Raw genomic sequence first — 72,089 nt, 5'->3', positions numbered from 1 at the left:
TCGATCCCAGGACCCTGGGATCATGACCTGAGCTGAAGGCAGAGGCTTTAACCCACTGAGCCACCCAGGTGCCCCCATGTTGCTTATGTTAATCAAATGCTCAGAGAAATACATAAAAGAATAGCATTATTTGTAAACGTTCATGCACTGGACTCCCATCAGCCTGCCTGTAGCTTCTCACCAGCTGCCAAGTTCAGAGGCTTCAGAATCACGTGAACTTGAACTCAGAAACACACCTCCACCACAAACCAAGCTGCAGAGATCTTCAGACCCTTACCTGACCTCTCCAAGTTTCGCTTCCCTCATCCAGGAAACACAGCTTATACACACCTACCTCAACAAGACGTCGCTAGAGTTAGGGGTGTAAAATAATTACCATAGTATCTGGCACACAATGAGCGCTAAATAATTGTTAACCCACATAGATTATGATTATTGTAGTATACAAAGTAAAGAAGAATTTGTAGAGATTAATGCCTGTGAAGAGACAGTTTTACAACCCATTGATACATCTTTAAAGCACATATATATTATTTGATTGTGGAAACTACACCCATATCTTATTTATGTGTAAAAATAAAATAATATACTGAGTAACATCAAGTCAAAGGGTAATGCCTTTATCATACACTGATTTCATACTTATTAATTATTTCTTGTCTGTGGACCGAGGTATATTACTTCATCATTTCTTATAATATTCTTGATTGGTTGGTGAATAATCTTATGCTACCTCTACTAACATACATCTACAATATTTCATAGTCACTTGCTAAACAATAGGCGTAAAAAGACAATGGTTATTTCTGGAAGAAAAAGAACACAAGAAGAGCAAATTTCCCCAGGTTTTGATCCACGAATATGTCTTTGACATACAGTATTTTGGAAGTAACAAGCCAGATTATCTTTCTGCTGAGATGGTCTAGGCACAGACTTCTTTAAAGGTAAGAATAGCAAAATGACTAAGTACATTATAGAGCAACATAATTTTAATAAAAATTAGGTATCTCAAGAATACCTCCGTCTCCACACCATCTAAGAGCACCCTCATAAAGGCATTTGTCATGTTTGTAATTTTAAACCAAAGTGTGAGTTAACTTGATTACTATGTTTGTAGTGTCTACTTTACCGTTTCTGTCTAAACTAAGTAAAGTTAAAAGAGCATACTGAAAGGAATTATAGCACAAAACATGAAGGCATCCTTCTGTTGGTCTGCAAATTCAGGAGCTTCTTGGATGAAATCTGAAACTGACCCCCATCCTGACAAGGAAGGAACAAAGAGGCAGACCACGCCACACAGGTAAGGGGCAGGTTTAATAAGCAAGGGAACTTACATACAACGCTTGTCTTGGGCAGCAACAAGATGGGTGGATTTCCACACTTGCCCACCAGAATCTTAAAACGGTTCACTCATTTTTTCAGTCCAGATGGTCCCAACAACACATTGCTCTCACAAGGCTGTATCCTTGAAAACAGGTTCCCATGGTGGGAACAGTGGGCAGAATGTCATACATTCCAAGAAGAGGGGAGGCTATGAGGACCCTCTGATTGCTGAATCTAGCTCACCAGTCAAACAGAGGTCACATCTCCTTGACAAACTCCTCCAACACCTTCCCTCTAAAAAGCAGATAAATACAACTAATTACTCTGAAAGATGAGATTTTATGAATAACTTAAGCAAATTAAAAGCAAATTGAAATCAGGTAACCACTACATCAAAGAAATGACACTTTTTTCTTTCTGTTCATTAAGGCATTAAGCTGGGTGCCCACGGGTAGTGATTGGCGTATTTGTCCTCCTTCCCTCTTTTCTAGCTCCAATTCAGCTAAAGTTCAGTTTTAAAGCATATACTCCATCTGGATGGAACTTGCAGTAGGGCTGATCATCTAATTGGTATGTCTTTTGAACTGTGCAGATTATCTGGGAGGAATTTATGGCAGCAAGAACAGTAAAGACCTTTTATTTAGTACCTATTAAATAGGAAGAATTGTAATTATATAATCTCATGAGGTAGGTGTTATAAAACCCATTTTACAGATGATATACCCAATGCTCAAAGAGACGAAGTCAAGTGCCCAAGTTTACACATGTAATAGATAGCAGGGCTAGGACTCAAAGTCAAATAGGTCTGGTTCTAAATCTCAACCCCCTGTCATTAATGTCGTCACTTAATGAATCCACTGTGCCCAGTGATTGATACTTCTGAAAATTATCTTTCAGTTCTGAGAAACTAAAATGTATAATAATTTGAGGCAGACAAAAACATATTTCAAGTCTTACATGTCTTAACGTAAAGTAAGCCAAATAATCCAAATGTGTAAGGTCTGCTGAATGAGTAAGAATGCAAGAAATACATTGATAACCTCATATATGGGCAATAAAAGCAAAGACAGATATATTTAGTGCACTTATGTTAAAAACTGTCTTTCAGGGTGCCTGGGTGGCTCAGTTGGTTAAGCGTCTGCCTTCAGCTCAGGTCATGATCCCAGGGTCCTGGGATGGAGCCCTACATCAGGCTCCCTGCTCAGCTGGGAGCCTGCTTCTCCCTCTGCTACTCCCCCAATTGTGTACTCTCTCTGTGTGTCAAATAAATAAATAAATAAAATATTTTTTAAAAGTTAAAAAAAAACTGTCTTTCTTTGAATATTTATCATTACTCAGAAAATGATTATCTTTAATGTCAGTACTGGTTAATATGCCCATGATCATTCAATAAATATTGACAATACAGTACATGCTGAGTATTGGGCTAAGCTCTGAAGACTCATTAGAGAACAGAGCAGATGTAGCACCTGTCCTCAAAAAGTTTAGAGCCCAGTCAAGGTGACAAATAAAGTTATAATTATGATTAGTGTCATTACAGAGAGTTGCACAGTGCTACAAGAGTGGGTAAGAGGTTATTCATGGTCATGGGTAGCTGGGTTGGAATTTGTGTTTTTGTTTTTGTTTAAAGACTTTATTTATTTGACACAGAGAGAGAGATCACAAGTAGGCAGAGAAGCAGGCAGAGATGGGGGGGAAGCAGGATCCCTGCTGAGCAGAGAGCCCGATGTGGGGCTCCATCCTATGACCCTGGGACCATGACCTGAGCTGAAGGCAGAGGCTTAACCCACTGAGCCACCTAGGTGCCCTGGGCTGGAATTTGAAGGAAAAATAAAAGTTTATTGGATGACAAGGGGACAGAAGAGTTTTCCTGATGGGAGAAGAGCAAAGGTCCAGAGTGAGAAGGGGAGAGCTTGATAGGTGTGAAAGACTGAAAGAAGGCTAATCATGCTTACAGGCTGAGATGGGATGAGGGACTATAGGAGAGGGGGATGGGCCAGACCACTGGGGCTTTGATGCATGTTTACTAATTTATCTTTAAACCTAAAAATAATCTTTAAAACATTAGAGAATTTTCAGAGAGAATGGCATAATTCGGTTTGCATTTCAGAAAGAGAGCTCAGGTAGAGTATGCACAAGAAATCCGGGAAGGTCCAAAGATAAAGCAGGCTGCCAGTAGGAAGGCCATTCTGTTTAGTACCCTCTCCTAGACCGTAAGTCATGGTAGCTGCTACTAAGGTGGTGGTGAGAGTAGAAGGATAAAATATTTAAGAGATGTTTAGTAGGTATTTAAGAGGTGCTGGAGGGATATGGAGGTAAGAAAGCAGAAAGTATCAACGTGAACTCATAAGTTTTTGGGCTTAAGAGATGAGTGAAGGTTGTTCCTTCTAAGGTAGAGGAACTGGAATAAGATCATTTAAGGAGTTAAACCACTAGTTTTTGGTGTGCAGATTGAGACTTAGACGAGAGGTCAAGTGGGCCGCATGGACATTAGAATCCTCATCTCAAAGGAAAATCAAATAAGTGAGCCATGATTTCTTGGGGAAAAGATGCAAAGCTAGAAATCTGACGTTTTTACATGTTTTCTGGAAACAAGGCATTTATGTCAAGAGCATTTGTTCATGTATCTGATGTAAAACTAATTTGATTATTTTCAAGTTGGTTTCATTGATGGACTTTCAGGAATGCATTTGGTTCAGGTCTCACATCTCTTTCCATTCAGTCTTAAGAATAAACTCTCTCCTTAGAGTCCATGTTAACTTTAACTTATAAAAGCTCAACCCTCTTTGTTCTGGTACTAACAAGACATGAAATAATTTCTTTAAATTAAGCAGTAATTATTTAAATTATGGTTAAAGAAGACTTTCAAGTTGAGGTATCAATCATCAAATACCATGTTTCTCTCTCTTACTTCAGGAATGTTGGAATAACTTCCTAATAATAAGGTCTTAACTCATAGTTACCATCAATATAAAATATTATTACTCAAATATAATTCATATCTTTTAAAATGATTGAGCTGTATGACACTCTTTTACCTTTGAATATCTATTGTGCAGCTTTCTAATTGTTTTTCATATATATATTTGAATATGTATATATGTATAATGTATATATGTATATATGTTACATATATACATACATATCACATTGATAAAATTAACTTTTGAGATTATTAATTTGGAAATGCTGTCTCCCATCTGTATTAATGTTTTAAATTAAACTCTATCATTTTCTCTATTATTCAAATGGAGCAGACTTTGTGTAGGAAAATGGAAAATTTTCTCTTAGACACTCTCTAGAGGAAGGAAAAGGCAATTCAGAGAGATATATAAAATATAAATGAATAATTTTGGTTTATCTGGAGTTTTCACTATTTGTAAGAGCCTCAGAAGAAAGGCAGTTTTAGATACCTGAGCTATCTTAAGAAAAATGGATTTTTTTAAAAATCCCAAGTATCATCCATAAAATCAGATGATCCTTCCACAAAGCTTTAGGGTGAAGGGAGATTAAACACAAACCATGTTCTCTATTAATCACACATTTTCTTAGGTCTCGTCTTATACAGATTGTTATCACCATAAAGCATTCTTTGCATACTTATAAGCTGACAACCTCTGAGCTAGACCACGAATTCAAATAAACACCAAGATTCTCTAAAAACAAATTTCTTCAAAGGCTACTACCTAAACATGTCAATTAAAGGAAATTCCAGGAATTTCCATTGCCCCTTATTAGATGTTACAGATGGCAAAATATACTCTGTCCCTACCCCCCACGGCTCCTCTGCTTTCACTTTCTGGTGAGGTCTCACAACTACCAATCATTCATTTACTACTTACTAATCCTTTTTTTTTTTAAAGATTTTATTTATTTATTTGACAGACAGAGATCACAAGTAGGCAGAGAGGAGGAAGCAGGCTCCCCGCTGAGCAGAGAGTCCTATGTGGGGCTTGATCTCAGGACCCTGCCTGAGCTGAAGGCAGAGGCTTTAACCCACTGAGCCACCCAGGCGCCCCTACTAATTCATTTATTAGGAATTTAACTCATTAATATTTCCAGCTTATGTTTTCTTTGTACATTTGATGAGCTAGCCACACATGATATTCTGATGCTAAAATAGCTAAAAAGATGATCCCTCAAGCATTAACTAGAAAGAGAAAGAGATAATGAACACAGAACTGCAAATACTGTGCGAAACACCATCTGAGAGGAATACCCAGGCTTCGGCTAGACCAGAAAGTAACCCTCTCCCGATGGGAGCCCAGCATGGCTGATTGTTGAAGGATGAGTTTACTTCACACCAATTTTAAGCAAAGGGGATAAAATGAGGAGATTTTCATTTACAACAGATCAGTCTGTCAGCAGTGTGGAAGATGACAAGAGCAGAGAAAGAGGGGAGGGAGCTCTGCCAGGAGATAAACAACCCCATGAAATCACAACTAGCATAACAAGAAAGGAAATACTAATTTTAGCTGGAAACATCTTAACAGAACCGGCTGTTTAATATGTTAATCTAGTCCACTGAAGAAGCAGGATCTGTATCTTAATGCCTTGGCAGATGCTGGCATTCATCTCCCCTTATGAAGTACGACAATGTGGAGACTCATGGCAGAGATCATAGCAGAAAGAAGGAAAACAGGCAAACTCAAGCGACAAGGCATTTGTGCCTCACATCTTTTCAACTTCAGGGCCGTCTCCTGGATGAATGAGCTTACTCAGCCTGGCAAAGGCTCAGCCAGGCAGGCTCATCACACCCACACTTAGAAGCTGCCATCCAAATCCAAAGCACCTGTGGCATCGCAACCAAACTGAATTCCAAATCAGTCCTTTGTAAAGGAGAAAGTAGCTGTTTGGGATAAATACCTTTGTGTGGATTCACGTACTGCAGAAAATGAGCCTTTTTTTTTTTTTTTTTTTTTTTTTTTGCCAGTTCAAGAAATACTGCTGTATTCATACAGCTGTGGGCCACAATAGGGAAATATCAAGGCTTTCAAAGCAGGAAATTTCTACATTCACATCACAGTAACAATCCCATAAGGGATGCTGAATAGGGAAGAAATGATTTATAAAGTTTTCACATGCATATTTTATTTCTCTTCATTTGTTTTTAACTCTATATATACCAAGTTATTTGGTGCAGGTGATGGTGGTGGTGGTGATGTGTGTGGCAAGGAGCCCCGCTGTTTGCTGTAGTATGAGAATCAGCTGGGTGTTTCAGAAAGACTGAGGGGTGTGATGGGAAGGATACCAGCTTGGGGAGTTGTGTGAACTTTGATTGAACCATGCTGCTATACTTCATCTTTCCGGAAACTAGATGATTTCTGTAGCTTCCCCTTCCCGGGTGTACATTGAGAGTAATCCGCCTTTTAGGGTTGATATTAGGGTTAAATGCAACAATAGATACAAAGGCATACAACAGAAACTCAATAAATGCTGCTTTTCTTTCTGCTACAGACTTTATGAGACTGACACGCTGCCTATTCAGCTAAGGAGGCACCTACTGCTACAGATTTTAAATGACAGAAATGATCTACCTTCATGTTCAGAATTGCGATTTTCAAATTTCAGGTCTCTTTTTTTAGCCTCTTACATTTTGTACTTACATAGCTAAATATTTGCACTGACTGACTTACCTCCTTCCACACCCCCTCATCTGCGCCCTATAATACAAACTACCCACACCTCTGAGTGACTGGTGTTCCCATGACACATCTCACACTCTGCCTGTTCTTTGGTTCTCACCGTTCCATGGGTCTGGAAAGCTCTTTCAGCAACCCTCACCTAGTAAGTCTTACTCACTCTTTAAGGAACTCAGATTGCACCTTCTTGGTGAAATCTCCCACATTGGGCTGAATTTATCGCTGCTGTCTCTGTGCTCCCACAAGCCTGAGTCTCAACCTCTGGTACCGCATGTAATGCATCATCAAGTTCTAGATGTTTCTTTCTCTCTGGCTAGATGGTGAGATGTTAGAGGTGAGGCACCCTGTCTTGCTCTCATAGCATCAAAACTAGAACACGGTAAAGGCTAAATAAATGAGTGTCATATTGCTTTTTAAAAATCCATGCATGGGGGGCACATGGGTGGCTCAGTGGGTTAAAGCCTCTGCTTTCGGCTCAGGTCATGGTCTCAGGGTCCTGGGATCAAGCCCCCATCAGGCTCTCTGCTCAGCCGGGAGCCTGCTTCCTCCTCTCTCTCTGCCTGCCTCTCTGACTTCTTGTGATCTCTGTCTATCAAATAAATTAAAAAAATCTTAAAAAAAATTCATGCATGGGGTGCCTGGCCGGCTCAGTCAGTAGAGCATGTAACTCTTGATCTCGGGGTTGTGAGTTCGAGCCCCACATTGGGTGTAGATATTACTTAAACATAAAATCTTTAAAAAAAATAAAAAGTTCATGCTTACATGTAAAGCTATCACACCACACCACATTTTTTTTTTTTTTTACCCCTTTTCCCTAGCTGGGCTTTTTGGGTTGGAGAATATTAACCATATACTTTTCTATTTACATAATATTTCCTTAATTTCCCTTAAGAAAAAATAGAACCTAAGTAGTTACACTTAGATACATTCTATAAACTATGTACTTATTAGTTTTATATAGCATTCTGTCCTTCAGAGATTTTCTATAATAATGTTATGCTGAATCAGTTATTAAGATAGGATAGCATGTACTTAAAAACAATTTTTTCATTATGGCTGTGGGTTTTTTGTCTTTAAGATTTTATTTATTTATTTGACAGAGAGAGAGAGAGCGCATAAGCAAGAGGACCACCAGGCAGAGGAAAAGGAAGAAGAAGGCTTCCTGCTGAGCTGGCTCAAGCCCAGGGTCCTGGGATTAGAACCTGAGCTCAAGGCAGATGCTTAACCTACTGAGCCACCCAGGCACCCGCCTGTGGGTTTTTTTTTCCCACTTTCCAAAAGTTCTGCATCAATTTCTGCAGTACTGTAGGGAATATGATTTCTTTTACAATTACTTATTAAGCAATAATTAATCCTAATAATTTTTCTAATTATTAAATATCTTAGCCAAAGAATCCATATTTTTTACAGAAAACAAGAGTCAAGCAAAATGAAAAGTTAACTAGTCTGAATATTCTGTTATATATCTTTCTAGACACTTTGAATGGAAAATTAACATAAATTTTCAAAAATGGGATTATGATGTATATACCCTTCTATAACAAGCTTTTGTCACTTAGTAATATACCATGGATATTTACTTACATATACAGGTAACATTATAGAGATTTACAAGAAATGTAGTTAACCAATTCCTTATTATCAAAATTTTAGGTTATTTTCTGTTTTTTTCTATCATAAAAAAGTTCTGCAATGAATGTCCCTGTATATATATTTTATATATATATATCTAAGCAATATTTGTTTTCATTTATTTGAGCTATGCTGGCATCTCATTTGTATTGCAATTTCCATAATGACCCTAATTTTCAATATATGAACTGCTATTAATTATAAGAAGCTTGGGCCTTGGAAATAGTATCACAGATTAAGATTTTTTTTTTAATGTTAAACATGTTATGTACAGCTCTTAGGTCCCCCTTTCCCCCCGCTTTTTACTTATTAAAAACCATTGCCAATTATGAATGCTATAATTCACTTTGTCAACGCATTTTTAAAACATCTAGTTTTAATCTGTCTTTTAGCATCAAGTGGGTTATAAAAATTATTTACACAATGGTAACCTAAAAGTTTCTTAATTTTTATCACTCAAAATGCACAGGGCTCACTTGGAATGTTTTATCTAATTTTTTTCTGTTTCTGTTGATTAATCTTCAATTTTTATATTATAAACACAAATTATTAGCATTTTCAAATACCTGTATTAAAATTCCTGTAGGAAACATAATCTTTAATTGTGATTCTGAAATTGTTTAGGCTCTAACTTCCCTTCCTACAATCATTCTTACACATAATTCTTAATAATGCAAAGTTTCTTGGGAGCACGATTGTATTAGAAATGACTTTATTCCTAGACATGAATCTACCAAGTAAAAACTAAGCTCATTTTAATACTTTTAATACATAATAATGATTTATCTCTAATGCCACTCCAAGAACCCAAAAGTACCCGTGAGGGAAGTGTAGCTTTTTAAGTCAGCAAAAAAAATATGACAGAAAGGAAGCACAAAAGTGGGAAACCAGTCATTTTCAATTATGTAAGGGAAGGAAACAGTTCTCAGAGAAAAGATACAGTTGTAGGAAAAGAAACTCCAATGATTTTAAAAGTCCAAATCATGGCTAATTGTTTTCTCTAAGACAGGAGTTTGTCCATTCATTTGCTATATTTTAATTCGGTCATGTGTTGAATCATCTCAATATCATATTCCAGGAAACCTCATCTTCGTGACATAATTTTCAGAGAAGTTATTTTTAAGAAAACTGGAATATACCTTAAAGGGGATAATCAGAGCAGTTAGTCTACAGAGGGTTACTGGGTTTTTTTTTCCAGAGTAAGTAAAATGAACTGTTGTTGCACAAAGTTTATAATTTACATTTACCTAGCATTATACTCTAGCAAAACTCCATCTGAGATGTTGAGTAGTATATAAAATCCCAAACTGACATTCATTTGCACAATATGACAGAAGTGAGTTCAACAATAGAATGTATGGAAATTTCTGGGTCCTCCTTCTTATACCTGGGCCCAGCTGATGTATTTTAAAAAAACAACAGGGGCACCTGGGTGGCTCAGTGGTTAAAGCCTCTGCCTTCAGCTCAGGTCATGATCTCAGGGTCCTGGGATGGAGCCCCACATCGGGCTCTCTGCTCACAGCAGGGAGCCTGCCTCCTCCTCCTCTCTCTCTCTGCCTGCCTCTCTGCCTACTCATGATCTGTCTGTCAAATAAATTAAAAAAAATCTTTAAAAAAAAAATAAAAAAAAATTAAAAAAAATAAAAAAAATAAAAAACAAAAACAAAAACAAATTCTACCTCTCAAACTAATAATATACTCTATGTTAATTAACTGAATTGAAATATTTTTAAAAACCTGGAATAAAATTCCTGGTACCTCTATGGATTTTTAAGGTGCTGTTGACTTCTTCAGTATCACTGTAAGAATAGATGAAATAGTATGTCTCAAGAACCTAACACAGGGCCTGGTACGATAGAGTAGTAATGTCATTCTATAATTAATCTCTTTTCCTACACTATAGGAAATCACAGTTACAAGCGCATCGGCATATCCAAACACCTGTGTTAGGGTCCTTTGAGGGCCAATGAACTACCAATAACGTCTCTGTTCTCCACCTGAGTTCTGAGCCGTTGGAGAAACAGACTTGACAGTCTAACCATTGGAGGTAATGGTGTCCATTTTATTACAGAGAGTGTTGTTTGGAGAATGGCTTAGACCTGCATGCAAGACTTCCTTCCCCAGTCTGGCAGCTGTGGATGGCAGCCACAGGACCCCAGGGGCAGAGCCTGCTGACAAAAAAATCTCCTTGGCAAAATCTGAGTCAGGCTCCTGGCAGCGCCCTTCTCAGCGAGGTCTTGACCTAAGCCCCTTCCTTGCTAGGCCTGCATTGCTGTTTAAGCAAGAATTCTGTTGAGTCAGTTTAGAGAGACTCTGACCCAGTTCCTCATCCTCCGCCATCCTGCACGTGATATATGACCCCACTGGCCTACCTTCTATGAGAATCTAACAGGAACACTCACAGAAACTAACAGGTTTAGCAAGAATTCCCCCTAACATTAATGTCTCCTCTTAGAAATTTTCCATCTGCTGACTCCCATCACCGGCTCCTTGGCAATAAACCTTCATTTGTTCTTGTTGCATTCTGAGTTGAGTCTGAAATCTCCTATTGTGATAGCCTTGACACCTAACACAACAATCCTGAATAAAGCCTCCCTTACTGTTTAAAAAGTATTGGAATAATTTTTTTCTTTAACAGCGCCCTGCTCAGTTTACAGAATGGCAGAGAAAGAAGAGAATATAATTTCTCCACGGTAAGGTAGAACCCAAAATGACAGCCAGGAGCAGCCATAGTGTGCATGCATGTCTAATTCTTTTTTTTTTTTTTTTTAAGATTTTATTTATTTATTTGACACACACGGAGAGAGAGAGAGCACAAGCAGGGGGACCTGCAGGCAGAGGGAGAGGGAGAAGTGAGCTCCCCATGGAGCAAGGAGCCTGATGTGAGACTAGATCCCAGGACCCTGATATCATGACCTGAGCCGAAGGCAGACGTTTACCTGTCTCAGCCACCCAGGTGCCCCAATGCATGTCTAATTCTTGCTCTGATGAACATTGAGATTCATGAATGTTCTTTCTTCTGTCCCACCTTTATTATTCAATTAGGACAAAGACTTAATGGTGCCCACCATTAAGAAAAGTGAAAAACAGTTGTAAGACATAATCCTTATCATCAAGGAAATCTTCAAGCAAGCAACTGGCATTAATTAAACCATACTTAGTTAACCTAAAGCCAACTTAGTAAGCACCTACTCTGTGCTGAGAACAGCACTGTAGGATGATTCAAAAGTATGAGACTTGGTTCCTGGTGTCAAAGAGCTTAAGCTCTGAAGTTTGACACTCCTTTTTTTTTTTTTTTTTTTAAAGATTTTATTTATTTATTTGACAGACAGAGATCACAAGTAGGCAGAGAGGCAGACAGATAGAGAGAGAGGGGGAAGCAGGCTCCCTGCAGAGCACAGAGCCCAATGTGGGGCTCGATCCCAGGACACTGGGACCATGACCTGAGCCGAAGGCAGAGGCTTTAACCCACTGAGCCACCCAGGTGCCCCTGAAGTTTGACACTCCTATTCCAGAATTCAAACTTCCAGGAGCCTCAACTCTTGCTTTATATGCTAAAGATGTGAAAGTAAGTAAAGTGAGGCTTCAGGTGATAGGTAATGGTTATATCAAGAAATTCCATGTCTGCTGATTACACACTGTCTATATGTGTACTTACACAAGTTGTTGGGAAAGGCCATGGAGAAGACATGACGGGGGATTCCCCTGCAAGCGGGAGCCCACAGTCAGAGGCTCCTCCCTCCCTCCCTTGTTCTTGGAATGCACATTCTGCTCACCTTCCTTGCTCCCAGAGGCTGGCCCAAGGACATAGCTTTGAGATAATGATGTGGTGTTGAGACCATCTGAAAAAGATACATGACTGAATCCAGTTAAGACCTCTCCATACACTTTTTTTTGTTAACATATAATGTATTATTTGTTTCAGGGGTACAGGTGTATGATTCATCAGTCTTACATAATTCACAACACTCACCACAACACGTACACTCCCCAATGTCCATCACCCAGCCACCCCAACCCTCCTACCCGCCTCCACTCCAGCAAACCTCAGTTTGTTTCCTGATGTTTATAGCAGCAATGTTCACAATATCCAAACTGTGGAAAGAGCCTAGATGTCCATCAGCAGATGAATGGATAAAGAAGATGTGGTATATATATACATAATGAAATACTATGCAGCCATCAAAAGAAATGAAATCGTGCCATTTGCAATGACATAGAGGGAACTAGAGAGTGTTATACTAAGTGAAATAAGTCAGTCAGAGAAAGACAATTATCATATGATCTCGCTGTTATGTGGGATTTGAGAACAGGGCAGAGGGTCATGGGGGAAGAGAGGAAAAAATGAAATGGGATAAAACCAGAGAGGGAGACAAACCATAAGAGTCTCCCTACACTTCTAAGATTCTGATGGGACAGTGTAGAGATCTACTCACCATCTGGCTACAGGAGACAAGCCTTGTGTATAAGTTGCGTTGCTTCTTCTTCTTCTTTTGTGTGTGTGTGTGTGTGTGTGTGTTTTCCACTTTATTTTATCTTATTTCTTTTCAGTGTTCCAGAATTCATTGTTCATGCACCACACCCAGTGCAGTACATGCCTTCCATAATACCCACCACCAGGCCGGTGGTAAGTTGCGTTCTTAAACTTGTCATCCACCAATGTGGAGTGATCTGCCACTTTCTTCATTCTCTCCATGCCCTCCATGTATGGGGGCCAGTTTCAGAGTACACCAGGAAGCTCCTGAAGAACTTGTGAACCAATGCGTGCCCTGAAATCTAAGGTTGCCTTGACCTCTCCTTCTCCACCTCCATATCAGATCCATCAACGAATCCTTTACTCAGGCCTCCAAAGTCAAACCTGCATCTGTCCACTTTTCAGCACCTCTACTGCCACAGCTATTCTGGGCACCTCTACCTGGACTTTCTAATCTGCCTGTTTCTGGAACTTTCTCCCTTACCCATCTGACACAAGCAACTAGAGATCTTAAAAATTAACATATGTGTAACATATTGCTTCACTGTTCAATCCTATTTCCACGTACACTTAGGAAAAATCTAAATCTATAAAATAGCCAAAGAGACTTTATTCTATTTGCCCCCCCACCACAATACCACATCACACCCGTGCTCCCAGCTCCCCCTGCTATGTGGTTTCCTTTGAGTTCCTAAAGGGACCAAGCTCCTTTGCACACTCAGGGCTTTAGAACAGCTATTCCTGGTGCATGAGATGCTCTTTTCACAGTCTTTATCTGGCTAGGACTTATTTATTCTTCGGGTTTCAGCTCACATCTCACTTCTCTACAGAGACCTTCCCTGAAACACCAGTCTAAGTCAGTTACCTTTGTACCTCCTCCCTCATAACACCCCTGTATTTTTTTTCTTCTTGGAGCATATTCAGCCTGAACTCATATTTTTATTTATGTGATTTTTGTTTAGCATGTAGACTATAAGTACTCTAGACCAAAAGTACTATGAGATTAATGTCTGCTTTGCTATTTCCCTAAGTAACATAATACTGAAATACAGTGATCAATAAACACTAACTGAATAAGTAAATAATTGATTAAATCTTAGAAGCAGAGGTTTGAGTGGGAAATAAGGGGTCTTTTTTGGTGCTTATGCTTTGAATAATAATACTTAATAACAGTCTTCAGGTAATTTATAGCAGGGAAAAACAAATGTTTATGATCCTAAACCACCAAGACAAGGCTAAATTATTTTGATAGAGATGTTTAATTAAGGAAGTATGTAACATCTTTTGTAAACTCTTTTAAAAAAATTAAAGTTTTAAAAAATTCATATATCAAAATGGCTATTTCAGTTATTTTATCAAGTTAGCTAAGTCAAATAAATCTTTGGGTTTGGGGTTTTTTTAAAAAAGATTTTATTTATTTATTTGAGACAGAGAGTGAGAGAGAGAGCATGAGCAGGTGGAGTGGGAGAAGGAGAAGCAGACTCCCTGCTGAGCAGGGAGCCCAATATAGAGCTCGATCCCAGGACTGGGATCATGAACTGAGCCAAAGGCAGATGCTTAACCGACTGAGCCACCCAAGTGCCCCCTCTTTGTTTTATTAATACCGGATTAACTATATATTATTTTGGAAGTGAACATTTATGTATATGTAACAATCCATATGTTATAAAATGTATATTTAATCCATCATGATGCAATGGAAATAAGAAAGTAAAAAGATCATTTTAGAAGAGATTTACCTAGGGAAACTCCTTGGGTAAGATTAGTACAGGTAGGGAGGGCCTAAGAAATGGATTCTAGTCAGAAAGAAGAAAATCAGCAAAGATTCAGAGGTAGGTAGGAATAAGTATATGTGGGAATTAGGGGGCTTCTGCATGAAATGGAGCAAAGGGTCCACATTATAGCAATAAATTTGCCTGGATGGGCTAGGGATATTTGTGAGTATGAGGGTAGGAGGAATAAATGTCCAAAGCCCAATGCTCCAAGATATAGGTGTATGCCTTTCAGTGTAATAGGAATTTCAGTAACTTCAAATTAAATAGGAACTATTTCTCACTCCCTGAATTACCTCTCGTAACAATATGACACAGCTTTGGAGAAGACGACTTTCTCAATGCCAAACGCCTAATACCACGATAAGTGCAAATTGAGGAATTATGGTTTTTGTGCAGGTTTTTTCCCTCCAATTAATACCAAACTGCTCAGTAAATGTGGGCAAGAAAACTGAACGCAGCCACACAAGTCACCTGTGGTCTAAGTTTGACAATGACTCAGATATTCAAAAGGCCAGCACCTTCCTCAGGCTCAAAAGCAGGCTCAGCCTCCCACATCTCAGAGTCTGGCCAGAACAACCCAGGTGGAGACAACCTTTACTTAATCAACACAATGCAGGGCTTCCTGTAGCTTTCAGTGTTTTGCTCCCAAGTGTCTGAGGAACATAAAGAAACAAAATTCCTTTCCAGACAAATGGAGAGACTGTCCTACTTTAAAAAAAAAAAAAAAAAAAGTAAATTTCCCAAAACAATCAATTATATAATTGTTTGGTGATAATCTGAAGCAACATAATGTTTGTATAAATCAATAGGATTATCGGAGATATATATATATGTACACACACACACATATATATTAGCATGTAGACTATAAGTACTATAAATATATATGTATATGTGTGTGTGTATACACATATATACATACACACACATATATATATATACACAAAACATTTATAAAACATAAAACAGGAAAACAAGAACTACTGCATTCAATGTCAAGGTGAAGAGTCAGTAAGGTATTCACTGAAATGATGAGTTAAATATGAAATTTAATGACATAAATGTTCAAAACTATTTCGGTTTCCAAAAAATGATTGCATAAAAAATTAATATGCTTCCAAGTAGAATCATATATAAAAGAACTATTCGACTAACTGCAATTTTAACCTAACACTACTGTGATTTAATTTACTGTCACTGCCTTACATTTTAACAGTGCCGTGCACTTTGCGAAGTGCTTTCATTTGACATTAGCAACAAGCCTGTAAAGTATGTGGCAGTGGCAAACACTTATTGAGCACTTAACTAGTGGTGGTACTTTATATGCATTAATTCCTTCAACGCCCAGACCAAAATTCTATGTGATAGGTGCTGCTATTATCTCCATTTTACACATGAGGACACAGGTTTCAGAGAGTAACTTGCTGAAGGAGCTTGTTTTATTCGCTTGAGCTTTCCTGCTGCTGAGCACCTTGTATACCACAGAGAAAGTACTAAAATAGATTGTATGTATGTGTATGTGTGTGTGGTGGGTGTGTGTGTATGTGTGTGTACTTCAGCTTAAAAAACGGCCTTTCCAACAGAACAAGAGAAAGAAAACTGGAATGAAATGAGTAGCTCATTATAGAATTTTATATCAGAAAATCACTGCAACCATTTCTAACCCAAAAATCTATTGTCCTATTGTTTTTAAATAAAGAGGAAGCATATTGATTTCAAATTATCTTAACTGTCTCCCTCAAAATTTAATTATAAGCAAGATTAGGAAAACATTAACTAAGTTGAGGAAAGCAAAAAATAAAGTTCCAAATAAGCAAGCAATTTTAAAAGTTTATACATCTTTTATCTCTAGGGATTAGGAAAAGCTCAGAAATCTGGGACAAAGCTTGTCAAATTTTGTCAAATCTGGGACAAAATCCCCTGTTTCAGTGGATAAAAATATGTGTAGTCAGTTATTATTTACTAATTTATACTTTCCTTATTTTGAACAAATTTAATAAAGTTTGCAAAACTTAATACAACTTATGACAAAATATGTGTTGAAATCAGGGAAAGGAGAAAATTGGGGTAGGCAGGCAATGAGGACGTGCAGGACACAAATTAGCAGACAAGTTGTATACTCCAGAGATCCTGTGCATTTGTTACAGATGTCAGAATTGAGTCTCTGAATTTTCTAATACCCTGCAGAGAAACAATGTCAGTTTTTTGGTTTGCCATTTCTTAAAATAAAGCAAACTGCTTGCTTTGGAGAAATATACAATATCTGATACTAAGAAGAGAAGAAAAATTCTCCTGCATAATATTACAAGCAACAGTCTCAAAAACACTTAAACAATACAAATATTACAAACAGTACAAAAAATTTCATCAATATAGGCAGATAGCTCCATGCTGATGTGCAGTCTAGCATAAAAAGAACTCTTGTCCATTGATGCAGTTTTTTGCTGACTTGTGTGAGAGAAAAGATACATTTTAGAGAAGATTCTAGAAAAACTAACTTACATATATTCATATAGTCATTCATATATGTCATTGTTTTCAAAAGCTTTTTTTTATTATCAAAGGTGTATGTTTATATATGGAGGGAAATGGTTAGAAAATATTAAATGGTTAGAAAATATTAAATGGTTAGAAAATATTAAATATTACTTATACCAAAGACATCTAATTTAATAAATCAAGTAGTTTTGTCCTGCTTATTATAAAAATGTAGTTCTCTATACCCTCTCCATCACCCACCTCCTGATTTCTCACAGACAACCATCTTCAACTTCTCTGTTTCTTTCGACACTCAACTATGTAGTATAAACAAACAACAACAACAACAACAACAAAACCAAAAAACTTTTCAATGTTAGGCATTATCTACTGACTTTGTCTAAAAAAATAAAGATTTAGCTTTCTTTCATCTCACGCAAATATATACTCTTCTCTTCCCTCCATTTTCACAATATACTTCTATCATAATTTTATTTATATCAATATTCAGTATTTATTTAATAGTGTTTATAACTATGGAAATATTAATTACAATGGAACTATATAATATAATTGTATTTTCTTTCCTGCACAATTCTTCACCTGGAATGCATTTATTCTTTCATTTACAAATAACTATTGAGCTCAAAACTGTTCTTGCTGCCTGGGACACATTTATAAACAAAGCAAATGAAAAGCTCTCACCATTGTGGAATTTACATTCTAGTAGAAAAAAAAAAAAACTGGGCAAATCTTATATTAACCAATATTATAAATAAAAAATATATCCTATATTAGAAGATAATAAATTCCATGATAAAAGAGAATTAGGAGTGAAAGTAGGATATAAAATTTTAAATGCACGGATAAGACTCTTCATATGCATTCTCAACTTCCTAGTTCTATCAGCTGAGAGGGCCTAAGAGACAAGACAACCCAGTTGCCATTAACATACCCGACATTCAGATCTTGTTGTTGAAATACTATTCTCCATTGAAGGGTACCAGGAGTCCTTGGAGAAATGGCTGATTCCAGGGCTCAAGCAAGAAAAATACAAAGTAACCTTGTTATGCCAAAAGTCTGAAAGATTTCAAAGAAATGGTGAAGACATGTCAAAAGGACACAAAAGCCAACTTAAACTGGTTCCCCCTGGTCCAATCTGGGACAATATGAATATCAAAATAAATAAAGATAGTATTACATGGAGTAGGAGGTCTGTGTGTTCTCACTGACGGAAAGAAAGTTAAGAATGAAGGTCCTTTCTTCTAATAGGAAGCAAGCTATTAAAGGTAGACAGACTGATGTCATTAGAAAATTACCATTTGGCAACTATCATAATAACAGTTGACTTAAGCAAGAATTATTAGTGAATGCTAAAACCAGAAGGTAGAATTTAAGGGAAGTAACAGGATATTTGCATAATGTCAAAATACCTACCCACAGAAGACATATTAATTACAAAGGGTAAAATAAAACATTGCAGGGAAAAAACAGGCAGTCACTACCTTAACCAAATAATCAAAGTTAATATCTCTAATAATGAGACTAAATGATAGCACATACCTCCTAACATAAGGCACTGAGAAGAATTCAGTGTTAGATCTATGGTATTCCTGCCAACAGATCATAAAGTGAGTCACTCCTGAGGAAACATCAAATTAACCCAAACTGAGAAATATTCTACTAAATAACTGACCCTACTCTCCAAAAATATTAGATTCATGAGAGATAAAGACCCAGAAAGTTAGAGAAGATTTAAGATATACAATCACCAAAGGTAACATATGGCTTTGGATTTTTTGCGTGGAGCTAGACAGGATAGTACTTGTTTAAAGCCTTAATAAAAACTGTTTAAAGACAAATCTGAATAAAATCTGCAGTTTATATAATACATAATATAATTCTATTGTGTTCATGTTCATCTCTTTGTTTTTATAGTTACACTGTGGTTATATAGAATTCTTTCTTTCTTTAGGAAATAGACACTAAAATATTCAGAGACAAAAAGGAATCATCTGCAACTTACTCTTAAATGGTTCAGGGGAAAAAATAATATAGTAACAGTTATACCATATTTGATCATTGAAAGGACTCATCACACAGTGTATTCACAGAAGACTTTTATAAGAGTAAAGGATGTGGTGCCGCACGAGAAAACAAAGCCAGGCCAACATGAGAGAGAGGGAGCCTTCCAGTCATAGCTCCCAGGGTCCTTTCTCAGTCTCAGAGAACACACTTCATCTTCGGATCGTGGATCCACAAGATCGTCACAGTCTCATCTGAGGAAGGGTTTTTAAGAGCCTCTGATTACACAGCCCACAGCAGGCTACATGACCAGTCTCAATAGCAGAAACCAAAGAGCAACTCTGAAACCAGGTGTAAACCATCAATCTGTACATTTTCTAAAACCGTAAATGCCAGTAAACTGCTAAGGTTGCCCCTGATGTTCTGCAGACCCTAGCACAGATCTGCATCAAGCACATTTCATTCAGGTTTGGCCAAGAGTCAGCACCACGCCCCTGCTGTCTCAAAGATAAGCACAGAGTTGAAACAGCGACAGAGATCAGACCTAAACTTCCAGTCTAAGCCCCTAACCCTTAGTTGTAATTCCGAATTAAAAACCACTCATCATCATTCTTTCTGCGTCTTTCAGAAGAAATAGAGCTAAAGAAATAGAAAGATACACACCAAAACATTGGTATCTTCCAGTAAGGGGTAAGTATTGCTTTAAAGAAACATTTCAGTTTACTACATATTCCAATACGGACTTAATCATAACCACATACAAATTGACAACTCTTACTTCCTTCCACCACTAAATATGAACTTTATGGAAAGTATCAACAGACTGATTTAATGTAACAGTTAATTGATCATTAACAAAATCTGTTCTTTCTCAAGCCAATCAGATTTCATTAGCAGAACAGCTTGTAGAGTTTTTAAATTTATCCTCCAGCACATAGGATCGGTACACAGTTATTAACTTTGCCGATTATACCAGTGTTCCACCAAAATGAAGTTACATTATAACTGCAGTTAAGTGACAATAAAAACAAGATCTCAATAAAACACACAGGGAGCCTCATGAATACCTGACCAGCTCTAGCATTTTGGTGTAAATTTCATCACAGTCCTAAGTACCTGAACATTTTGGAATGAACTACTCAAACTTTATAAACATGATGGCTTTTGTTTAATCACTATACATCCTTTGTTAGAAAAATTTTTCTGGCCTTATGAAATCTTGGTAACCCGATGACTTCAAAGTTAGCAGCTGTTAATAGTATATACATCTGGGTATTTCAAATTTAAGCAATTTGACAAATGCCGCATTGTTGATAAGCTAAATATTACTTATCACTATATATTTTATAATTTCAACAGATGAATATTTTTTTTTAATTTTTTTTTTTTATTTTTTCAGCATAACAGTATTCAATATTTTTGCACCACACCCAGTGCTCCATGCAATCTGTGCCCTCTACAATACCCACCACCTGGTGCCCCCAACCTCCCACCCCCCACCCCTTCAAAATTCTCAGATCGTTTTTCAGAGTCCATAGTCTCTCATGGTTCACCTCCCCTTCCAATTTCCCTCAACTCCCTTCTCCTCTCCATCTCCCCTTGTCCTCCATGCTATTTGTTATGCTCCACAAATAAGTGAAACCATATGATAATTGACTCTCTCTGCTTGACTTATTTCACTCAGCATAATCTCTTCCAGTCCCGTCCATGTTGCTACAAAACTTGGGGATTCATCCTTTCTTTCTTTCTTTCTTTCTTTTTTTTTTTTACAGCTTTATAAACATATATTTTTATCCCCAGGGGTACAGGTCTGCGAATCGCCAGGTTTACACACTTCACAACACTCACCATAGCACATACCCTCCCCAATATCCACAACCCCACCCCCTCTCCCAACCCCCTCCCCCCATCAACCCTCAGTTTGTTTTGTGAGATTAAGAGTCACTTATGGTTTGTCTCCCTCCCAATCCCATCTTGTTTCATTTACTCTTCTCCTACCCCCTTGACCCCCCATGTTGCATCTCCTCTCCCTCATATCAGGGAGATCATATGATAGTTGTCTTTCTCCGATTGACTTATTTCACTAAGCATGATACCCTCTAGTTCCATCCACGTCGTCGCAAATGGCAAGATTTCATTTCTTTTGATGGCTGCATAGTATTCCATTGTGTATATATACCACATCTTCTTTATCCATTCGTCTGTTGATGGACATCTAGGTTCTTTCCATAGTTTGGCTATTGTAGACATTGCTGCTATAAACATTCGGGTGCATGTGCCCCTTCGGATCACTAAGTTTGTATCTTTAGGGTAAATACCCAGTAGTGCAATTGCAGGGTCATAGGGTAGTTCTATTTTCAACATTTTGAGGAACCTCCATGCTGTTTTCCAGAGTGGTTGCACCAGCTTGCATTCCCACCAACAGTGTAGGAGGGTTCCCCTTTCTCCGCATCCTCGCCAGCATCTGTCATTTCCTGACTTGTTAATTTTAGCCATTCTGACTGGTGTGAGGTGATATCTCATGGTGGTTTTGATTTGTATTTCCCTGATGCCGAGTGATATGGAGCACTTTTTCATGTGTCTGTTGGCCATCTGGATGTCTTCTTTGCAGAAATGTCTGTTCATGTCCTCTGCCCATTTCTTGATTGGATTATTTGTTCTTTGGGTGTTGAGTTTGCTAAGTTCTTTATAGATTTTGGACACTAGCCCTTTATCTGATATGTCATTTGCAAATATCTTCTCCCATTCTGTCAGTTGTCTTTTGGTTTTGTTCACTGTTTCCTTTGCTGTGCAAAAGCTTTTGATCTTGATAAAATCCCAAAAGTTCATTTTTGCCCTTGCTTCCCTTGCCTTTGGTGATGTTCCTAGGAAGATGTTGCTGCGACTGACGTCGAAGAGGTTGCTGCCTGTGTTCTCCTCGAGGATTTTGATGGATTCCTTTCTCACATTGAGATCCTTCATCCATTTTGAATCTATTTTCGTGTGTGGTGTAAGGAAATGATCCAATTTCATTTTTCTGCATGTGGCTGTCCAATTTTCCCAACACCATTTATTGAAGAGGCTGTCTTTTTTCCATTGGACATTCTTTCCTGCTTTGTCAAAGATGAGTTGACCATAGAGTTGAGGGTCCATTTCTGGGCTCTCTATTCTGTTCCATTGATCTATGTGTCTGTTTTTGTGCCAGTACCATGCTGTCTTGATGATGACAGCTTTGTAATAGAGCTTGAAGTCCGGAATTGTGATGCCACCAACTTTGGCTTTCTTTTTCAATATTCCTTTGGCTATTCGAGGTCTTTTCTGGTTCCATATAAATTTTAGGATTATTTGTTCCATTTCTTTGAAAAAAATGGATGGTACTTTGAAAGGAATTGCATTAAATGTGTAGATTGCTTTAGGTAGCATAGACATTTTCACAATATTTATTCTTCCAATCCAGGAGCATGGAACATTTTTCCATTTCTTTGTGTCTTCCTCAATTTCTTTCATGAGTACTTTATAGTTTTCTGAGTATAGATTCTTAGTCTCTTTGGTTAGGTTTATTCCTAGGTATCTTATAGTTTTGGGTGCAATTGTAAATGGGATGGACTCCTTAATTTCTCTTTCTTCTGTCTTGTTGTTGGTGTAGAGAAATGCAACTGATTTCTGTGCATTGATTTTATATCCTGACACTTTACTGAATTCCTGTACAAGTTCTAGCAGTTTTGGAGTGGAGTCTTTTGGGTTTTCTACATAGAGTATCATATCATCTGCGAAGAGTGATAGTTTGACTTCTTCTTTGCCAATTTGGATGCCTTTAATTTCCTTTTGTTGTCTGATTGCTGAGGCTAGGACTTCTAGTACTATGTTGAATAGCAGTGGTGATAACGGACATCCCTGCCGTGTTCCTGACCTTAGCGGAAAAGCTTTCAGTTTTTCTCCATTGAGAATGATATTTGCAGTGGGTTTTTCATAGATGGCTTTGATAATATTGAGGTATGTGCCCTCTATCCCTACACTTTGAAGAGTTTTGATCAGGAAGGGATGCTGTACTTTGTCAAATGCTTTTTCAGCATCTATGGAGAGTATCATATGGTTCTTGTTCTTTCTTTTATTTATGTGTTGTATCACATTGATTGATTTGCGGATGTTGAACCAGCCTTGCAGCCCTGGAATAAATCCCACTTGGTCGTGGTGAATAATCCTTTTAATGTACTGTTGAATCCTATTGGCTAGTATTTTGGCGAGAATTTTTGCATCTGTGTTCATCAAGGATATTGGTCTGTAGTTCTCTTTTTTGTTGGGATCCTTGTCTGGTTTTGGGATCAAGGTGATGCTGGCCTCATAAAATGAGTTTGGAAGTTTTCCTTCTATTTCTATTTTTTGGAACAGTTTCAGGAGAATAGGAATTAGTTCTTCTTTAAATGTTTGGTAGAATTCCCCCGGGAAGCCGTCTGGCCCTGGGCTTTTGTTTGTTTGGAGATTTTTGATGACTGTTTCAATCTCCTTACTGGTTATGGGTCTGTTCAGGCTTTCCATTTCTTCCTGGTTCAGTTGTGGTAGTTTATATGTCTCTAGGAATGCATCCATTTCTTTCAGATTTTCAAATTTGTTGGCGTAGAGTTGCTCATAGTATGTTCTTATAATTGTCTGTATTTCTTTGGTGTTCGTTGTGATCTCTCCTCTTTCATTCATGATTTTATTTATTTGGGTCCTTTCTCTTTTCTTTTTGATAAGTCTGGCCAGGGGTTTATCAATCTTATTAATTCTTTCAAAGAACCAGCTCCTAGTTTCGTTGATTTGTTCTATTGTTTTTTTGGTTTCTATTTCATTGATTTCTGCTCTGATCTTTATGATTTCTCTTCTCCTGCTGGGTTTAGGGTTTCTTTCTTGTTCTTTCTCCAGCTCCTTTAGGTGTAGGGTTAGGTTGTGTACCTGAGATCTTTCTTGTTTCTTGAGAAAGGCTTGTACTGCTATATATTTTCCTCTCAGGACTGCCTTTGTTGTGTCCCACAAATTCTGAACCGTTGTGTTTTCATTATCATTTGTTTCCATGAATTTTTTCAATTCTTCTTTGATTTCCTGGTTGACCCATTCATTCTTTAGAAGGATGCTGTTTAGTCTCCATGTATTTGGGTTCTTTCCAAATTTCCTCTTGTGATTGAATTCTAGCTTTAAAGCATTGTGGTCTGAAAATATGCAGGGAATGATCCCAATCTTTTGATACCGGTTGAGACTTGATTTAGGACCAAGAATGTGATCTATTCTGGAGAATGTTCCATGTGCACTAGAGAAGAATGTGTATTCTGTTGCTTTGGGATGAAATGTTCTGAATATATCTGTGATGTCCATCTGGTCCAGTGTGTCATTTAAGGCCTTGATTTCCTTGTTGATCTTTTGCTTGGATGATCTGTCCATTTCAGTGAGGGGAGTGTTAAAATCCCCTACTATTATTGTATTCTTGTCGATGTGTTTCTTTGATTTTGTTATTAATTGGTTTATATAGTTGGCTGCTCCCACGTTAGGGGCATAGATATTTAAAATTGTTAGATCTTCTTGTTGGACAGTTCCTTTGAGTATGATATAGTGTCCTTCCTCATCTCTTATTATAGTCTTTGGCTTCAAATCTAGTTGATCTGCTATAAGGATTGCCACTCCTGCTTTCTTCTGATGTCCATTAGCATGGTAAATTCTTTTCCACCCCCTCACTTTAAACCTGGAGGTGTCTTCGGGTTTAAGATGAGTTTCTTGTAGGCAACATATAGATGGTTTTTGTTTTTTTATCCATTCTGCTACCCTGTGTCTTTTGATTGGGGCATTTAGCCCATTAACATTCAGGGTAAGTATTGAGAGATATGAATTTAGTGCCATTGTATTGCCTGTAAGGTGACTGTTATTGTATATTGTCTCTGTTTCTTTCTGATCTACTACTTTTAGGGTCTCTCTTTGCTTAGAGGACCCCTTTCAATATTTCCTGTAGAGCTGGTTTGGTATTTGCAAATTCTTTCAGTTTTTGTTTGTCCTGGAAGCTTTTAATCTCTCCTTCTATTTTCAATGATAGCCTAGCTGGATATAGGATTCTTGGCTGCATGTTTTTCTCATTTAGTACTCTGAATATATCATGCCAGCTCTTTCTGGTCTGCCAGGTCTCTGTAGATAAGTCTGCTGCCAATCTAATATTTTTACCATTGTACGTTACAGACTTCTTTTCCCGGGCTGCTTTCAGAATCTTTTCTTTGTCACTAAGACTTGTCAATTTTACTATTAGGTGACGGGGTGTGGACCTATTCTTATTGATTTTGAGGGGGGTTCTCTGAACCTCCTGGATTTTGATGCTTGTTCCCTTTGCCATATTGGGGAAATTCTCTCCAATAATTCTCTCCAATATACCTTCTGCTCCCCTCTCTGTTTCCTCTTCTTCTGGAATCCCAATTATTCTAATGTTGTTTCATCTTATGGTGTCACTTATCTCTCGAATTCTCCCCTCGTGGTCCAGTAGCTGTTTGTCCCTCTTTTGCTCAGCTTCTTTATTCTCTGTCATTTGGTCTTCTATATCGCTAATTCTTTCTTCTGCCTCATTTATCCTAGCAGTGAGAGCCTCCATTTTTGATTGCACCTCATTAATAGCTTTTTTGATTTCAACTTGGTTAGATTTTAGTTCTTTTATTTCTCTAGAAAGGGCTTTTATATCTCCCGAGAGGGTTGCTTTAATATCTTCCATGCCTTTTTCAAGCCCGGCTAGAACCTTGAGAATCATCATTCTGAACTCTATATCTGACATATTACCAATGTCTGTATTGATTAGGTCCCTAGCCTTTGGTACTCCCTCTTGTTCTTTTTTTTGTTGTGAATTTTTCCGCCTTGTCATTTTGTCCAGATAAGGGTTTATGAAGGAGCAAGTAAAATATTAAAAGGGTGGCAACAACCCCAGGAAAATATGCTTTAGCCAAATCAGAAGAGATCCCGAATTGTGAGGGGGGAGAAAGGGGATAAAAAGGAGTTCAGAAAGAAAGGAAAAAAAAAAAAAAAAAAAAGGAACTATTAAAAAAAAGAAAGCCGATAAAGAAAAAATATAAAAAGTGGGAAAAAATATATATATTAGATAAACTATTTAAAAAACGTTAAAAAAAGAAAACGGTAAGAGTTAAAAAAAATTCAGCAGAAGAAGGGAAAAAGAAAAAGAAATTGAAAAAGAAAAAAAAATTAAATTAACTGCAAGGCTAAAAAATCATGGGGAGAAAGCCATGAGTTCCGTGCTTTGCTTTCTTCTCCTCTGGAATTCCGCCGCTCTCCTTGGTAGGTGAACTTGGTCCTGGCTGGGTTTCCCGTAGATCTTCTGGGGGAGGGGCCCATTGTAGTGATTCTCAAGTGTCTTTGCCCCAGGCGGAGTTGCACCGCCCTTACCCGGGGCCGCGCTAAGTAATCCGCTCGGGTTCGCTTTCGGGAGCTTTTGTTCCCTGAGCGCTTTCCGTAGAGTTCCGGAGGACGGGAATGAAGATGGCGGCCTCCCAGTCTCCGGCCCGGAGGAGCCGAGAGCCCGGGGCCCCACTCCTCATAGCGCCCTCAGAGAACAGCGCCCAATGTCTCCCGCCACCCTGGCCTCCGGCCACGCTCCGAGCTGACCGAGCCTGCGACCAGTTCAAGGCAACCCCGAGCTGAGAGTCACTCCTCGGCTCTGTCTCTGCAGCCGGCTTCCTCGTTCTAATACCGGTAAGCTCTGCGACACTCAGACACCCCCGATCCTTCTGCGACCCTGCGGGACCTGAGGCCGCGCTGACCCCGCCTGGGCTTCCAGTTAAGCCTCTGGAGCGATGTCCCTCAGCGGAACAGACTTTTAAAAGTCCTGATTTTGCTCCGTTGCTCCGCCGCTCGCCGGGAGCCGGCCCCTCCCCCCGCGGTCTATCTTCCCGTCGCTTTGGATTCACTTCTCCGCCAGTCCTACCTTGCAGAAAGTGGTTGATTTTCTGTTTCTGGAATTGCTGTTCTTCTTCTCTTCAATCTCCCGTTGGATTTGTAGGTGTTTGCAATCTTTAGATAAGCTATTTAGCTGATCTCCCGCTACCCGAAGTAGTCTCAGCCTGCTACTTCTCCGCCATCTTGACTCCTCCTCCCAACAGATGAATATTTTAATGTAATGAATTACAATCTAGTTACCTTGCTTTTAACTACTTTTTCTTTTTCTCTGTTTCAATATATTATACATTGATTGAATATCACTTCCTGAAAAGGAAGATAAATTGCAGAATACACACATACACAAAAATCACAAATTCTTAAATGTTAAAATTACCACAGATTCGAAAACAACACTTTCACTTAAAGATAGCTTAAAATGTCAATGTAAATGAACATCATTTTATGGGGCACAGAGGTAACCCAGTCAGTTAAGCCTCTGACTCTTGATTTCAGCTCAGGTCACTATCTCAGGGTTGTAGGATAGAGACCCACGTTGCACTCTGCACTCAGTGCCAAATCTGCTTGTCCCTCTCCCCGTTCCCCCTCAAATAAATAAATAAAATCTAAAAAGAAAGAAAGAAAGAAAATGAACATCACTTTACTACCAAAGAAAAATTTTAACCCGTATTTATTTAGACAACATATTTTTCTGTGATAAAATTCTGGGCTAGGTAACAGGACACCAAAATTAATAAATCATAGTCACCAATCTCTAGGAGATTACAGGTTTCTGGGTAGGTCAGATGTGAAAATAAACAAGCAGTTACAATGTGAAAATCTCCTCATCACCTCAGAAACAAAACAGGAATAAGAAAAACAATTTGCCCTCAGAAATCAACACAATCTATCAAAGCAGAGATTTGCAAATTTCACTTAAAGAAAAGGACTCTCTCCGGGTCAGTAAAATTTAGACTATAATCTTATTTAAGTGCAATAAAATAAGAGTGTGCCAATTGGATAAGGGATGGTTCAGATATTTAAATATAGAGAGAAAATGAGAGTCGTATACAGAAAATAAGAGGCAAAGTTTGGGAGCTCTTATCCAAATACCATCCAGGAAAGAATTTTATCAGGCTTGCAGATTTATCTCCTTTGCCTAACATATATTCATGTTGCTAAGATTGTTATGTCCAGTTAAGGGAGCCTAATACCATAAAATATTGAAATTATATAATGTATATAAATCCTCTTGTTCTGATTCCATGTTTCTCAAGCATCTCTCTGATAATCTGGCTTTCTGTATAGCTTATCCGCAGGGACCAAATGTACTTATCAAGCAAATGTGAATGTGAAGCTGGCTTCACAGATGTTTCTCATTTAAATTTATAAAATAGCCTCAGTCAAGTCTCTTAGTGTGAGTCAGCATCTTTATGTCCTATCATTCTTATTAAGTGAGACATGGCTGAGGCTAGTTTCTGAGCACACAAGGCCAAGAGTCTGGTCTTGGACCATAATGAGATCACTGGACAAATAAATAAATATGACCTTGTGGCCATCTCTCTAGGTGACCAGTTGGCCACCCATATCAAAATACTTCATTCTCATTGCACGTGTTTTTAAGTCTTCTAAAGTCACAACGGCCTTATCAGAAATGTATATGTAGTGTACCTAACTCTGCCTAGTACATTACAGGGGATGCAAGGGTAGGGTTTACAATTCAGCTGAGGCTTGACTTTGCCAGGTAGATAACAGAGAGACGAATACTCCGGGATAGAGAAATTCCCATTGCAAAAAGCTGAACATGTGCGAAAACATGTGAAAAGCAGAGTTTGGAATACGTAAAATATAGAATATGCTTGGGGAAGGGATGAGAGATGACATTGGAAAATGTGGACCATGACAAAAATCACGAGGGATTTTTTATATTTTTCCCATTATATACTGTACTCAAAGCCTACCCTATGCTAGATCCTATTGCAGACCTTTGGGTTACATTATTGACTGGTCCATTGGGCTTTAGAGTGAAATTAATGGAGACCAAGAAGAAATTTAATCAGAGAACTGATATGTCTTTTTGAAAGGCCTCCAATGTAATTGATAGAGTGCAGAAGAGAGTTTACATAGTAGCAGGCCAGAGATTGGTATTCTTAGAAAGACCTGCTTACCAGGTTGGTCTTTGGCTGGCATCTGGAAACTTGGATTCCAGGAAGGTTCCCAACATTCCCTAACTGATTAGAATGGCTCATTGTATTCAAACTATTTACACAAACAATGTGGTTTATGCTGAATATAAACCCTTCTTCCCTGGAATTTTTGTATGTGCTAGGCAGATGGTGCTTACGTGACCAGTCACCAAGAAAAACCCTAGGCCCTGAGTTTCTAATGAGCTTGTCAGATAGACAACATTTCATATATGTTGTCACAGTTTAATGCTAAAGAAATTAAACGGGTCCTGTGAGTCGCCACAGGGAAAGGACTTTTAGAAACTTGTTCCTAGTTTCCTCTGTAATTCACTTCATGTACCTTTCCCCTTTGCTGATTTTGCTTTGTATCACCCAGCTATAATAAATTTTAGCTATGAGTTTGACTGTATGCTGAGTCCTGCACATGCTCCTGGTAAATGATCAAAGCCAGATGTGGTTTGGAGGACCGCCAACACAGAAAGCAGATCAAGATTGGATATGGATGGAAATGGAAGCAGTAGTTGATGATGAGAAAACAATTCAAGAGCAATACTAGGATTTTGTTAATGAGCTACTAGATAAATATTGTTATTTATTTTTTTAATTCTGAGAAGAAACAAACTTGGGGATGTTGGGTCCGTAATCAAAGGAGCGAGACTGATACAAAGCGAAGGTCAAGCAAAGCTTTATTTTGCGCCAAGCATCGAGAATCAAACCAACAGCTCGGGGCCACCTCTTACAGAGAGAGTGACCCCTCCCTGCCTTACAGACTAACTTTTATAGGGCAAAGGCCATGTGGTTGGGCCTGGCCACACACAGGTGGCCAATGACATTGTAACACACAGAGAAAGCTGCACAGTCATGCTAGGTCACACATGGGTGGCCAATTGAATTACAATTCACCCCATAGTAGCTATTTGAACTAGCCTATCACCTTGGTCAGAATTGGTGCCCAAGAGGCGCCCAAAAGGCAGGGCCCACACTCCTTGGTAGGGGAGACAGTATGCGTGCCCCACTGATTGGATGTCTCCACCTGGCCTGACTCATCCCTGCATCCTGGCTCTGTTATCTGGGACTGGTCGACCATATTTTACTGGTTTCCTGGACTTGCTTTTAAGTAAGTTCCCTGGGGTGGGGGTGGGGGGCAAGGTCAGTTTAAGTTTTACTGCATAAACAACAAAATCACTGTTTAACCGGATGGAATCGCTCTGGCTAAATAGGCCCTTACAGGGGAGAAACTTTTACATTTTAAATCTAATATGTTTAAATTAGCTGTTGAATATCCAAAGAGGATAATTTAATAGGTGATAATAAACCTGGGCTTAGAAACTAGGACAAGGACATTGATTAAAGATATGTATGTAAGACCCATAGGCATACAGGAAGGTATCTATGATAGACCCAAGGAATATTTATAAAGTTAAGAGAAAGAACCATAAAGAATATCAACATTTAAGAAATACATGAAAGAAGAGGATCCTGGAAGAAATATAATTGTGAAAAACTTAAAAGAGCAGTATCAGACACCACAGAAAAGTCAATGCAAACATTGCCCATGGGATTTGCCATACGAGAGGTCTCTAAAGACCTTGGAAGGAGCAGATTTGCTAGTGTATGTGGAGGAGCTTAACAGTGGGAGAAAGCAGTTTAATCAATGAGTAGGAAACAAGGAAATGAGAACTCTGAAATAACTAAAAATGATACTCTGGAGCCCAGAGGTGGAGGGCTTTTTCTTTGCCATTACATGTATATATATGTGTGTGTGTGTGTGTGTGTGTGTGTGTGTGTGTGTGTGTGTGTGTATACATAAATATATGTAATTTTTGTTTTTACTTATATATGAGAGTCTTGAACATATTTTAAGCTTAAGGAATAAAACTAAAATTAATAGAAGTCTAAAGATACAGGAGACCCAGTTGGGCTGCTAACATACGGTATTCTTATGAATTATCCTTGTTCCTAACTGATCAACAAAGGACAGTTGAATGACATATCTTGGAAGTCCTGTATGGGGCACAAGTTGATACACTGGACATCACACCAAAGTGCATCCTTACAAGTATTACAAAAATGAAGGTTTGTGGATGTGAGCCCTGTCTTATCAGCCCATTCCAGTCCTAGGTATGAGCAAGTCTATTAATGAAGTATGTTCATTTCTTTATTAGCTTTCACCCTCACTAAATCTCTTTGGTCCTGGCATTCCCATTATCCTTACCCACATCAGATCCTCAAAAGCCTCTCTACTCAGATTAGGAGAAGATTAATACAGGTCTTCAACAAGTCATTCAGAAATTCCCACAAAAAATAGATGATAGTTGAGCTTTAGGATCTAATAACTATTTTCCTAGCTGCAATTGTAGGAAATAAAGTGCTTAAGTTATATTTTCTGAAAGCTTAATGAGGATAATTTCCTTAATTTTAATCACAAATCCATAAGTACTATGACCATACAGACAAGATTTTTGAGAACAGAATATATTTCATATCTTTTTATCCTATTCCCAAAAGTTGAAGTTTATTTATAGTTAAATGTAATTTGTATTATTTTTCCTTTATAAGATTAGTCATATAAATAAATAAATGCACAAAGAAAAATGTAAAATATCAGACATTGGGCAGAAAATAAAATCACAGTATATATAAAATACTGATGACCCTTCATTTGTCAGAATATGGAAGGAGAAGGCGGTGGCCAAGAGATCAAATTAAAATTAAAATGACCTCTACCTAAATGGTAAAAAAGGTAAAACATAACAAAACAAAACAAAAACAAAACCACACCTACCTACCTGCCAGCACTAGCATGAGCTTTAGAGACAGTACCCCAGTCTCTGTGGTAAACTGTTAGCCATTTTTAGGGGGAAAAAAATAAAATATTAGCCATCCATCCTCTTCTCAGTATCACATGACCTACTTGTGCCCATGCTAATAACAAATGAATAATAGCTAATATTCACTATTTACTGTATGCCAGGCACTATACTAACTACTTTACAGGGCTTGTCTCAGATAAACCCAGAATCAAATGGAAGTATGGATATGATCACTATCCCTATTCCACAGATGTGGTAACTGAGGCTTGGACAGGGTTGAGTAACTAAGGCAACATCCCCCAATTAGAAAGTGAACCCCAGGTCAAGATTTGAACTCCAGTGCCTAATTACTTATCCCTGTGCCAAGTCTCATGACGGCAAGGTAGAAAGTTCTAGGGTTTTCCCTGGCCTGGAAGGATTGGATATTTATAGAAACCTGGTGTAGAAGTAAAATTGCTTCCCCTCTATGAGGTATGCCTGGAACAGGGAATGAGTTCTGGTTCAGTAATGAGATTTTATAATCACCTACCCATACTGCTTTAGAGTATGTACACTTTAGAGCATACAAAACCCTCCACAAATTATCACCTTATCAAACCTCCTAACAATCCTATGAGATAGATAGGGTAGGCCTTAACTCTATTCCACAGATGAGGAACCAGAGCCTGGGACTGCGCTATTTGTTTGAGGTCATGTTGATAAGAACTGGCAGGGACTCAGGGCCTTTGTTCCCAAGACAATGTTATTTCCATTATAACACAACACTTAAATGGACACCCCTGGATAATTAGGATAGGATAAATTAGACATCCACAGTATATGCAAGCCTTCAACTCTGAAAGAAAACTCACTGATGAGCCCAAAAGGAAATGTAAGGGCTCCGTGACAATTTTTCAGCTGACTTGGAGAAATGAAATATGTACTGATCCTCTGCCCAAACTGCCTCAGCTTTTCCTGAACTCCTTGGAAGGAATCCTGAGCTTCCCACTCTGGGAAAGCGCTGACTTCAACCCTGTAAGTGGAAATAAATGCCTGAGGGATGTGCTCTAGTAAAGAAGTCAAAGGAGAAAAGGTGGCTCTCTGAGGCATAGGAACTGGCAGGAGTGGGGGGAAATGATGATGCCTCATGATTTCCAACAAATCCTTTCCAGGGGTGATGGGTAATTAAGAATGCCACCTGTGGACAAAATGCCAATCTAAATGAAGTGGTATATTCCTGATCTCTGATGCTCCAGTTTAATCCAAATTTAAAATATGACTGTGCAACTAATAGCTAGGTTTTCCCCTCATCATTTGATCTCCAACCAAATGTAGGTAAAAATAGATTTTGCCCTAGTGCACTTTTCAAGTTACATTTTAGGAATGAAAGAAAGGACAAGGGACGGGAAGAGGGAACCTTTGAAGAAAATCAACCAAAAGAATTTTTTCATGTGGCTATAAATAAAAAGATCCATTTAAAAAAGTAACTAAGATAAAGATATGAGTAAAAAAGGAATGCATTTCGATTGTTTCTTTTTTAACTAGTGAAGATGAAAACCCTTCTACTCATTTATGCAAATTATTTTCTGGTTTGATAAACAAAACTTCTTGAAAATGTTAAATGCACAGGTGTGAGAAAGCCACGATTCCACATTTAAACAACACCTAGTGCTACTGAAACAGTGACAGTGTGAATGACAAGAGCAGCCATCCCTGGCTGCCAGGAATGCTGCGAAGTGTAGTACTTTTGTTCAGATGAAGCATGGTAACCAAAACAAAACTGGGAGCAAATAAAAGGAAAGCAGGAGGCTGGATACTGGGAAGGCAACTTGCATCTTTGCCACAGATGGGAAGAAGAATGGGGAATGGCATGAATGCTGCTCAATGTCAAACCCAAAGTTGAGAAACAGACCCCAGACATGAGAGATTTTCATTTCTCTTCCATAACCTAGTTTGATGTTACTAGCCATTACTTTTAACTACCTCCTTTGTATTTTCAGAGTGTAACACAGGTTGCTTCCCCATAAAATAACTCAGTTCAATTCAACTACCTTCATTTAGGGCTTTATATTTACCAAGCACGAGTTTTACAACATAAGAAATCTATAGCTAGCATTTATTTAGTAGTTACTGTGCTAAGACAGGGTACATATGATCTTACATAATTCTTAAAACATTCCCATCAACTAAACATTATTTTATTTTTGTCTGTTTTTCTGACTATCATATCCCAAAGTACCTATTGCCTAGAAATGTCCCAATAAGTATTTGTGGAATGAATGAATCCTCATTTTGCAAACTGGAAATTTAAAGTATAAATAAGCATAAATTGTGTACCATCTGCATTTAGTAAATGGCAGACCCAGAATATAAACCCTGACTCCAGAACCTTGTCCTTACCACTATGACAGCTGATCTCAAGGAGGAATAAATAACTTTCTGAAGGAAGGAACCACAATTTACTTGTCTGTTAGTATCCTCTGCATCTAACACAGTGCCTGAAATATCTTGGGTCCCTATAAATTTGCTTAATGAATTAACGATAGGCAGAGAGGCAGACAGTAACCAGTAGGCCTACAAATTCCAACCTTATATCAGCTCTGGGACAATGTGATAGGCCTGGCAAAGCCAGACAAATTGTCTCAAATATTTAAGCAATATAATCTTAGAAATCTCCATGGAGAATTCTCTTCAACCTCTTTATCTTTATATAAGGCTTTCTCTTGCTACATTCTGTAACCTCATTTCCAGAAAAAAAAGAAAAACAAAAACTGAACAAATGAAAACCAAACTAACTAACTAACCATTTTTAAAAAACAATTAAAGGAGAGGAAATATTACTTGAGCTGAAAGTTTTCAAAGTTGTTACTATTTCAGGTCTTGACATTTGCTATTTCTTCTGCCTGTAACTTTCTCCTACCAGATAATCGTATAACCTGTTCTGTTACTTCAGTTAGATCTCTGCTGAAATCATGTATCTGCAGATATACTAACCATCTAAGTGGCTCTTCTATTCAAATAGTTTCCCTCCACTACCTACTTATCTTGATTTTTCTTTATAACACATAGTAGTACTAGACAGTGTATTTTATATTCATTTTTGTATTGTCATCTCCCACTAGACAGTAAGATTCCTAGAATTCTGTCTCATTTGGTTACTATTGTAAACCCAAAACTTAGAATGATACTTAACATATTGTAGGATCTCACTCACTATTAATTCAGAGATAGGTGAAACAATGAAATTAATTCAAGAATGTCATAAAAGAAAACTGGCAGAGATCAGGACAAAGAACTCTTAAGAAAGTGACTAAAACCATATACAAAGATAACTAAGACAGACCAGGTCCTATATTAAAGTAAACATCAGTTATATCAACTAAAATTAATACACTTTTGGTTCTTGTCTTAAAAGAAATTCTTTGTATGTGGATTGTCCTCCTGTGATGGAAGAAGTTTATGTATTTCTGAATTTTATCTTGTGGGTTCCATGGAAACAGCATGCTTTAGGTAACCAGTTATCCAATTTAAGAAAATTTCAAATATGTCCTAGATGAAACAACTTTCAGAGACCCTAGTTGGTATTGCTGGTTTTAGCTCTAGTCCTGAAAATCATAAAGTTGAATATCTACAAACACAGTGAGGAGAAGAAGTGATGATAGGACTATTCTGCAGTCAAGAAATGAAATTTCGATACTACACCAATCATTCCATCTTCTAACTACAGAAGAGAGTTTAAGTGTTGAACTGAATTGAAAGAGTTTAACTTAAACAAATTGAGAATTTGTAAGTAGACATAAGCAAGAACCTACTGACAAATTATTAACACAATGATTGCTGAATCATCAATTCCAGGAATATTTTATTTTATTTTTAAAGATTTTATTTATTTATTTGATAGAGAGAGAGGTAGGGAACACAAGTAGGCAGAGTGGCAGGCAGAGGGAGAGGGAAAAGCAGGCTTCCCGCTGAGCGGAGAGCCCAATGCGGGACTTGATCCCAGGACCCTGGTATCATGACCTGAGCGGAAGGCAGCCGCTTAACCGACTGAGCCACCCAGGGACCCCATCAGGAGTATTTTAAATAGGTTTTTTTATCTCCTTTGTTAGGAAAATCTAGATGTAGGCATATCCTACTGAAAAGTTGAACTATATGACCCCCGTAGATACTGCTATAGCCTGAATTGTGACTCCCCCAACAAAATTCATTTATTAAGCCCTAACCCCCAATGTGATCCAGGTTGTTCACATGGCAGTGACCCAGTGGTATGGTTTCAAGAGAAAAAGCAGAAGCATGCATGACCTCCTGAAGCCCCAGCACAGAAGTGGCACAGTGTCATCTGTGCCATGTTCTATTGGCTAAAGCAAATCACAAAGTTAGACCAGACTCATGGAGTGAGGAAATAGATTTACCTCTTGATGGAAGAATCTGCAAGGTCATACCACAATGGCCACAGATGCAGGGAAGCTGTTAATTGTGACCTTCAATGCAATTGCTTCACATTAGAGTACCTGAAAAAGCAATTTACCAAGTGAATATGTGAATGGAAATGGAAGTGGGAGGGGGGCACCATATGGGGATAAATCAGAGCTGCCATTACTTAAGCATAATTATCGTAATTTAAGTAGTAGTTCTATATATACAGGAGTGAGAGTGGTGAGAGTATTCTAATTTTCTTAATGAAAGAAAATTCACTTCTTTAAAAAAATTTAAAAGCATTCAAATGAGAAGGATCTTCATTACATAACCTTAACATGGAGATTTTCACTGACTGAAATAAATCAATTCATATTGTGCTGAAATCTGTGAGATCTATTTTTCCCTTCTTGTTAAATGAATATTTCCTTGTAATAATTCTCTTTGCAGAACACAATAACTACCCAGCCAGTCTGCCAGTTCTCTCTGAGTGGGAGGTTGTCAAATGGTACATGAGAGTCAGGAAAAATGCATCCATCTTTCTGCATTGTGACATTCATGAATCAGACCAAAAGCTTTTAGTAATATGGAGACAATATGTGAGTTTTAGGCTTAAGTGCACAGAAACAGAACAGAATTGTCATTATTACAACATGTTCCCAGATAAAGGTAAAGTAAAATAAATAAATAAATAAAAGTAAGCAGCCTTCAGTTTCTCTTAAAACTTCAACATGGTTGGGTTTTCTTTTTTTAGGTTCCCCCTGCCCTGGTTTGACAATGATTGAATATATATATTTTTTCTCAGACAGCACAATCAGAGTTACATTAAGGTAGTCTCATCCTAAACATAGGTCAAAATTAATTCATGGGTCACTTGCTAGTCAACACTAACACAGGATAATAAGAGGAGACAGTGCATAATTTTGTGCTTAATGGAAAAAGGAGATGACTTCTTGAAAAAGAGGTATGAATCTCCTTCTTTTTTTAATTCTAGTATAAACATGTTTAATGGTATTTAATAAAAATTTGGGGAGACAAAGCATTGTTATGTCTACTCCAGATGGGAAAATAATGAGGCATCTCCTTTCTTAGTATTGATAGTCATTAAATATAAAAGCTTAAATACTTTTTATTTTTTTCTTTCTGTATCTTCATTTTTTTTTCCTTAAGCATATTTGAGCACGTTGGCCAGACTACTCTGACGTTTTGAGATGATTTAGGCACAATCACCATCTTTTTGAGGAAAGAAATCCCTAATGAACTGAGATGCAAAGTTTTTTTTCTGTTAAGTACTAGTTATTATCTGTTAAGGTCCAGGCTATTTTTATGAATGTTCCTCCAGTGAGATAAATGGTAAATGATAGCCAGAGATGATAAAGTGGAAAAAGAAGATATTCAAGATTTAATAGCTGCCCTGTAGTTTATATGTTTGCATACTTTACTGTAATCATTATAAAATCTTTAGAACATAAAGGGAATTTTTTCACCAAACTTCAAAATTTTATCAAATAAATATTTAAATTTATCTCTAGGTTTTAATCTGCACATACATTCTGAACTTTGACATAGCTGGAGTGGGACAAAACTTACCATGACCTAGGTGTTGGCCCCAGGGTGAGGCAGTGGCGGCCTAGGCCTCTGTTGGATCTTTTTGCTTTAATATAAAATAAGAGTCTCTCAGCAAGGTTCTCCAGAAGAATGGTTGGTGTCAAACTAGTTAAACCCAGAGAAGCCATTTTGAAAACAGTGTCTCCTAAGATTTGCTTACTGAGGGGCACCTGGCTGGCTCAGTGAGTTAAGCCTCTGCCTTCGGCTCAGGTCATGATCCCAGGGTCCTGGGATAGAGTCCCACATGGGGCTCTCTGTTCAGCAGGAAGCCTGCCCCCTCCACCCCCGCCGCCTGTCTCTCTGCCTACTTGTCATCTCTGTCTGTCAAATAAATACAATCTTAAAAAAAAAAAAAAAGATTTGCTTACTGGAAATACCTAAAAATGGAGTTACACCGTGTTCTGCTTTCTTCCACCTTTAAACGGATTCCATCCCCCAAAGAAACCATTTCAGGCCCACCAGGTTCTGGCAATGGGGCATTGTTATAAGTCGGAACATCTCAAGAAAGCAAACTCTGCTGCTTTAGAACAAACTAACGAAAAGTTGTCAGATTTGGTGGGTAATAATTAAGCTAAATTAAATACTTCTGGATGATTATTTAACAAAATCACAAAAATTGCACCAAAGGATACCCTGAAATATCTTCATATCCACTTCATTTAATGATGACTATTCTCACTTGTGGAGTTAAACCGCAGATTTCCAGCAGTTCACAAAAGCAGTTTTGAAAACTTTGCTCATTAAACATGGGAACACACTGCCCTTGAGCCCTGAAATGAGAAAATCTCCCTCCAATGCAATTGCTCCAAGTGAAATACTACATAATATTAACCTGCTTGGACATCCCAAGAACCTTTCCAGTGGCTCATTACCTCTGAAGGCTAGTAGTGTACTTCCTAATGGTTTCAAAACTTACCGGAAACAGGAAATGAAAGTGGAGAGCAAGGTCTTCTAAAGGAATCATAATAGCCATGCTGGCCTCAGCAAAATCACAGCAGTTACTACTCATTGAGCGATCACTAGGTGCCAAGTGCTTCACACTTTCTAATTCATTTTGTCTTCACAAACATCATTATTTTCTCTCCTTACAATGAAGAAAATGTGCACAAAGAGAGTAAGTAGTATGTCTGGGGTCACACAGAAAAAAAAAAATGGCAAAACCAGAATCCAAATCTCCATAGTTTAATATACATTATTCTGCCCCTTTACAATAATTCTGGCTTCCTGAGGATGATTCAGGTGAGTTTTCCCAGCAATCGTTACTCTGCCAAATTGCATCTTCTATGTGGGGAGAGGATAGGCCAGATCAGAGCAGCTAATGGGAACTCTGCATCCAGGAGAAGAAAGATGGTCCAGGAACTATGTCAAGCCCAGTATTTCATATTGTGCATTGCAAGCTATACGTACAAAGCCCACCTTTCCTCAGTGGATAACAGAATCTTTGACTTCTGAGTATGGTTAAAGACATGAATGTGTTGAAGGCCCCTGATGATAAAGGGACATCAACAACATAAGGAAAAATCCCAGAACCTTGGACTTAGATGAAGAAATTGCAGGGACATTTCTTTTGGTTGGGAAACAAACCCTCAGGCAAGGGGTGCTTTGGGACCCACTGTGTTATAAAAATATAGATCATATAGTTTATTGATAATCTATGAGAACAATATGGGCATTTCAAATGCAGTATTTTATTTTACTTTAATGACACTTCTACAAGATTGCTATTATTGTCCCTATTTTAAAGATGTTCATCTCAGCGCTAGTGAGTGACAGACATAGAGTTTTAATGTGGGTCTGTTTTAATCCAAACCCTGTATTCTTCGCTACTCTAGTTTTTCACAAAAGGAAGTCGAAATTTAGTTTTTTTACACTGATGTAGGAATTGCTTTTGTTGTGTTGCTAGTGTGTCTTGAATGGAAATTGCAGGCAGCATAGTTGCACACAGGCCTAGGGTCTCCAAAGCAGGTCGTCAGGAGCCAAGAAATACCCAGGGACTTGAACACAAGTCTAGGTGGCAGTAGGACAGGGACTCAAGGGAAGAGAAAAAGCAGGGCAGTCAAAATGTCAGAAGCATAGTCCTTGAAACTGAAGTTATCCAGACTTTGCTGAGAGTGACCTTTTAGTTCCATATTACTATAGGGTCCAGTAACTCTCATCTTATATTCAACCTGGAATCGGTCCCCAAGTTACAATTAATGTTCTTTCCTGTCAGAATTTGGTTGTAATAGGATACTGTTAAACTCATAGTAAGTTTAATAATTGACCTTTTATTACTCATAAGGGCATACCTAGCTGACAATTAGGAGAGGCTTGACTACTGGTTCTGAGACCTTGCTTCTGAGATCTTGCTCAACAGTAACAGAAGATATGCCCACCTGAAATGTTTATGAACAGAACCCCTTATTTCAAGATAGCAAACTAAACCACAAATTATGTGATGTGTAACTTTATGCCTTCTTGTAGTAGATACACAATTATTTAACTCCACTGAGAGTTATAGTGGAGTGGACACTAAAAGATCTTTGCTACATGATGAATGCATTTGTTAGGACTCTTTCCACTACAAGTGTAGGAACTCATCCAAAATAAGATTACATTTAAAAAGGGGAATTTTTGACTTGCATAGTATAAAATAGGTACTGACTTTAGGAACATCTGGTTTCCTGAACTCAAGTAATGTTATCAGTGCCTCCTCCAACTCTAGTCTCAGCACATCTCTGTGTTTTTCTTCTCCTCCTTTCTGTATGGTGGATGTACAATAAAGAGGTGGTGATGGGGACTTTTCTACAAGTAGAGCAAAATGCAAGCTCTTCTGTCCTGCCTTAGAACTGTTCCAGAGAAGGACTGGGTGTGACCCAACCAATCACTTGCATACCCCTTTGAACCAATGACTATTGGAAAGCGATAGGTGTCATAGTCTGCAGTCACCATGTGACTGGTATAGCACAGTAGGGCCAGCAACAGACTCACCAGATTCACATGGTAAGAATCTCAAAGAAAAATAGAAATGATTTTGCCAGAAAAGAAAAGACATGGTAGGATGACAAATTTTTAAAAAAGCAGAATATAATAAAAATAGATATTTGCTTTCATCAATTTAAAAAGAAAGAGATCTTATTTGACTTAATGAAATACCCATTTTATTTTTTTTTTAAGATCTTATTTATTTATTTAACAGAGAGAGATCACAAGTAGGCAGAGAGGCAGAGAGAGAGAGGAGGAAGCAGGCTCCTTGGGGAGCAGAGAGCCCAATGTGGGACTCAATCCCAGGACCCTGAGATCATGACCTGAGCCGAAAGCAGAGGCTTATCCCACTGAGCTACCCACATGCCCCTGAAATACCCATTTTAATTGTGTCTGAAATCCCCAAATATTTTACACTAAAGAATATTTTATGTACTCGACCTCCTTGTTAATTAACAACAAACACAGTTGGACCAGAAAGTGAAGAATTGTCTTTGGCTCAGAGTCAAATGGAACAAAGTTACAACCATGTTCTACCAAGACTTTGTGAATCTTTAAATGAGGGTTTGTTTGTTTGCTTGCTTGTTTGGGATTTATTTTGTTGTTTTGTTTTGTTTTATTTGTTTTTTGGCCTGAACAGTAGAATCTAAAGGGAGTTAAACATCACAGAATAAAACGTGGTCTGTAGGCTCTACTTGAAGACTCATTTCAGAAATGTTTTTTGGGCATTTCCTATTGTAGGTCCAAGATCAATTCCCACAAAAACATTTCATGTATTTCTCATATTGTTCCTATAATTTATTTACTGAAGGTAGCCAATGACTAATGCATGAACTTATCAAGCTTAAAATTTTTAATTCTCTTTTAAATCCTCTCTCTTCCAAAAGAAGGATATTTCTATAAGAAGCATTTTCCTTTTCCGTTTTCCACACTTAGCATTCTGAAAAAAAAAAAAAAACAGAGATTAAAGAGGAAAATCATCCTGTTATTATCTCACACATATAGATGCTTATACCATCCTTTCAAAATATACAAGAATGTAAAGGAACTTGATGGAACTATGAGTCTTTTGTAATTAACACGGAAATTTTTGCTGAGGAAAGGGAAGCAACTTGAAATATTGTTCTTACACACGCTGGAGGGACCATTTTGAACAAGAATTTAATTTATAGATTCATATTATAGAATCTCAAAACATAGAAATCCACATGTAAATATATAATTCAATTGGTTTTATTTCAGAATATTTCAGAAGCTCCCCATTAACAATAATATTCTGGGAATTTTTGTTATGAGGCATATGCTTGAAAAACGATGTGGGTGGCTCACTGTTGAGTGGAAACTGCAGTTTAATGCTCTGCAATCTTAGAGATGTTGGTAATTTTCAAATGCAGATGTTCTTCTTGGCATCTACAGTAATATTTAGCATATATGAAAGTGCTGAATACATGAGGATGACCAAATGGTAAGCTTTACTGTTTCTGTCATCTCTTTAAAGCTTGGAGAAGGGGTGGGGGGGAACAACTCAAGGGAAATGTTATCTAGTTCAAAGCTTGTAAAAAAAAAGAACAGAGCAAATCAAATTTATTGTCCTTTATGTTTAGAATTCCATTGCAGTCTTTATCTCATGGTAATTCTAGAAATGCCAACCATCAGTAACATTTTATCCTGAAGTGTTCCTTTGTGGATGTTTCCAGTTTGGTCGGTGAATACTCAAAAAGAAACTTGGGAGGAAAAAAAAAAAAAAAACTTGGGTGATCATTTTTGCTTGTCAGTTTTTTTAATAACAGAGGAAAAGGAAACACATCACTTCTACCCACATGCAAAAATGAAATCATTGTTCACAAGAGAAGTTCAAATGACCTTGTTACATATTTCCATCTCAAAAAATCAATCAAGATCTTTCTATTTTGGGGGTACTGGGGTGGCTCAGCTGGTTAAGCATCCAACTCCTGATTTCAGCTCAGGTCCTGATCTCAGGGTCATGAGACTGAGCCCCACATTGAGCACCATGTTAGGCTCCACAATAGGTGTGGAGCCTGCTTAAGATTCTCTCTCTCCTTCTCCCTGTGTCCCTCCCTATCCCCGCTTGCACACATATGTGCACAGGCTCTCTCTCAAAAAAAGAGATCTTTTTTTTTAAGCATTAAAAAACTTATGCACCTGTAAATGAAATGTTCCCAGTTCAAAAAAAGGGATATATCATGATTTTATGGAGAGAAGAGGAAAATATGATATAGAGACCTTCATGAATTTATAATATTGACTCAGTAACTAATCTCTGAACTCCTATTATACATCAAGCCCTCTCCTAGGCAGTGGGAAAAAGTATGGTGAGTGGGATGAAATCACTGTCTTTGATGAGCTGTTGGTGTCATTCAACTGTCACTGACCCTCTTTGTCAAGTGAGTTATCTAACAATCGTAATAAAATTCCATCTTATTGGTTGAGTAAGGATATTGCATATGAAAGAAAATCCTTTGGTCCTTAAAGTAGGAAAAAACTCAAAGGCCAAGATATCTGCTGTAAATTGAATAATGAGATGTGGCATACCAACTTGATCAAAACACTAATTTCCAACTTTAATGTATTTCAGGTTGAGGATCCCTTAGGAACGCCTCTGGAAGCATCAAAGAAAAGAAATATGAGAAAATCCATTTTTTTTTTCATCGCTTCAATAAGTTTAAAAAAGGAAGCATGGTTAGATCCTCTATAAACATCCTTACATAAGCCTAAACGTCAAGATATCAAGGAAAGCTTTCTCCTGTTGTGTTGGGAGGGCAGTAATAGCCTGGACTTTTATTTCACCAAGTTTAAGTCTCAAAAGATTGATATGTATTTGGCAGGTGGAAGATTTTAGAAGGGATTCTGAGTTTCCCACTTTAGACAATAGTATTTTCTAAACCAGAGACCTTCTAATAAGACTATGATGTGTTCTGATCAGAGTTTTATAGAGTTCTCCTGGGTTCCAGTGGATAATTCCTTCACAAATGACTCTCAAGATCATTGAAAGAGGGGTGCCATCATTTCCTGGTTTCAAAACTCATTCCCTGTCCTAAAAGTGTCATAGAGTATGATAGCTGCCCCTTATGCATTCTCTCTTCAATCAGCCCATCTGTGTCAGCTGAGCAACAACATCGCATACTGCAGCAGTGAGTCTACAGGGACTGCTGAGAGATGTCAATGCAAACTTCTGCCTGACCCCCCAGCCCTTCTGAAGAGCCATATGCAAATCAAGAAAAAAATGAGGGTCATTGCAAGGAAAGCTTAGACTTACTCATTCAACAGTCAGTCTGGGATAATTCCTTTTTCAGTAAAGGAGACATGAAGAAAAAAACGTTTTTCAATTCCCACACAAAATTACATTTATGTTTCATATCATGCTTCCTTATATTATTATGAAATAATAAATTTTTAGCTGTATGACACTAGGCACGAAGTGTTAGGGTCCAAGTACTATCTAGAGATACCTAACCCAAGGGCTATTGCAAGAATAAAATAAGATGATGTATAAAAGAACTTACCACAGTGCCCGGTAGATGGTCCATAATGTATCCCCCCAAACACAGCATAATCACTTTGTGTTTGAGTGTTTGTTTTTTCCAGCAGGGATAGCACTATTATTTACATATCCTTTTTACACATATCCTTTTTATAGGTCAAGTCTATTCACTAGAGTACAATAAATGGAAGAAGGAAAGATCACAACAAAGGAAAAAAAATTACAGAAAACATTCAACTCAAGATTGTGTATTAGAATGCTGTTAGCACACAAAAGAGCCAGCGATACTGGGGCGCCTGGGTGGCTCAGTGGGTTAAGCCTCTGCCTTCGGCTCAGGTCATGATCCCAGGTCCTGGGTTCGAGCCCCACATCGGGCTTTCTGCTCAGCAGGGAGCCTGCTTCCTCCTCTCTCTCTGCCTGCCTCTCTGCCTACTTGTGATTTCTCTCTGTTAAATAAATAAATAAAATCTTTAAAAAAAAAAAAAAAAGAGCCAGCGATACTAATGCTCAGAAAATGGAAAATAACCCACATTAATCATGTACTGACCACTAGTGGGAGAATAAATTAGCCAAGCACTTTGGGGAGAAATTTGATAGTACCTGTTTAAATTGAATTTAAACTTACCCTACAATTCAGCAAATCCACTCAGTTATACACCTTGGAGAAACCAGTGCATTTGCACAAGAAGAAAAAATTAAGAGTATATATTTCAGCATGGATTCCATCAGTGAAAAACTGAAAGAAACCTAAATATCTATCAAACAAGAATGATAAATTGAGATATAGCCATCCAAGAGACTACTACACGGCAGTGGAAAAAATGAATCAACACAAAAAACATGAGTAAATCTCAAAAATATAATCTCAAGTGAAAAAGCAGCTTGTAGTATTCATTCAATCAGTATTTTCAATAAGTATTTGTAAAGCATTTTTTATATGTCAGATACAAAGATTGTTGCAAGTAGTAGAAATTCAGTTGGGGAGAAAATGGGCAAAATCTGAGGTCTCAAGGAGCTTACCCCCTCATGAAAGGAAAGAGGTAAGAAGAAAATAAATAAATACACAATATACCAAGGATGAAAAATGTGTGAAGAAAATGAAAACAGAATGAGGGTGGAGGTATCGAAGGGACCATTTTGTGTAGGGTAGTCAGGGAGAGATTCTGATAAAATATAGTTTGAGCAGACACCTGAAGGAAATGAAGAAGAAAATAGGGGAGTGTTTTCCAGTCAAGAAAACAATCGTAAGCCCTGGGTATGGACTGGGTATGTTCTTGGGCTAGTAAGGAGGCTAGGGTGGCAAAGGAAAGAGTGGGAGGAGGTGAGTTCAAGAGGAGAAAGCACACAGCAAGATCAGAGAAAGGACTTCTTATTCTAGGTAAGAGAGAAAACCATCGCAGATTTTGAAAAGAGAAATTAGTTACATAAGTAACTTATCTTCAAAGATCATCCTGAATGCAAGGTTGAGAATCTACTATACAGGACCAAAATGAAAGCTGGGAAACAAGTTCATTACAATCTTTCAATGTTTTAACAATTTCATAATTTTAAAAAGATGCTAAAAGGTATAGTTTCATATTTACATGCATCTGAGTGTAAAATGTATTTGTGTAAGAACATATATATTTACGTATATAAAATACTTCAGAGACAAATAACATAATATAACAAATAATAGAAGATATGCCAGAGTGGGTACGCATGTAGTCTATACTGGGTAAAGGACAGAAATGCCACTTTTTAGCCAACCCTGCTCTAAGGACCAACAAAAACTTTGGGGCATTTTTGGGAAATCAATGCTACTTCAGGAACAAGATGTTTACAACTATGCAGAAAATTAGAATAAAAGAAATTAAGTACTCATGCTTGTAGAAAAATTAGATGACACATGACTAACAATTAAACACGACATAGTGAAGAACATGGGGGACAAAAAGGTGAGTCAAGTTTCAGAAAAGTAGCTGGATGCATGATCTTGATCATTCTTTCCAGTTGTAATTAGAAAAGCGGTAATGGAAAAGTGTAACTCTGCCACCTGGTGTTCGGTACAAAAGCCCGCAGCTTAAATATCTACGTGTGCTATTTAAGTCTCATTAATCATTAGGAAAATGCAAAGTAAAGCCTGGAGGAGAAACCGCTCTACCAGGGGTCAGCAAATTTTTTTGTATAAAGACCAGATCATAAATAGTTTAGGCTTTATAAGCTACATTCAAGTAGTTTTATAAGCTACTCAGCTCTGCCGCGGTAAAGCAAAAAAGCTACAGAAAACAGAAGTGAATGGGCACCACCATGTTCCAATGAAGCTTTGTTTGCAAAAACAGGTGGTGGGCTAGATTTGGCCTGTGAGCCACAGTTTGCTGGCTTTTCCAGTACAATCTCTAGAATGGCTGAAATTGAAAAGATTAACCGTACCCAGTGTTGGTAAGGATGTAGGGCGACTGGAACAATTCCACGCTGCTGGTAGGAATGCAACAGGATGCAACCGCTCTAGAAAACAGTTTGGCAGGCTATGAAAGGAATAAGCTATTCCTACCATGTGACCCAGCCATTCCTATCCTGGGTATTTGCCCAAGAAAAATGAAATCACACAGTCTTTTCCATGACTTTATGTACACTAACCAAACCTAGAAACAATTCAAATGTTCATGAACAGGTACATGGATGCACAAATTTTAGTTTATCCACACAACGGGCTCACACTCAGCAATCAAAAGAATACACTATTGATACATCCACAAACTGGATGCAACTCAAATTAGCTTTGCAGTGTCGGGCAAAGAAGAAAACATACTGTATGATTCAATTTTTAGAAAATTCTAGAAACAGAAAACTAATCTGTAGCAACAAAGAGATCACGGGTTGCCTGAAGTTCAGGGTAGGTAGGGATGGCAAAGGGTGGAGAAGGATTACAAAAGGTGTAAGGAACCGTTTGAGAGTGATGGAAATGTTCATTGGGTTGACTATGATCAGAGGTTCATGGGCGTAGACATAAATCAAAACTTAGCAAATTTTAATACTTTAAATGTGTGCCAAACCATTGTGGCTGAGGGGTAAAAGAGAAATAAATGCTGCCCCCCGAGGGTCACTGTGGATCAGGCTCTACTTGAAACCTTTCCCCTGAGGTCTGGAGATTATGGTTAGGTATCTCTGCTAACTATAGAGATATCGATGTTCAGGTTTAATTTATTAAAGTTAATGAATTCATAAGCAAAAATGGATTATACAAAATCTTCATCATGAATTTCTTGTACACAGTCTCACATAAAGAAACTCCAGCAAAGCTGATGAATAAAATTTATATTGTAGCAAATTTTCTAATCAGTGTGAACTTGGCCACATTAATAGGCTTCATTCTTTGTGGACTTTAAATAGTGGCAACGATGACTCATAATTTAGGAGTTAAAACCAAAGTTTTAATTATGCTGATGGATCCAATGGAGCCATCATCATTAAGATGATACTAAATCAGTCATGTAGACTTAAATAAACTTGAGAAAGTGAATGTATCTGTTTTATTACAAAGGTGATACACTAGTATGTAGATTTTAGGATTTTTCCTCCACAAAGTCAGTGTTCTCATATTCTTTGAATATGAATATTGAAAATTAACCATGTAGTTTTATATATATATATATATATATATATATATATATATATATATACACACACACATACACACACACAAACAACAATAGAGAACATCATCATCCCATTGTTTTCTTAAAGAAAAACCAGCCTGTGGCTCCCTGAGGACAGATGTTAGGCCCCACTGCTCCACCTCCTGGCCCTGGCACAAAGTTTGACAATAGGGAGAGGTGCTCAACTAAAGAAAACATTGGTCTCCTCTTCAGGTGTCGTTTAAAAATACCACACTAGGACTCCTGGGTGACTCAGTTGGTTAAGTGTCTATGTTAGGTTCAGATCATGATCTCTGGGTCCTGGGATGGAGCCCTGCATCAGGCTCCCTGCTCAGTGGGGAGCCTGCTTCTCCCTCTCCCTCTGCCCTCCCACTGCTCATGCTTTTTCTCTCTCTCTCAAATAAGTAAATCTGTAAAAATTAATTAATTAATAATTAATTAAAATACCACACTTAACTTATAAACTAATATCACCTTAAGACCAGCTTCAAGAAATGTTAAATTATACCCAATAAAAGCAATCGGTAAGTGTATGATCTTTAAAAACCAGTAGCTTTGAAGAAAGATATACACTTAAATAACAATAACAAAAATAGTAATAACAGCACTCAAGCAATAATAAAACTGATTGTAATAAGAGTAATATTGGACACATAGAACATGCCAGGCACTGCGCTAAGTACTTAACAGTTGTTATTTCTTTTACTCCTCACAACAGTCATGTGACTGTTCACACTTTACTGACCTATTAGCTACATAGCTGTGTAGGGAAGGGACCACATCTTTCTCGTTTCCCTCTCTGTGCCCAGAACCATGCACAGTTTCTAACAACAGATATTTCTGAGTACATCACATTATTGAATACGGGGAGTATTTACCCAGCCCAGGGCTCCATACTTCTTATACAGCAAAGTCAGGATTCAAAATTAGATCACCCAGACCCCATATTCCATTTGCTTATTGCTCTTTATTTTTTTATTGCTTATTACTCTTTATTATGCCAGTAAAAAGGTTAAAAACAATCTAACTGTTCAATGGTGTAGAAATGGTTAAATGCATTTTGCTACAGTAACTCCATGCAGGTAATATGCATCCATTAACGTGTTAATTTAAAAACACTAACTAGCTACATGGGAAAACGCTCATACATTAATGGGGAAAAAGAAAACAAAATTATATCTCTGCTTTGATTACAATTATGTAAAAATGATGCATGCATATTAATAAAAACTGTAAGGAAGTAAAATATTAAGCCATCTATTTTATGGTGGTTGGGGATAATGTATTTAATTTTCATCATTATTATTTAATATAGCCTTCTAAAAACTACTTTAAAAAAGAAGAAAAATATTAACATAGGGTATGCTTGTGTTATGTGAAAACTGCTTTTAACCAGTGAATTTGCCTTTAAACACCACTCCAACCATTCCCATTTCAAATGAACGTGATGTTAGCATTGAACGAGTAAGAAATAAGTTAAAATCCTAGCAGATGGTTAATGCATAGCTTTGGGGAGGCAGAGGGATTATAAAATCCTAAGGCAGACAAAAGAAGCTAATAAGCCTTCCCTACCTTCTCAAGAGGTCATCTTCATAGAACTCTTCTATTTCTTTGTACCAGATCTACAGAATCTACAGAGCACTAATTATGTTGACAACCATTTGTAAGAGAAGGAATTCTAGTAACCAGATTCCCCTTAGGTATCCATCATGTTCAGCAAGTTTAACACCTAATGATGTTTCCTTCATTAACAATGTTCAGGCAGAAGCATTCAGACATTCAGAGACATTTCTGCATCTCTCTTCTGCAGGCAGAGAGCTTTCACTTCTATTCTAGTCATCAGAGACTGCAGCCTCCAATAGGATATGTTCCTGCCAACAGACATGTGGGGGGCATGGCTTACAGCCCCCAGTCTAGAGCATTTGAATTCCATTTCCACCACTTACCAGCTTGGGACCAGAATTGAAACAAGTTATTTCACTTTTCCAAACTTCAGTGTTCTTGGTTGTAACATGGGAAGCATATGGCCCTTGACTCATTGGCTTATTAAAAAGATTAATTGAAGAAATATAAATAAAGTGCCTGGTCCACAGTAAATGCTCATTAATATCAAGTTAGTATAATAATACTCATTAGTAGTATTCTATTTCCTTAATAAGTACCTCCAGCAACTTCTGGATGCTTTTCATAGCCTTCCCACGGACTCTTCACCATATCTTCACCATTTGTCTAACCTCTATGGATATCTCCTTTATACATATGTATGTCTGTGTATGTGTGTGTGTGTGTTAAGGTTATTTCATCGTCTTAACATCTCTTCCTCAATCTATAAATCTTAATTTAAGATTTAAGCAACTTGCTATTAAAATACAGAGACTTTCTCTGAGTGTTTGGCATCAGAACCCACTCCAGTTGAGGTAGTAAATAAAAAAAAATCATCTGACTTTTTGTGAAGGAGAATGGACTATTGCCATAATCCAGACTTGAAGGATGTAAGAGTGGTGGTCCCCATTTATTTATCCCTACTTAATTCATTCGTCGGGCCTGTGCATAGACCATATGGATCCTGATGGAAGACAGTGGAGTAACACAAAATAACACAAATTAACTAGCATTAGCCCTAGTTACTGCTACTCTACCAGACTTGATATCTTTACTAGAGCATATTAATATGGCCCTAGGTATATCATATGTGTTTTTGATTTGGTGAATATGTTCTATTCAACATCCATCAGGAAAGGAGATGAGAAGGACTTTACATTCACATAATATGAACAATTAATCATCAGCAATCTTGCTGCAGGGCTATGTTAACTCTACTGCTGCCCTTGTCACAATAAAATCTGAAGGGACTTGAACCTTCTGAACACTGCAGCACATCACATTAATACACTCTATTGATGACATCAGTGTAATCAGACCTGATAAATAAGAAGTAGCAAGCAACTCTCCAAGCCTCAATAAGAAACACGCCTCCCCTGCCCCCCTGACCTGAGAGAGGGAGACAAACCATACAAGGATATGGGAGCCTGTTACACCCATGAAATTCTTCGGGGTCCATGGACCTGAGGCATGCCAGAGGATCTCCTTCAAATAAAGAACAAGTTATTGTATCTCTCATCAACTATCAATAGAAAACTCAGTGTGTGAGAAGTTCTCTTCATGTTTTGGAAGGAGCAGATTCTATATTTGGCAATACTGATCAGTCTGTTTATTAAGTGATAAGGAGACCATATTTATTGCAATGCGATGACAGAGGCTAGGTAGCCAGATCATTGCCTTTAGAAAGGAAGTAGGACTACAACCTATCTCTACAGGTTAAAAACAGATTTTGAGAGGCACCTGGGTGATCATCCATCTCTTTGTTTCAGCTCAGGTCATGATCTCAGGGTTGTGAGATAAAGCCCCATGTGAGGTTCCAGGATCACTGGGGAGTCTCCCCAAAATTCTCTTTCTCTCCCTCTGCCCCTCCCTTGTTTACATCCACTCTCTCTCTCTAAAAATAAATAAATACAGCTTTTTAAAAAACTCATAGATTTTGAAATTACCTTATCCATATTCAGAACTTAGCCCTATGACTCATTATCAGTATGGTCTTGAGCAAGTTACATTGCCTATCTATTCTTCAAGTTCCTCACCTACAAACTTGAGAGTTATAATAGTATTCACTTCACAGAACTGTTGTAAGGACTATCATGACTCAATGTGTCTGACACAGATAAAGTGAGCTGGTGCCTCTCATATAATGGACTGGATATTCTGAGAAATGGAAGAGAAGGAGAAGTCCAGAAAAGCATTTGGAACATTTATGTTCATGAGTTTCTTTTAGTGAATGGGATGAAGAAAGTTAAGGATTACTGCGACAAAAGAAAAAGTGAATGGTCATTCTTAGGTATAATACACAGAGAAGCAAGGTGAGATGCCTAGAGATGGGGAACAAGACTCACAGAGGAAAAATGAAGGTGATTGGAAGACATGGGATGAGCAACACAAAGAACAGACAAAAAGGACAAATTAGATTTTAAAGATAGAAGGAGAGAGTTAGGAAATACAGCTCAGGTTGTGGAAGAGGATCCGTCAGTGAAGAATAACCATCAGGGCCTCTACAGAAGAGACAAAACAATTGACAGAAAAAAAGAGAGTATTTGGACACTTTTAATGTTGGGAGAGTTATAATCTAGAAGAGCAGTGGGCATTCTGTTCTTCGAGCTACAACTATCAGCACTTTGATAAAATCACCCAAATTAGAGAAGGTGATTAACAAAGAAAAGAGGTAATCAGAGTTACTGAGGAAATAATTGCAAAAATAGTAAGTAAAATCACATCCATATGATCAAGTAATCATCTGGAACCAAATAAAACTAGAGATATTAAAGCCCCAAGCACACCTACTCAATAAATATAGTCCTCCTCATGTCATTTGCTTAATGATTGGTATGGATTCCATCAAGGACAGTATGTCCAAGGTTGACAGAATAGCTTGGAATGTGCATAGAAAACCTATTATTGGTTCATGTAACCTAGAGAACTGCATCAAGATCTGAGCCTATCATGATAAAATGACAGTTTGGGCCTCCTACCACTGTCTAAGTAGGCCCTAGAGAAAGATTGTTAGGTTGACGTCTCAGCTCCAACATTGTGTGTACGACCTTGGACCTTGCTTAACTTCTCCAAGCTTCAGTTCCTTCATCTATAAAAATTGGAATAATAAAGGTACCTATTTTATAAAAATTAGATGAGTAAGTACATGTAACTTATACGTTACAAGCACTTTTAAGTGCTTATAAGTGCTTTTACCAACGCCAGGTACAAACTAAACAGCATCCAAATGTCCACTAATCTTTGCAGGTGGCGCCATTTCCTTTTCAAACTCACTGATTAGATCTATTCTATTAATTCTTTGTTTTGACATAATACACATAAAGATGAAAGATTTAAATTATTTCAAAATGTTCTTTTCTTAGTAACTATCTTACCTATTTACAAAAATTAGTAAAAATGAGAGAAGAGCCAAAATACTAAGTACTAAGCCATCATAACATTCTCCAGCAGTGGCCAGGTGTGGTTGTCACTCCTAAGTCACCAAATAAAAAACATTTCAACAAAAAAAAAAAAAAAAAAACATTTCAACATACACAATCATATTTGCCATATTCCCATGTCAATTGTTAAGATTTATAGGTCTCTTCACATAGAAGTCTTAGATTTGTGCTGCTCCTACAAAGGCTAACACATATTAACTGTGTCTCAGAATTTAATTTTTAATTTGGATAAAATGGTTTCTGGAAAAGAGAGTCTTGAAAAGCTGTGCTTTCGAACTTTCCAGAAAGTTCTGAACAATGAACTATGGTGTTCTACCAGAGGACCAATCCTCTCTTATAGTAGAAACTTCCGGAGGTATTTTTTCAAAATAACAAGGAGTGTGCAAGCTGAATATTTTCCCTAAAGTGGCAGAGCTAGAGGTCCCTAGAACAGCTGTTCACTGGGGAAAACCATTCTCCCCTGACTGGCACTCACCTCGAGGACAAAGTCCTGTGCTACTGCAGCTGAGTAGAGGGGTGGCTAGACATACAGTGTTTCGTTAAAATAACTTTCCTATCAGCAAATATCCTCTAAACCCCAATGGCCATGAGGCAGAGGTATTACATTACCCCTGAACAAGTTAGAAGCCCCTGTTCCAATGATGGAAAACATACAAGCAAATTTTCCACGGCCATTTACAACATCAAAAAGTAAAAAATTGAAATATTGCTTTGTCTGGCCTAAGTCAGCCTCAATTTTTCTTTCCCTAATATGGAAATTATCATCTCAGAATATTTCTCTGTTAGTGCACAATCATTAAATAATTAGACAGGATCTAGCTTTAGAAGAAAAACTCATCTAAACAGATATTCTTTAAGGATGCAAAAACAATCTAGATGAAGGCCAATAACAGAACTCAATGAAGGTGAGACAGGAGCCGAGTACTGGCTGGTTGCAAAGAAAGTATTTAAAATAGGCTTATGATTGTTGGGGAGACTTTGCTGTTTCCTCAGAGCAAGACTACTTGTCAGGAAGTACATGATAGGGCAACTGACCGGCCTATTACGGCAAGTGAGTAGTCATTTCATTACATCCTCTTCAAATGCAATATGCCTCAAGAGTCAGGGACATCCCAGGATAAGAGCTACTATGTGTGTCTGCCCACCAATCCTCCACAGCACCTCCACTGTCTCCTATCCTAATTCTACCACTTTCCTGATCCCCTAATCCCATTTGGCCTCCATACATTGGGTCTGATTCTCCATTAAGCCCCTTGGATTGATGCCCCAGTTACAGACCTTCAGCCAACTTCCAGGATGCCACTTCCTGTTTCTGGGCTCCGGCTTCCCACAACAGCTTACCCGGCCAGTACCCTCTCAGGTCTAGCCTGGCCAGGAAAATGAGAGGGGAGTTTCAAACAAATGCTGGAATTATAGCAGGCCGGATATAGTGGCTGAACAATAGACCCGCCTTCAACCAGATTTCAGGCAAATTATCTATGTCCTTCAGGGCCTTAAGAGATGTTGGTCTTTAAACTGCAGTTGACAAGTGATAGGTAGGGTTAGTCTTTGTGCAGAGGATACTAAACAATTTGATGAGGGTCAGGGACAAGACTTCAGTCTTTTTGGAGAAAGAACTACCTAGAAAAACAGTGCGCCTCAGCCCTAGATTGGAGGGAAGTCAGAGACAAGATGATTATAATAACTAACTAGAGCACTGGGATTGAGGCTTAATGAGAATTGAGGCACATAGCTCCAGGGTCGTTTGGAGCTAGAATAAGTCAGCGACCATGGTCCATGATTACATTAAGGAAAGAGCAATCCAGTTGCAGTGGAGGTGAAAATAGAGACAGGATGAGATGTTTCCACGTCTGGCTGTGCCAAGATGCTTTCCCTCCAGCCCCATCCTGTTTCCTCCCACTCCTGATTCTGATGGTAACATCTAAAGCAGAGAAAGATTTACTGAGAGCTGCCATCATACTCCCACCCAAGCGTAGGCTGCCAGCAGGCAGATAGACTTAGCACTTATACAGTTCCCATGAAAAGAGAAGCTTCTGTCTGTTTTATTGTTTGCTTGTGTCAGACAGATAGAAATCTCAGATAACACTGATATGAGTAATGAAGTAATTTATAAACTGTTTGCCAGCAAATTGATCTTCTGTAATCTGCCACGTTACATACATAAGCATCCTCTAAGTAATCAGCACACAGATAGTAAATGTTAAGGGGAAAATTTCCTCATCTTATATTCTCTTTTTTTCTGGGTTTTAAATTCTCCGTGACAGTGAGTAACACTTCCGGTTTGCCTGGGGCCTTCAGGTTGGAGCACTGAAAGCCCCACATCCTGGGGAACCTTCAGTCCCATGCAAACTGGGATGGTTGGTCACTCTAGTGGGAATTCAAAACCCTGGACTGGAGTCTTGCTGTACCACAGATTAAATATGTAGTTTGGGGCATATCAGTTGACATATCCTATCCTCAGATATAAGGTAAGGCAATATTAAGACCCACACAAATCAATCCCTTAATCTTTTTATTATATCTGAGGTTCTCAACCAAGGATAGGCATCAACACCAATACAAACCCCAAGTAGTGTCAAGATTTCCCCTCTCCCTTCTGCTCTTTGTTAAGAACCACAGACAGAAGGTTGCAAAATGGATTCCAAATACAGATGAGTAGCTTCAAACATTTCAGTATTTATCAGGAAATGTATTCACTTTTAGTATGAATTTAATATGTATTCAAATAATAAGCATTGACTTAAAAATATATTTGCTTTCCTAGAACAAGGCATTTCTCCTACCCCAGGCACCTCTACTCTACCTGTCATACTAAAGGGGGTAAATGGTAAAAAAGCAGAAAAACACTTAATAAAGTCATAGCCAGGAACTCAGGCTCACTAGAAGACTGATATTTAATCATAAAATAATAAAATCCTTCCCTTCTCCCATGTCTTATATGATAGTTAATTTTCTGTGTATGAGCTTGACCAGGCTAGGGGTCCAGATAGCTGGCAAAACATTACTTCTGGGTACATCTATGAGAGTGTCTCTGGAAGAGATTAGAATTTAAGTCAGTAGACTGAACAACAGTTGCTCTCACCAATGAGGTGGGAATCATCCAATCGGTTCAGGTCTTGAATAGAAAAAGGTGAAGGAAGGGCAAATTCCTTCTTTCTGCATGGGCTGAGACATCCATCTTCTACTGCCCTGGGACGTTGGCACTTTCAGTTCTCAGGCTTTCAGATTCCAAACAGGACTTACACCATTGCACCCTCCCTACCCATTATCCCTGCCAAGTCCCTATTTCTAAATAAGATCACATTCACAGGTACCAGGGGTTAGGACTTGACTTAACTTTTAGAGGAACACAACACAACCCATAACAGATACTGTCAGACAAAAGATCTAGCCACAAACTAAGAATCGGTATATTCAACAAAAGTTTACGTAAAGTCTCTCCTCTCTCTTCCTTCGCTCCTCTCTCTTACTAAGTGCTGGCGCTAATAGCAGAGCTCTGTTTATTTTGAAAATACATGTTCAAAAAAAAGAATAAATGGTAGCTGTTGAGAAGGACAAAGTTGCAGGAACATACAGTTCTGAAGGTAGCTCTAAAAACTAGCTTAACAGCTGAAAATGTCTATATTTTCCACTAAAATGTTTTTTCAGTTCTGCAATTTCCATGATAGTGCTAAAGCAAACTCTTTCTTATCGTCTTATTTACATTGTCATTTTAAAGTACCATTCTAAAATATTTTTTCTACCCAAAAGGCTGATTTTTAAAAATATAGAGAGGTACTATTCTACTATACTATTCTCCATCTGGACACAGCTCACATGTAAAGACTACAGAAAATAAAAATCATATCTGATAAAAATCAAAATAATTAAGGCTGTTGAAGAAAAAAAATCTACCTCATGGGGGGAAAATGTATATTATAGTGACAGAGTAATTTAAGGGGAAAAAAACTATTGATGTGTACTTTCTGTCTTGTATCTTTTTCTCTTTTCTGTCTTTTGTTCTTCTTCTTTTTTTTTTTCCTTTGGTGTATTGAACTATTGAAGATTGTTATAGAAAGGAGAAAAGTCCCAACTGCGTGTGTTTATATAAAATTATCTTTGTCTGTCTAATATCAAAACTGTGTAAATGTGACTTAATAAAATAAAATAATAAGAGACTGTGTATTTGATTACTAAAATGTTTATCTCTACTACAAATAATAACCAATAAAATGTGTTGCATAAATATTTATACATTATTGAAATCATTCAAAAACTAATATTACTGTGTGTCTTCAAGGTAAATAGTTAAATAGTTCAATTCAAATAGCTTAAGTGTCCTTGATATTTTATGATCTGTTACCTCTAAAAAATCATCTTCTTCTTACTGTGTTGTTCACTCTACTCCAGCCACATTAGCTCCTTGTTTTTTCTCCACTATCATAGACATACTTCTGCCTCAAAACATTTGCTTTTTTAATTTCTGATGCCTGGAATGCTCCGCCCCAGACATCCACATGGTGAGCTCTTTCACTAACATTTGGTTTTTCCTCAAAAGTGGCCTCAGTCAAGCAGAGAGAGTCAATTATCGTATGGTTTCACTTATTTGTGGAGCATAACAAATAACAAGGAGGACAAGGGGAGATGGAGAGGAGAAGGGAGTTGAGGGAAATTGGAAGGGGAGGTGAACCATGAGAGACTATGGACTCTGAAAAACAACCTGAGGGTCTTGAAGGGGCGGGGGGGGGGTGGGAGGTTGGGGGACCCAGGTGGTGAGTATTAGGGAGGGCCACGGATTGCATGGAGCACTGGGTGTGGTGCAAAACCAATGAATACTGTTAAGCTGAAAAGAAATTAGGAAAAAAAAAAAGTGGCCTCAGTGAGGCCTTTGCTGGCCTACCTAAAATTCCATTACCCCACATAATATCTCTCATCCTCTTCTTATGTTTTTGTTTTTAGTTAAAAATAATGGCTAAAATTTTGTTTCCAGATCATTCCAGATCATATTTTCATATATACAATAGCCAAGGTAGACTCCCTAAAAGTTACACACACACACACACGCACACGCAAATGATACTTATTTGTTTATTTATATTATTATACTATATACAAGTGGGAAAAAAAATGAACTACTTTGTGGGAAACTTGTTTACACTGAGCTTCCCTGACATATCATTAAAATCCTAAAGATATGAAATTATGATGGGTTATCTTTTCACTTAGGTTACTAGGCAACTCACTGCCAAAGTTATTGTTCAATTATAATAATTGTGTTCATTATAAGGCCCTGAATTTCTTTTTTTTTAAAGATTTTATTTATTTATTTGACAGAGATCACAAGTAGGCAGAGAGGCAGGCAAAGAGAGAGGGGGAAATAGGCTCCCGGCGGAGCAGAGAGCCCGATGCGGGGCTCAATCCCAGGACCCTGGGATCATGACCTGAGCGGAAGGCAGAGGCTTAACCCACTGAGCCACCCAGGCACCCCAAGGTCCTAAATTTCTTATTAATTCTTTTCTAATCTTGACATTCTATTCAGTCTGTCTCCTTATTCTATTTTTGCCTTTTAATCCTACATCATTATAGTATTTTATGTGTTTCCTTAAGTTGTTTCAAATCACTGTGGACTAGGATATGTATAAATAAATAACAAATGAAACACTAAGACCTGATACAGAGAGATGAGTTAATTCTTAGCCAGGTCTTATTCTTTTCAAATAGCATGAGAAAAAGATGGTCCTTCATAGATATTCTGACTTTTTCCCTCCAACAACTCCCCTGTTCCACAGAGCAGATATAATAGAGAGGACCTAGTCTTCACCATGAAAAATAAGAAGGCAGTATGAGTTAGGGGCTTCTATTTCGCTGCTTCTTTTTTTTTTTTTTTTCTGTTGAACAGTTAAAGAGGGACCCATCAGGACTAGAATACATACAATCTAGAACCTTCCAAACACTTGAAAAATATTTGTTTGATGAATAAGTTCATGAACAATTGAATTAATTAACTGCTGAATGAATATTGACTTCCTTGATGAATATATTACTCCTTTTGGAGTAAATTACATTAATTGATGATAGTCCTTCACTCTTTCTCTGCCCTTGCCAGAGTTTACCACAGGTAAATTTTGATAAAGTTATCAAAACTCAAAAACATTTTTATACATACATATATACATTATATTACATATATACAAACAATATACCTATTAACTGAATTATGTGTTTACACACACATGCACACACGTGTGTGGTGAAGCCAGGTTTGCTGCCGAGACTGTTGGAGTCAGGGACAATCTTCAGTGACATTAATCCATGGAAGGACTGGCCAAACCATGAGGAAGAGGCTCAGGAATCTGGGGGACTCTATGAAGTTGCTCTCTGTTAAAGGGTCAAGCCCTCTTCCTGCATGCTTGTCCTTAAGAGCTGAGAACAAAGTACCCCCAAACAACAGAGCCCTCTGAGGCTGGTCCCCTCATGTCTGTCTCCTGGCAGGGGCACCAAGCACTCATGGTCTACATGCTGACCACTGTCACAGCTTCCTATGGCCCACCAAAGCCCTGTTTGTGCCACACCAGTCCAGGAAGGTAAATTCAGGGAGCAGCCACTCCCTCCAAAGTTAGGAATTCATGATAGCAGTCTCTGACTGTTTCTTGGCACCATTCCCACAGTTTAAAATCCTGAGCCTGATCCAATTGGTAAAATGTGCAGGAGCACACAGCTTCTAAGAGCTCCTCAGCTCTTCGGGAGGGGCAGGTCCATCTAGAAGATCAAAGGTATGAAGGCCAATGACACAAAGAGCAGCTGAGCCAGTAGAATAATGCTGTGAGCCCAGCAGTCCTGAGCCAAGACCCCTTGACCAGCCTGTCTCTCAGATAAACCCAGGCATCCCTGTTAGCTGGTGTCACTTCAGCTTCCAAGGGTAAAAGGGACTTTAGCAGTCAGTGGTCTAGTCTTGGCACAAATCAGTGATATAAAATTCCTGCCAGATGGTCATCTAGTCTCTACTGACTTGCTGTGAAGAAGTGTGGTCTTCCTATCAAGGGAGTCAATATATAGGTTCTTGCTATGCTAAGTCAGCCTCTAGGCCTCCTGTATTTCTTCCCACTGGTTCTGGTTTGTCCCCATTAGGGCCACACTCTTCTTTCCTCAGACAGCCCTGTGCAGATGTAAAGACAGCAGCCAAGACCCCCGAAGTCACGACAGGGTTGTTCAGTGCATAATTAAGCAGATGCTCATGTTCACACTGGTGACTCCACCACTTGTTACCAGAGACCTGATTTCTTCACTGTCCTGGAGCCTGGAATTCTTTGGGGAAAAAAGCTTTTATCCTCAAAAATAATAAAAAATGAAATAAATAAATAAATAAATAATGAAATAAAAAATGAAAACATAAATAAGAAAAAGGGAATAAGAAATATCATGTGGGGTGGTGGAATGTTAGATAGGCCAGGGAAGACCTCACTGGGGCCACTTTCCTATAAAAACTTAAGGTTAGTGAAGGAGCTCACCGTGCAGACATCTGGGAGAAGAGCAGCAGAAACAGGAAATACAAATATCCTGAGGTGGAAATAGGTCTATAGTAGTAGAGTGATAACAAGAAATCTAATATGGCTGGAGCAGAGTGAGCAACATGGTAAGTAGATGAAAATTATTTTTTAGAGGTAACAGGGTTCGATCATAAAATGTCAGGAATACCATCTTTTACTCTGAGATGGAAACCATGAAGAATTCTGAGAAGAGGAGGGGCAGGAGCTGATTTCTATGAGGTTACTTGGGCTACACGTTGTGACTGCTAAATGACAAGGGCAGAGACTGTTAGGAAACTGGTTAGGAAGCTGTTCTAGTAACGATGATGATGGTGTGGACCAAGGTGGAGGCAGTGAAGGTGGGGATGAGTGGTCAGATTCCAGATACAGTGTGAAGAGTTGACAGGATTGACCAGATATGAGAGAGGAGAGAAAGAGATGAGTCAACCATGACACCAAGATCTTGGACTGAACAGCTAAAAGATAGAAGAAGATATTGACCCGATGAGGAAGTTTTAGAAGCAACAAGTGTGCAGGAAAATTCCAGGAGCCCTACTTTGGACTTGGTAAATGTCAGGCAACTATTAGGCATCCAAGTGAAGATGATAGGTAGGAAGCTGGTTATAGGGATCCCCAGTTTCAGGGGGAAAAAAATCTCATCTGGAGATATAAACTGAAATGTCATGAAGGTATAGACAAAATTTAAAGCCACTGGTCTGGATGAAATTGCCCCCAGGAGGAGAGAGTAGATTGAAAAGAAAAGAGGGCTCAGCTCTGAGTCACCTCCAACATTTAAAGATTGAAGAGATAAAAGGGGACAGCAAAGAGACTAAAGAGGAGAAAGAGTAAAGGAGAAAAAGCTGGTGAAGGCAGCATCATGGTGGGGACATGAGAAGTTTCAAGGAGAAGAGTGGTAACTTGCCAAATAGTGCTGATCCGTCAAACCAGATAGAGATGAAGGGATGGAATGACCATGGGGCTTGGCCAGGGGTTACTGGTGATCATGATATAAGCAGTCCTTTACTTGTGTTAGAACTTTGTTTTCAACTTCATCTGTTGTCTTTCAAAGGTACTGAAATAACGATCTGTTTTGAGCTTCCCACAGTGATGTCAGATAGCTGTATTATGACCCCATATTGACAAGTGGACTCAAGATCACACGGTTTTGAAAAGGCTAAACCACACTTGTAACTCCATAAGTCATGAGGGCTTTTCCACTTCCCCCCTGGCACTCTGTGGTCATTAAATAATAGAGGGCATTCCCCAAGTTGTCCTCCGTCCTTCAAAAGCTCCCCCATTTATCTCATAAGAATACATTTATCTAAGACTCTCCACATTACTAATTTGGCTTACAACACCCCTGGGATAACAAATTCCATTAATTTGCTGTCCACTTTGCACAGCAATATGTCCTTTTTACCTCTGCCTGCCGCTTCCCGGCTGCCAGGGTTCTCTCCAGCGGGGACCACCTGGATTGTTTCACAAGACCGTGTGGGAATTCTACGGTCTTACTCTTACTTTAATTTTCATTTCTGTTAACCATTTCCTTCTGCAGACAGCTTTTAACCTGACTTTCTTTTGTCTGTCTCTTAAGGTTGAGATGCGTGGTGGAGGGAAATTTTTTTAAAAAAAGGTGTTTCTGAGATTCCAAAAATGCTGGCTTCTTTCTGTGGACACCACACGCAGACAGTTACAGTGCCCTCTTCTGGTGGAGACGCATCATTATTCTCTACATGCTTCAGATGATAATCTCTGTGCTGCTCTTCTAATGATGCAAGGTGCTTTTGGGTTCCTTACACATAACTCCAAGCAAGAAATTTTTAGAGTGATCATCTTGATTATTTTGTTTTAAATACATTAGAGAATTGAGGCAGTATATGGACCCTCTAAAGAAAACAGTTTGCAAGTAAAAGATAATCTTACTTCGAATTTAAATTTTACTTCCCCCTGCCCTCCATCAATTTCCACCCTTGGAAGTGTTCATGGAAACCCGTTCAATAAGGGGCCCCTGGGTGGCTCAGTCAGCTAAGCATCTGCCTTCAGCTAAGGTCATGATCCCCAGGTCCCAGGATCAAGTCTCACGTCAGGCTACCTGCTCAGCAGAGAGTCTGCTTCTCCCTTTCCCTTGCCTGCCTATCTCCCAGCTGAGTGCTCTCGCTCTCTCCAGCAAATTAATTAATTAATTAATTAATTAATTAAAACAACAACAACAACAAAACCCTTTCAACTGAAAAGGTGAGAAACTAATCCAAACTTGCTAAAGAAAAAAAAAAAGAAAAAAAAAGGTAATTTCTTGGCTCCTTTGATGAAAAATCCAGGGCACGCAGGATTTCGCTCTGGGCTCGCTGTGTTTAGGAACTCAAATAAAGTCATTGAGCCCCGCACCTTGGCTCTGCTCTCCTCCACAGACTTCATGGTCACACTCCTCAGAAAACAGAGGCTCTTTGTGCCTACACCATCTAGCATGCCTGCAGCTTTGGCTGAAAGACCCAACCAGGTCATCTGAACCACTGTGGCCACAGGAGCCGCATATGTGATGTTCGTAGGCCTAGAGGCATCCCACGTGATGACAGTAGGTACAGGTCATCTCCTCAAAGGAAACAACAGTAACTGCAACGGCAAACTACAACAGGAGCAGCATTCCGCTAGTAAAAAAGACAGAGAGATACAGAAGGGGAAATGTAGACGTCAATGTCATTTGGGCACCAACTCTAAAGAACACTTTCTATTGTGAGTGGGGTATTTTGTAGAGGACAGCCTGTTTAGAGGAGTTAGCGTTACTGGATATCTTATTTAATTTTTCACAATCTCTGTCTTAGCTGATGCTGGTCTTGTTCTGCAGTGGAGAAAAGCGAGGTGTAGAGATGTTTAGTCACTTACCAACAACCTCGTAAGTGTTTAGAGAGAAGTCTGGCACTGGAGCCAGAGCTTTGAGCTCTGAGGTCCTTATTATCCCGCACCGTGAGGCCCCAGAGTCCTGTCACTGAAGGAAGGTAACTGGATGACAGTAACATTGGATCTGTCAACACTGAACGCCAGCGACACAGCCAAGGTAGAAAGCTGCTTGTGAGAAGGGGCCAGCTGTGCTGTCCTCGATGTCCGTCACACTCTAGACCATGCCTGCACACAGGAGCCTGGTCCCAAAAATTCAAATTTAAAAAAATTCCCTTACGCTGAATTGAAGGGAAGCCACTTTTATAATCCAGGGAATTCACAGAAATGGTATGAGGTTAGGATACTTCATATCACATAATTTCCCTTTCAGATAAAAAAATAAAAAGGATTTCTGCCCATATCAACTCATGTTAGAATCAAGTACGTGAAGGATACAAAGTAGAGTGACAATTTGAAATTGGAAGTATAATGATATTGTCTTCTGCCCTCAGCCAGTTTCCTGGAAGCCTTTTTAAGAAGAGAAAATGCAGGGGCATGTGGGTGGCTCAGTCAGTGAAGCGTCCGACTCTTGGTTTCAGCTCAGGTTATGATCTCAAGACTCTGGGTAGAGCCCCATGGGAGTCAGCCTGAGAATCTCTCTCTCTCTCTCTCTCTGCCCCTTACCCTGCTTGAGCTCTCTCTCTAAAATAAATAAAATTATTTTAAAAAATAGTGAATGCAGATGTGCATGTAATACAAAATGTTCTATTCGAAAATGCAGACCTTTCTTGCTTTGCATCTCAGCTTAGGTTCTCTGAAAATATGCAGCTTCCTTCAGGAGTTTGAACTCCCTCTCAGCATTAAATAATTTCCATGGGAACTGGGGCTACAGAGAACATCTTAGAGCTCATTAAGTATCATGCCACTTAAACAAGATTTTTAATTTCTCTTGTTCTCCCTTTTGTTAGATAATAACTACCAACACATACTTCTTAATGATGTGACTCCTAGACGAGCCTGGAAAATGATGACTGATTAACTCATAAAGGTTCCTCCTTATAGAGAATGCAATGTCTATGCTTTAAAAGAGATGCTTGGCAGCTCAGATAAAGAAGAGAAGAAATCCAAATGTTTCCAAAGTAGCTCAGCCTTTTAGCCACAAAGGAAAATCCTGTGCCGAGATTCCAGAATTTTTCTTTGTCTTGGTAATTTTCCAGCATGTGTTTTTACTCTTCCAAATGCCACATCAGAGTCACAGATGGCAACATGATTTGAGCAGGTTTGAGCTTCTCTGTTCTTTAATCCAAATCCTAAATTAGACAGAAGTTGATATTAACCTCTCAGCCTCCCACACTCCTGTCTTTCCCTTCTTGTTCCCAGTTGTTTTCATCTAATTGAGTTTTCAATTGTTTGACCCCATTAGTATTTTTTACCAGCACAATTAAAGGACCAAAGAGCCTCAGTAATGTCAATAGCACTTCCCAGCAGCTCAAGCATTTCCTTTCTCCTTTCAATTTGTACTCTCACATCTAAACTAATTGAGATTATCAGAAGAATGCTGGGGGTGTGACTTTGCCCAGTTTTCAAGGTAGAGGTAATCTTGATAGGAGGTTTGAGCTTGGGGTCCAAAAGTAAAATATTACATTTTAGACTGTCGCTATATAGCACAAAATACTTCCACTTTTCACTTTTTATCCAAATGTTTTTTATGGTTTAGTTGTGACCTTAAATCTTAAAACTACAAATTGCATACGCGTTTCATGTATGAAGATTTAAAACGCTAATGCCCCAACAAGCTACCCAAAGATATGAAGATCATGCATGATTTTGAACCGTTAACTTCTTTTTAGAATTCAGTAACATATCACTGAATGTCTACTGTGTGAAAGACATTGGCCTGGGAGGACTTTGAGAGACACGGTAAGTATGAAGGGACCTGCCCTCAAGTTCACGCTTGTAACACTCTGCTTAACAGGTTAACCCAAATATATTATAGTACACCTTACTTTGCTTCAAAAAGATTTCTGTTTACAGGTGTCATTATTCTGCTTGGGTTTTGCAACTAATTTCTGTACATTTGGGTGCTGTAACTTACAGTTCTGGCCTTGACTTAATGAATTCACTTATTCAACAAATGTGTAAGCACCAACTATTCTCTGAACATTTTGCATGGCACTGAGGAGAGAAAGTTAGTTATCTCCCTATTCATGGGGTACATCCAGTCTAGCAGACCAGGCTACCCAAACGGAACTAAGTAAAATGCAGTAAGGAATGGACCACGGAGGCCACCAAGTGGGTTCTGGGCACACTAAATACAGAACTCCTATGCTTCTATTTTTAAGTTCCTCTCTGCCAAGTTTCCAAATTTCAAACCTCCTCCTTGTGAACCCACCTTTCTCTAACCCACCTCTCCCAGTGCTCTGAAGACACACACCAATGGAAGGAGCACAGAATCAGGTAGACTTTAAATCTGGCTCCATCCTTGATAATCTGGGTGTCTTTGTGCAAATTGTTTTAACTTCTCTGAGTCTGAATTTCTCCCTCTATAACATGGAGATGTTCATACGTCTGCATATATTTGATGTCAGGGTGAAGGGGGATAACTTATGGAAGGTGCCCAGCAGAGTAGCTCCATGTAATAAATGTGAATTCTCTGAAGGCCACAGTTGGCCACAGACCTTGTTGGCCATATCTCATGTCAGGCCCTGTTAACCAGCCTGACTTCTAATGCCCACAGCCCAGTTATTGAGTCACCATGAGCCAACTGTCTCAGTTCAGCTCCACAACCACCCATGGAGTAGATATTGTTGACCAAGTACTCTTACCTCCTGGTTCCCACCGAGGCTAGAGCACTGTTCTTCCCCATGCCTTCCTACTACTGCCTATGCGTGGTCTACCCACCCAGTCATTTCCTGGCTGTGGAGGCTGTTGCATATTTGCAGTTGGACAGATCCACACTGCCTTCTCTGACTGCACCTTACTATGCATTATCCCTTATTTGGGATACTATACAAGTGTTACGAGTTTCCAGGCAGCGGGCCACAAGGGAGACCATCTTTCTAGGAACAATAGTCTTCCTTCTTCACTTCCTTTTCCTATTCCCTTTTCAACCCCACCCCACCACCCCCTCTGGCCCTGGCCAGATACTTCCCAACTGTTACAACCAGCCTTGTAGTCAAATTGTGCCAAACTGTTGCTTATCCCAATAAGCATATAGAAACCCTTTAATGTTTTCCTGTCTGCTATTTGCAGTTTATACTTGTCTAAAAAGAAGAAAACTTGCCATTTAACTATACTAGAAGGTAGAGTCTGTTAAATGTCTTTAAGAAGAGTACAGGATTCTTCAGGAAACAAATGTCTCAGAACCTCAAGATACCCACGCCTGGCTCCTCACCGTGTCTTTCACTAACCACTTAACGAGTTTAAGCAAGGAGGCCTTGATAACCCCAATAATCTCTTAAGGGTTATCTTCCTGTTTGTGCTTCCTGAGGCATCAATTCTATTTCCATTTCCATTCTCTTTGAGGAAAAGAGAAACGCGCAGTCTCTACCATGATCCCCGGCATGAAGGAAAGCAAGGACTGGCTAGAAACTCCCTGGATTCTTCCATCTGTGGCAAGCTTTGTGATAAAGTTTACACCAGAAGCCAAATGTCTAGTTTCATAATGATAGCTCTTAACAGATGGGTAGAGGGGTAGCAAACTTAGCAACCAATCGCTACCATTATAATTTCAAGATGTAGAGACTTTTCTGACCAACAACCACACATTTTTCCATTTGGTTCATGGTTCCTCGGAGGCGATGCACTTGGAGGGTTAGCACTTGAAAGGTTGTGCAGACTAAATGCTCTTCATGGTGGCTTGATGGAATATCCGCTGTTTATAGTAATGAATTACATTGCCTAACAATCTGAAATTGAAGAACTTAATATCTCCTGGGTTTCAAGGTGTGTTGTTAGCCACTTCCGATTATTTCTTCCACCAGCTTCTTCCTGTCATCTGAAAAATCTGAGGAAAATTTATTTGGTCCACAATCTGTCTTTGGCAGGTCTCTTGGTCAAGGTTGTTAACTTTTGTCAGTAATTGTTCATATCTATTTTAATTCCTTTTAAAATATTTTTAATGTATCTAACAACATAGAATCACCTACTTTTAATTTATTATCATAGTACTCATTATGATCACCTTTAGTCCAATAATAAATTACTATGACATTCAGTAATTGTGGTCATTGTAACATGTATATAAAGGCTTAGATATCTCCAAAGCAGATCAAACCCATTTTCTCAAAACTGAATTTAAATTGTGTTTTTCAACCAGTGTTTCTTAAATCCATTATTTCCCCTCCTCTATTTTATTACTCAAACTAGAAATGTAGAAAGCTTTCTCACTCTTTACCCCTCCACCTCATGCCCCTACCTCAACATTAGTCATCAGGATCTAGTGATTCAGTCTCCCAAAACTCTCTTTATTTTTGACTTCTCACCATCTTCCTTTGCAAGCTAGGCCAACCAACTATAATCACAAGGCCTACTCATTGGCCCTCTAAATCTTTCTTGTCACTTTATTTTCCAAACTGCAACCAAAGTTAATCTTAGAAAAATCTCAAATCTTTTATTTCACTCCCCTACTTAAAATACTTCAGTGACTTTCCATATCTCTTATTATCTGTGTTTAATAATCTAGTAGGCCTCAAGCAACCTGACCCTTCTTTGTTCTCTGTGTCTGACCTTTCCCGGCCTTGCGTGCATGTCTTGGGCACACTTGGCTGTTCCACGCTCTTTTTCACCTCAGGATATTTTCAAATATTGTTCACTTCCTGAAACATTCTTCAACCTTCCTATGTCCCCTTAACCAAGGTAACTCATTTATCCTGTAGATAATAGCTAAAATGTTCACTCAAGAAATAATTACTTCCTTCATCCATCATATCCCACAAAAACACTCCCAACTAAGCTTCAGGTTGTTTCCGAAGTGCCCTGACTTCTTCCTTTGTAGATCAGTCAGTTCACAATAGTAATCACTTGTTTACAATTGTGTTCCCTGCTAAGTGATAGCAGGTAGGGACTTAATCCACAAATCCAGATGCACAAGCAATAAAGCATTGCTTTATTTTCTTTAAATTAACTTAAACACAATACTGCTTAATCAGCTTAATTCCATATTCCACCAATCTGGAGAGATTTTAATTCTAATAATTATTATAGCATTTTGTCCTCGTTTCCTTAGTGTCTTATAAAAATTCAGGTGAGTTCTCCTATTCTGTCCCAAGTCATTGCAGAGGCCCATCCTGTTTTGGGTACGTACTGATTACTGTGGAAAAGCTTATTTTCCCTTCGGACACTGTCGCACATGGCCCCTGATTGCCTTGTGCCTCTCTTGAGGTCCAGGACTCTTTATGGGGAATGGGAATTCTGTGGTCAAGGCTTGAGTCTCTGGGTATACTTTGAGTCCTGCCATTGCCCAAGGATGCTGTCAAGGAAAAGGGGTAGAACCATTCTACTCGGAGACCCAGCAGCCTTGCTCTCACCATTCCCAGTCAGTGACACTGAAAGTGTTCCTCTCTCCCCATTTCTCCACTCTTATAAGCACAGTCTTTCAGAAAGAGGGTTGCTTTCAAGGAATTTCTGCTTCTTGCTCTGTAAAAGAAAGCTTGAAGCAAGAAACATAAATCATCTGATTTGAAGAGAATAACGAAGAAGGAAAGAACACACAAAATAATGTCTACAGACATTTCATTAGGGCTACTCTTCCTGTCCATACAGGATGTTCAACATACATATTTATTAAAAGAATGAGTGGATTTGAATTAGCACGTAATCCTATCATATGTTTCGTATGTGTCTGAGTGTGTTGACAGACATGTTTACATGTATGGAGGGAGAGAGAGAGAAATGGAAGCCGATTTTTATGGACAACAAGGAGGTAGCCTTTCTGTTCCCTGTACTACCCATCATAGTACCACATCCAGCTCCAGCTCCAGGCACTTGCAGACATCACTACAGGTAAAATAAGAGAAAAATGAATAGGTATCATAGGAGAGTTCTCCATAATACATGCAACCCAGGATGTGTTTTTCATAGGCTAATAACAGTCTACCTCCCCCTACAAAGTAGATAAGGAGTGAAAATGATTGGAAGGTAGAATGGGCTGTAGGAGATCTTTTCTGTGTGTGAAGCAGAACTGAGTGTTTGGGGTATAATCAGAGTTTAAATCAAACAGGCTCTAACAAATCATGTACCATGGTACTTCAATAACCTTCCTCTCAAGTGGACAACATATTTCCACTTTCCTCTGCCATAACTGAGATAACTTTGGAAAGGAGATTTATCACCCTTCTTTATAAAGGCCAGACATGGGTTGGGGGGGGGGGATGGTGAGGGAGAGATTGGAGTGGATTATGACATAGTTCTTCAACAGGATTTCTTATTTTTCCAGAAGACATCCAGCAACTAGGCTATGCCAGCAGAAATTTCTTTCAACTTTCTGGCTACAGATTGTCTAATACTTGGCTGATGCTTAAGAATGTCAAATAAAGAACAAACCTTTCCTGGGAATTGAGCTCTCCCCCAGCTATGAACACTAGGATTTTGCAAAATGTGTCTGTTTCTCCAGCACTGAAGCCAATCTGGACTTTGGCAAGGCACCTATCCTACAGGACTGTTTCTTTTAAGAACAAGCCCCAAGGTCCCAGAAGCACATTCGCTCAAATGTAAACGGGCTGCAATTCAAGTAATTTGCTCCCTAACCGCCTGTGACAATCTTGTTTCTGTCCCTGTGTTGCTTCACCAGCTCTCCTCCAGCTTTGGTCCCAAAGACTGATGCACCATTTCATCTGCTTTTTCAGAAAATTTAGTCTCCTTTTCACATCCCATTTCTGGGCTCACATACTACGTCCAAAGCCCACTATTTCAGTGGACTGATAACCTTGTAAAGAGTCTCCCATCTTGCACCAGATTCATATCTGGACCTCAAAGATCTACATGGTCATTTAGAGTCCCACTTGATGAGCCCCAGCCCCAATCCTACATCACCCTGTCTCCGAATCCCATGCTCATCTTCAGGTTCCACGGTATAGCAGTTAACACATTTGTTTTAAATGCAGAAGATCCTAGGTTCAATTCCCAGGGGAATCACAAAATTGCCTTTGTTTCCATTCAAAAGAAATATGGTGAACCCTACTCATAATCCCAATCTTTATCAAAGAATTCTAATATTGGACTTCTAGTTTCAAAAGAATCCCAGAATTGCAAGGTACAGGGCTAGCCTATATATATATATATATATATATATATATATATATATATACATATATATATATACACACACACACACATACACACACACACACACACATACACACACACACACACACACACACATACATACACACACCCTGGCCATCATTCATATCTAGTTTATTTCAATCACTGGGAAAGCCAACTTAAGAATGTCAATAAAGATCAATCCTTTCCTGGGAATTGATATTCAGCTTTCTTTAAGTAGACACTTTGATGTAATAGGTAAGCTAGTGCAGAATTATTATTATTATTATTATTATTATTATTATTATTATTATTTTGTGGCACACACACTCTAAAGACAAGCCAGGAAAAATGCTATTATCCTTTTATTCTGAGAATACAGGACACATTTTTCTACAGGATGATTTAGGTGTTAAGGAAGACATAGGCACCCAGAGACATTAGGTTTAGTGATGTAAAGCAAGTAAAGGCACATCTCCATCCTCTGCACCAAAAGGAAGCTCTTTCTCAACACGGTTACAATAAGGAAATGCCTTAACTCACACTTATCAGATGAATAACACATTGCATGAGTCCTATGATGTATAGTGATAAAATCAGGTCACAGAGCATTACCAGAAAGAAAAATAATATCAAAGTAGTATCCAACCACAAAATGGAGCCAAGGATGCTACCATAGTTAGCGTGAGCTAATGGGAATAGAAAGTCCAACAATTGTTGCTCATGTACCTAAACATCCTTCTTCTTCCCAACCCAGACCATCTGACCCATCCTTATCTTCAGCCCTGTGACATCATCAGAAGCCAATCCTAGCCTTCCCATGGATTTTAAGAAATTCTACGCTAATATTTGGATGTGACACTCACTCAAGCCCTGATTTGCCTCATAGGACACACATTCACAACTGCATCTGGGTAGTTTTCTTCTGCTCACTCAAATTGTACAAAAGCATGGCTTTTGAAACCAAATGGGTGTAAGTTCTAATCCTATTTCCACTAAGGAAGTTTTAATATCTGGCCCCTTGCCTATAAAATAAAGATAAAATCTTTGTTCCCAGAGTTTTACAAGCATTCACTGAGAT

General features: G+C 38.5%; 2 long non-coding RNA genes across 2 annotated transcripts; one reads left to right on the top strand and one right to left on the bottom strand.

The window, feature by feature from the left end:
- Positions 1-18,275: 18,275 nt before the first annotated feature.
- Positions 18,276-52,794, bottom strand: LOC125098920 (uncharacterized). The gene is made up of 5 exons (XR_007126975.1): positions 52,717-52,794; positions 36,609-36,707; positions 27,480-27,545; positions 18,888-18,937; positions 18,276-18,361 (listed from the first exon to the last, which is right to left on the bottom strand). It is a non-coding gene; the product is annotated as an uncharacterized LOC125098920 (long non-coding RNA).
- A 111-nt stretch (positions 52,795-52,905) lies between these two features.
- Positions 52,906-70,449, top strand: LOC125098918 (uncharacterized). Its single transcript, XR_007126974.1, has 4 exons — positions 52,906-53,037; positions 62,466-62,649; positions 65,596-65,665; positions 70,182-70,449. It is a non-coding gene; the product is annotated as an uncharacterized LOC125098918 (long non-coding RNA).
- The last annotated feature ends 1,640 nt before the right edge of the window (positions 70,450-72,089 follow it).

This window comes from Lutra lutra, chromosome 4 (assembly GCF_902655055.1).
Source record: "Lutra lutra chromosome 4, mLutLut1.2, whole genome shotgun sequence".
In the NCBI taxonomy this organism is placed as follows: domain Eukaryota; kingdom Metazoa; phylum Chordata; class Mammalia; order Carnivora; family Mustelidae; genus Lutra; species Lutra lutra.
The sequence above is the reverse complement of the archived record's forward strand: the minus strand, read 5'-3'. Positions and strand labels throughout refer to the sequence as shown.